General features: G+C 48.7%; 1 protein-coding gene across 2 annotated transcripts; it reads right to left on the bottom strand.

The window, feature by feature from the left end:
- Positions 1-764: 764 nt before the first annotated feature.
- Positions 765-39256, bottom strand: spred2a (sprouty related EVH1 domain containing 2a). 2 transcript variants are annotated; one of them, XM_018751042.2, is made up of 6 exons: positions 38805-39256; positions 17644-17821; positions 16080-16248; positions 13330-13394; positions 6606-6755; positions 765-4108 (listed from the first exon to the last, which is right to left on the bottom strand). In XM_018751042.2, the coding sequence occupies exons 1-6, from the start codon at positions 38828-38830 to the stop codon at positions 3452-3454; spliced, it is 1245 nt and encodes a 414-aa protein (XP_018606558.1). In that variant the 5' UTR covers positions 38831-39256; the 3' UTR covers positions 765-3451. The 2 variants fall into 2 exon arrangements, with proteins under 2 accessions (XP_018606558.1, XP_029114772.1); XM_029258939.1 differs by lacking the exon at positions 38805-39256 and adding an exon at positions 24764-24895.
- Between the last annotated feature and the right edge of the window lie 21692 nt (positions 39257-60948).

The raw sequence follows: 60948 nt of genomic DNA, 5'->3' as shown, positions 1-60948 counted from the left end.
CACACAAAACTTGATTGTGAACAACTTTGGCATTTAGAATTTTGGAAGGAAAAATAGTTTTACTACTGTGGGGACAATTCCTCAAGGTATCCACCAGATTATATAAATATGAATGCAAACACACTCACCTTTTGCATGTCTTCAGCCCAGCAGACACAGCCTTGTTGAGCACAACGAGGGAAGGTCACCGTTTGGACGTGACACTTGGCACAGGGGGCCAGCTGAAGGACCAAAGTCCCAAAACCCACGTTTTGAAGAGAACCACCGGGCCCGGCAGACCACCCGAACACCAAACACAACACGAAACACGACACACATTTTCTCAAAGCCGCCAAGCTGAAGAAAAGTGCCACCCTGCTGGTTTCTCTCACTTTTATTGGAGCCACTTGCCTGTTACACAGTGGAAGGGGACAGATCTGTTCCTGACACGCAGTGAGGAATCGCGTACTGACCACGCCATGTTGCACGGACTTTTGATATGATATGTGGGTATTTACACAGCTCTCTTTTATCCCTTGTTTTAAAACCAAGAACTACATCCATCATACATATGAGAAACAACTGAGAACTAAAATGTACAATATAAACTCATACATCATTATATATAACCGACTACTAACATAATATTTGATCAGTCAGATATATATATATATATATATATATATATATATATATATATATATATATATATATATCAACACATTTTGTAAAGGAAATATGCTAATTGTATAAAAAATAAAATAAAAAAAATACAACTAACGGGTACTACAAGATTTAACTGCATGTTGTCTATGAGAATATAAAGAGAGATGAACTGTACGCTTCAGGCACTTTCTATAAACTTGTGCAGGAGCCAGACTGTGCACCAAAAAGAGACAATGATTTTGGTTTAAAATGTTCCTTACCACAGATAGAAAAATAAAAAACAAATTATTTTTAATAATTATTATTATTATTTTTTTTTACAATGAACAAATCCAAAACTGAATGCTGACGAGGAGGGGCAGATTACGGCAGGCGACTGAAGTGCGGACACGCGCGCGCGCGCACACACACACACACACACACACACACACACACACACACACACACACACACACACGTATGTATGGAACTGGATGACCTTTGACTCACAGACTGTCGTCATGGTAACGCGCTCCGGAGCACCAGCGCCAGCACCTCCCATCAACACTTACCCAGTTGCTTTGGGACAACCACAATGAAACCTGGGCATCTTTACAGCTTCCTGCACAATATCCATGTTCGTTCCGTGTTCGTTACATGTTAGTGTTGTGCTTCGAAAAGAAAGAAAAACCTCACTCATAATACAGGCAAGGTTGGCAGTAATGATTTGAGGCTGGTCTGTACTTTCATTAATTGTATACAATTCAGTTGACCGAACACGCAAACATTATTTGCATACACACACCTACATACATTCATACATACTGACAGACACACATACAGACATTCGGACACGATCATCCACCTAAAGCTGGGATCTGAAACCTCGGTGCTAGAAGGCCTATAACCATGTGGCAACAAGAGTCACATGTTAACAGACTACTACGTTTGTCCTTGGAATCCAAATACACGATTGACATTTCACGCAAGGCATTATAAACAAATTCCGCTGTGTTTAAAATCGGCACCTGTGGCCAAGGCTAGAGCTGCCCGATCCGCGTCTTTTAGTTGATATATACAGCACGCGTGCACGCCGACACCCCTACTCCTGTCCCGATTGGCTGTAGCCCGCTTAAGGCCCGTCCCTTCCTCTGAGCTCACTGGTTCCTGTCAGGAACAGGAAGCTGGGGGACAGGAGGCTGTGATGGCTGGAGGTGGGACACTGAGAATGGACAGCGTGATCATGCCAATGCTCTTCCTGGGATTGTCAGCAGTTTTCTGTCTTTTTTCAAAAAAAATCCCAAACAAAACCAATGGGTCACTTTGGACAGATGTGTCATCCAACAGATTGTATGCAGCGGTGTTCTACCAGTGCCCTGACTTCCTGCAGTACTCCAGTCCCGTTGAGAGCGAGCGCCTTCTGTCAACAGCGGGACGTCTCGTCCAAAATTTCTCACAAGAAATATCTGCTCGGTCACGTCAAGCGATCGGTGTGGACAAACAGAAGCGAAGAGTCTCCCTTGGGGATATTCATTACACTCATTACCTCCATAGAGGGAATTTTCATGGTCCTGTGGCTTTGCGACCAGGAAGGTCTAACCCTTCTAGCGTTGAAGCCAATTTGGCAAAGAAAGGCTGCGGTGAAGGGAGCGCCGTCTACACAGGCCTGCGGTACTCACAAGTAACAGGGATTCTGTTACTGTACTTTCAGTGTTTTAGTACTTTACAGCCGCACACAATGTGCCTCTTGTCTGTTCAGTTAGTATTTTTTCCTGCACATTAATACTTTGGTGTTTTTCCTCGTTTCTTCATCTTTTCAAACAACGCTAATGCGTAATTAACTTTGCGGAGTCGGTTAAGTGTGAAAACCATGTCGTGGGACAGTAACGGTGACGGGCTGCGCTCCGTGTGAGACACACTTGACGATCCTCCGTTCCCTTTCACTCGTGTTTCAGTTAAGTGACGAAAAAAAGTATTAGAAATAACAGAAGTACAATTTTAGATATTAAACATTACAACAAAAAAAAGTTTACCAATATTACAATGAAGGCTCTCTGTAAATAAGAAATCACATCTGAGCAATTTAGATTATATATAAACAATGCAGCTTAGTCATTTTGGCTTCAATACAGTAACAACAATACTATGCGATGATACATTGCTGGCCATCCCTTTGCAATGGTGAACCCTTCCCCCCCCCCCCACACACACACACACACACACGCACACACACACACACACACACACACACAAACAGGTTAAGTGTCTTAGGTGAATCAGTGTTCTGGTTTCCTTTGCTGTAAGGGCTCAGGGGGTGGGATGGCAAGGGTGCAAGGGGTATGATGCTCCAATTAAGTGCCTGTGCTTGCAAGAAGTAATCAGCTGTATTCAACTGGCAAGCCATGGCAAATGAAAAGACTTTTTTTAAAAAAAAAAAAAAAAAAAAAAAAAAAAGTTTACATCAACCACATATGACACTGGGGAAATAAAATTCAAGTTCTTAAAACCAGTCAGTGTAAAAATATAAAGTACCTGTTTATACATAAAATGAACAACCGTTAGTCTTTGTAATGTAATGCTTAACAAGGCGGAAAGAAAAGGCCCTGCAGCCCAAAAAAAAAAAAAAAAACAACAAAAAAAAAAAAAAAAAACTTCTTTCGCAAGGCAAAAATATCCAAATCGAGAGAAGAAAAACAATTATCTTCACACTTCTCTGCTGCCCGATCATTCGCACCAAACGCAAACCGGGGACCGCGGACCAAGAGAAAAAAAAGCTGTGGAACGCAGCCCGGTGACCCCCAACCTGAGACCCCGCGCGTACGCCCCCTCAGCCCGCAGCCTTGTGCTTGCCCCCGCAGCAGTGACAGGCCACGCCGCAGCGATGACACGCGCGCAGCGGAACGTAGCAGCACATGCAGGGTGCAACCACCGAGAGGCCCACCAGCGCTAGCCAGCGCAGCCAGAAGCGCTCGTCTCCCGTGTCGCACGAGCATGGGTCCGAGTAGTCCCCCTCCGGGTCCGACAGGCAGTGGTACAGCAGGCTGTCCGCGCACCACATGAAACTGACCCGATGGATGCAGGTCCGGATGGGGTCGGGCGCGTCCTGGCACCGGCCGCGCCCGTTCTCCTCGTGGTTGAACATGTCCCGGCAGTAGACGCAGCGCGAGCGCTCACCCTCCTCCTTGCGTCTCTTCCACTTGGTCTGCAGGGGGCGGGGCTGGATGCTGACAACACCCCCCTTCAGGTCCCTGGGGCCAAAGTCGGGGTTGGGGACGTAGGGGTAGTTGTAGTCGTGCTTGGATGGCTCGGGCTTCGCAAAGTGCACGTAGGAGTCAATGTCATCAGGCTGGGTGAACCGGCCGCGTGCCGCCGGATGCCGGTAGTCCTCGTAGCCCGTCAACCAAGTCCTCTCCCGGGGGTTGATGCGCACAATCTCCTCCTCCTCATCCTGGAAGCTGACGTGGCGCGTAAACTTGGGCACTGGCTGGAGGGAAGGAGCAGGCAACACGGAGCTGTAACTGCAGACTAAATGAGACAATACTACGGGCTTTACTAGAAAAGGCCATGCTGCATTTTGGGCATTTCTACTGGCCCAGCTGTTCACTGCAGTCACTTAAACCAAGAGGAATATAAAGAATTCTACTACACATAAAGCCTTGTGGTTTATATGCTGGGCTGGAATCATTGATATTCTGATAAAGTTTTATGCAGCTACTCGTGTGATGAACATTGGTTCATAGGGTGGAAAGAAAAACTAACCGCGCTTATTCACACGTCTGCATCTAAGTGTCTCTTTCTGCTAACGTAATGCACGAATTGTATATTCTATGAGATGTACATCACTTTAGAGAAAAGCATCTGCTAAATGAATAAATGTAAATGTAGAGCCAACACACTGAAAGCCAACAAAGATCATACCTATGCCCAATAACTGAGGTGTTACTTGCCTCCTTAGCTGGAGCTGTGCTGAGGAGTGACTCATTTAAGTGGCAACAGTGGGGTGAAAAAGTCTCCAGTGCAGGACGTGGCCTTTAGAAGGCAGAGACTGGGCTGGGCTCTTCCAAAATGAAGGCAGAATGACTGACAACTAATAAACAATATATGTGGTCTTTGACCACATGGAGCCACACGGCACACGCCAACAACAGGATACGCTGATTGCCCAGTTTATCTCTGCCCAGTAATAGCGGCGGAACATGCGTCGCTCTCAGCACAATGAAGACCATAAACAAGTGTAACCTTTCGCCTGCTCTCATTCTTTTGTGCCACTCCAGCAGTAAAGGTGAGCGATGCAGGGTGATCACACAAGAAATGCAACTGGAAACCATTTGGGAGGCAGGACTCTACGTTGCTTGGGTCCTTCACCTCTGCACACAGCGAACGACTGTGTCCAACGTTAACGTTCTCGCTGCAGCAATGAAGCTAGAATGTGTCCAGCAGAAAGAGTTTACCGAGTTATCTTGCTCAGAGTGAACGGGTACAAATAAACAATCCAGCATTGATATTTATATTCACATTTTATTTATCTGACGCTTTTCTCTAAAGCAACTCATTTACACAGCTGGGCAACATTACTGGAGGAATTTAGGGTAAATACCTTAAAACACCTCGCTCAAGGGTACTACAGCTGGAGGTGGGATTCGAAAGTGCGACCTTCGGACATCTAACCACCTCGCTACTAGCTGAAATACACTGGTCCCCAGCTCACAAACACAGTTGGCACCAAAAGTCCGTTCCTAACTTGATTTATTCATAAACTCAACCACTATGTCAAAATCAAACATGTTAATAATAGAGACGCCCTCCGATTTATTATCTATACAATCAATAAAGGTGGAATAATAGGGAAGCACCTCCATTTACTTTCTGGGTGATATAGCTATAATAAATAATTTCAGACTTATGTGAGCATTATTTTGTTATTTTTATTTAACTTTCTTATTGTTATTAATACATTAAAGTGAAAACTAAGTGAAGATGACTGAAAATAAAAGTATGTACTCCCCACAAAAGTTAATTTCACACAGATTTAACCCATAACTACGTGCAACATTCCTCATCTTGCAGAAAGACAGGTGAAACTTGTCAAATGGGAAATTTTTGAGAATAAGACCAGAACACAATTAAAAATAAGTAAGTAAGTGGAAAATATCGCTAAAAGCTGTAACTCAAAATTGGTGACAGGAGGACGCAGTGTACTGAAGCTTCTCATACTGCCTACTTTGCCCTCATCCCAGTGTAATGGTGTCCAGACCCCGGCAAAAACCACAAGACACACAACCCCCAGTGCCGCCATGCAGACGCCTTCAAATGGCACCCGCATCACAAACGGACCCAAGCAGCGGTTCATTTTAATGGGACGTTTTTAAGGTATGCGTGCAAATGACATTGACTCGTCACACCACAGCAACATGTGACATCTCTCAGCGATCTGGGGTCTACCGACGACACCTGAGCTGCCGCATACGTTTGGCTCATTCATCGGGCCTTTCACTCCTATTCAGCATCACCACTGAAACAATGTGTAATAAACCGGCATGGGCCTCACAAAAACATCTAGTTATTTAGCCCAGACTTCTCTCCAAAGCGACTTAGGAGTATTATGCCAGTTTCAACAGTTTACCCATTTATACAGATGAGTAATTTTTACTGGAGTAAATCGGGGAATTTCAAGTGCAAGGGAATAGTTGTAACCACCCCCTTGACCTGGTGTCCCTCAGCAAGCATACATACCCCCCCAAAGGTGTATTTGTCCCAAATTTACCACCTGGTGCTTTACCTTGTTCTGCACTGACTGTAGATGACACAAGGCCTTTTACAACAAAGACGGTAACATCGTAGCGCACGTTTCCAAAGGATCAAAAGCGTGCTGCAAAATGTAAACAGTGAGAGGCTTTTGCAACTTAAACAGGGGGGAAGCAGCACAAAGCAAGTCCTGTGGAACATCCACGTGAATCCCTTGCCCCCTCCCCGCCGCTCACCTGATCCAGAAAGTAGTTTTCGGAGGCTCTGTGCTGGTGATGGAGGTGGACGCAGTGGTGGACGTGGGGCTCACATAAGCTGGGCGAGGAAAGGGTCTGAAAGAAGTGCTCCTTCTTCTGGGATGAGTTGGAAGAGCTGTCAGTGGCGTTCTGATTGCGGGGGGGGCGAGGGGTGAGAGAGAGAGACAGGAATGCAGTGTGTGTGACTAAGGAGATGAGGAGAGCACCGACCACCACTCAGTCAACAGCTCCCACAAACATACAAGACCGCCAAACTGTTGAGGAATACGTTGAAGTTTTATTTATTTAGCTGACGCTTTTCTCAATGGCAACTTTAATGAAATCTGGAAGGTCACCTTCAGGATCTCCTCACAAAGAGCTGGGAGAGTAACCCCGCTAAATACAGCAGCCCCTGCTGTTGAGTCCTTTCCTGTGTGCATTTACGATTTTTCACCAAACTCAAGCCTGTCTCATTTTCCACGCTACTGCGAATCAGTTCTGTGGGGCTTTTAAGAGTCAAATAAACAAACAGCTAGATGGATGTATGTGTGTGGTAAGCAAGGCTAGGCCAAATAGAATAAAAGAGAAATTAAGAGTATCCAGAACTACAGCCACCCTGTGTATGAGGTTATTTGCCTTGTTGAGCCTTCAAGGCTCTTCTCTTCTGTTCTTATTATTTATTTATAACAGGCCTGAATGCCAAGCTACTTACAATGATTTCCCCATTTATACAGCAGGGTAATTTTTACTGGAGCAATTTAAGGTAGGTAACTTGATCAAGGGTACTGCAGCAGGAGGCGGCATCTGAACCCGGGTCCTTCAAAAGCAAGACGGCAGCTCTGAACACTTTGCCACCCGCTGCCCCACGGCTCAAACCTCAACCGCACCGGGGCTGCTGTTCATGGAGACTCATTGTGTCAGTGAGCCCAAAATCAATATACGCCTGTAATGGGAAAGTGGATGCATGTGGGCTAGACCACAAGAAAGAGGACGCCATGCAGTTCTGCTCAAGATAAGACGAGCGGGATCAAGGTACCGGGGACGCCGACGTTTTCCGCCAACTCGATGCCATTTTGTGATGAATGAACAGCACACATTCAAAGGGCCTCATTCAAAGGTATGAGAGCGGCGTACTTTAGAGAACCATTCTGCCCAACCTTGCCTCCTGCGACTAATTAAAAATGTTATGGCCTAAAAGATCTACGAAAAGTATTCTGAAGTCTCCCCATTATGGGGGGGGGGGGGGGTTAAATTAAGCCAGCATGACTTACAGCTGGCGATGGAGACAACCTGCCATGCACTCCATGACATCATCACCCCGGCAACCAAACAGCATCTATAGCAGTTGCTGATTTGCAGCTCTGGAAACCTCCCAAAGCTCGGTCTCCTTCCTCGCGGCAATGTACCACATGTTTTCGGGTGTCACCGCGGCATCATTTACACATATGCGTTTGGCAAGTACTTTTCTCCAAGGCAACGTGAAGCTCACAGAAGAAAGGGCACTGACAAAGGATGGAGAACCCAGATAAATAGACACAATAACAATCTCTGTGCAGATTGCTCGTTCACAGTATACATATTCTAGAAGCTTCCAAGAGAAGGCACAGGAATTGAAAAACAGGTAGACAAAAGTAGCACATTGTCAGGAACCCACTTTTAAAGGTTTCAGGAGCTTGGGAAAGAAATGGGCCCAAAAGAGATTCATTCTGACAACCTTGCTAGGAGAGATTCAGCGGCCCTGAGGGACAGAGGGAGTTCGCACAACCACACAGGGGCCATAGCTTTTCAGATGAAAGCCCGGGTGAGACGCACGCCTGCATTATTGTGCAGAAATCAGAGCAGCACCAGCAGCTTTGACTCTCGGATACGTTGTCATGCTTCTGGGGTGGTAAATGGAACGCTCACATTGACCGTGTGTCACTTGGCTGCGTTTACAGGAACTGTTCTCCCTCCTGTGTGAAGTCCAGCTCATGCCAACCAGAGCCACACCTCACTGGGTGATGGTACACGTGGGCATAACGGGGGGCCCAGGACTAGAACTTGGGGGTGGTGAGTGGTACGTGACACTGGAGACTAACTCTCTCACCAAGCAAAAAAAGTGTGCCTTACATTCTGTAATAGCTAGATTCTTCCGTCTCTGTCACTATAGAGCTCTGTGACCAGGCAGGTGGCGTGGTGTTCACACTCTCTCTCTCTCCCTCTCTTTCTCACACACACACACACACACACACACACACACACACACACACACACACACAGAGGGGTACAGGAAACACCAATGACTGATGGCCTGTGTGGTGGGCATGTATACAGTTTCACTCTAATCAGCAGGAACAAATTTCAACTTCCATTTGAAGGGGACACTTCCTGCCCTATTTTCTGTTCCTCTTCCACACACACACACACACACACACACACACACACACACACAAAACCTAACCCAATTCCACCATTAATTCGTGGGGAGGAAGCCTGCCAGTGGTTCGTCTGCACAAGCGATGTCGGGATGGTGTCCAACGTCAGCTGTGTGCCAACAGGAACTTCTGAACCTCAGAGACCAAACGCAATGCTGGGGTCCTGCCCGGGGCCGCTAGGAGCCTCCGCCAATGGGCTTCAGACTCATGTTTGCGAGGAGCGCCAGGGCCTCGACTGCTGGAGATAATTAAAAACACAGACCCTTCCGAATGTTTACATGGCAGGGCTCTTAAAATTGGGGCCCCCGGCTCTTAAAGTGTGGGCAACCACAGCAGGGAAAGGCCAAACTCCACACCCCCCCGTAGAGAAAGAAAAAACAAGCATGAGGCGACGTTTTACATATAGCTTTCAAAGTTTGCAGCATGGCGATAAGTTGCTCCACGGCACAGCTTTGCTTCAAAAGCTTCCCTTTTTATCCGGTTTGGTCCATTTCTGCATCTTTAATGACCTGCAATTTCTTTCTGAATGCAGGAGGTATATTAAGATAATGAGTGAGGAAACAGCATTAAGGGTAGAATTAGAGCCAGGAACCTTTGAGGGTAGAAGTTGCCCCTCAGGCACATGAAGGTGCAACCCAGAATAGAAGCCTACAGCACAGTATTAACCGCCGGGAACGATGCTAGCGGTTCCATGCGTGTGCCCAAGGAATAAGGACAAACGGGGCTCCCCTGTAAACGGTCTTCATCACAGATAACGTGCCTGTCTGCCGCCTGTCCGTCAGCCGGACTACCCACCATTCTCCACTTCCCACTTTGTTTTAAGCGTGTGGACTTGCACCGTGAGCTTGGTGTACTGCAAGGCTCCTTCCTCGGCCTGCTGGAGATGGGGAAGTTGTCAATCGCTGCCACTTTCCTCCAGTTAGGTAAAGGTTACCAGGCCTGCCGGTGCAATAGTGGTTAGAGCTGCCACCTTCCAGTTAAAGGAGCCAGGCTGGAATCCCACCTCCTGCTTGAGCAAAGTACTTAACTGTAGTTGATAGAGTGAAAAAGTCAAGGCTGCATAAATGAGTAATTCGTTGGAAAAAAAGTTCAAAACTGTCTGGTGCTTTGGAGAAAAACACTGGAACAAATGAACAAGTGATTGACTGAAGTGAGCAGAAACCATTGACATCGCACATGCAGGGTTGGCCATCTTCACTGTAAGTAGCTTTGCACTGCAAGTTGCTTTAGAGAAAAGCATCATCTAAATACATGAAGGTGCAGAACGAGGACACAGATGCTCGCACGCACATGCACAGGCCAGTGTGTAGGAGGGGGTTAAAAAAAAAAAAGCTATGACATTTAATAACCTACAAAGCTGCTACAGGAGCCACATTCAAGCTCAGGTCCTGTGACTGCACTGTGACCCCTCCATCCACTACGCCACCTGCTGCAATTCGCACCAGGGTGTTGACCACTTGCACCACTATAGCTGTTCATTCTTTCTTTCGGTTGTTTGAATGCTCCTCCCTGAACAGGGAGCTCCTCCTTCACTCGGGTCTTCCTCTGCAGATGGACAGCGGTGGCGGTCAGCTGTGACTGACATGGAGAGACCTTGCAGCTGTGCACGGAGCAGGGCTCAGGGTCGCACTTTTCGCCGTTTGCCGGCACCCCACACACTCGCAGTGGCGCCACACAGCCTCAACAGCACCGGCGTACACTGCAGATGTAGCAAGGATGACTCACAGATAGTTCACTCCTCTCAAATGAGGCCTATTTAACTGAGTGATGTAACTGCACCATGCAGTACACTCAAGTCTGAGAACCCACCAGAACATGGTGCGTGCGTGCGCGCGCGCGCACACACACACACACACACACACACACACACACACACACACACACAAACACGTATGTATGTATTTATTTCTAAGGTCAGCACTGTCACACTGTGAATGTAACCAGCTGATGTGTGTGTATTAAAACGCTACTCCTTCAGACTTTGTGACCTCTAGAAAAGGGCCAGTATGAACACTGTACTTCATTTTTACCCTATAGGCTACACAAAGGTGGTAAGCAGGGTAAATTACAGGTAGGCATTATAATACACACACACACACACATTTTCAGAACCGCTTGTCCCTTACGGGGTCACGGGGAACCGGAGCCTACCCGGCAACACAGGGCGTAAGGCCGGAGGGGGAAGGGGACGCACCCAGGACGGGACGCCAGTCCGTCACAAGGCACCCCAAGCGGGACTCGAACCCCAGACCCACCGGAGAGTAGGACTGCGGTCCAACCCACTGCGCCACCGCACCCCCCTTGCATTATAATAATAATAATCAAAAATTAATATAACAATAACAATGCATACATGAGTAGTTACAATTTTGTTTTTTGGATGATGTGATGATGCAAAGCAAATTTCAATTTTACCCATTCATACACATCCATATTTTACTGGATCCCCCCCCAAATTCCAACCAAAAATTTGAACTTGTGCGCTTCACCACCACGGCAGCTCGTATCCCCGAATCACCTGAGAAGAACTGGAGCTTGGAAACGCAACTTTCTGCGGTTCCTCTAACCAACACCACCTCTGGTCCCTTGGCACATTTGTGCTGCTCCCGTATAGGACATCGGCACAAGTGGGAGACAGGAGCGCCCACACGCCCTCTGTTTCACCCTACGTGCACGCCTTCGTTGAGGCTCTTTGTGAAAGAGCGTGCGTGTGTCACCATTTCTTGTCTGTTTTCCGGAAGAACAATCCCCATTTAATCCTGAGCCCCTCTCTCAGCGAACCACAATGTCAGCGTGTTAGCAAGGGCCTCCTCCCTGGGCCGTGTCGGGCTCTCCCCGGAGGGGTACGTGACCAGCGCTGCGCCGGGCGAGGTGCACAAAGCCAAAACAATCAGCAGACGGGTCGCGCCCCGTCACTTCCTGTGTCCACGCCGTCATGTCTCGGGGTGAACGCCACATATGTGACATGGATCACTTTTTTCTGTAGACATCAACGAGGCGCTTGTCTGAATCCATTGTGGAAACAGAAGTGTGTGGTTTTGCAGGGCTGAGGAGGAGGCGGCAGGGGTCCAGAGGGCCAGCCGAACTCCCAGCCCTTCCACAGCATGAGCCATGCACCCCCAACCTCCACCCTGCACTGCAGCAGTAAATCACTGTGGCAGTTAGCTGGGAAGCAGCTGCTAATGATAGCTTCACCGGGGAGGGCAGGAAGTGACCTTTCGACCCCCTGCCTGCTGCTCCTCATCTCCTGTGACTGTGACAAAAGGACCGAAACGCAAGAGAACACCGAGCGCTGGGGGAGTCCGGTCAAAACACTTCAGGAAACCTGGCCTGGCCCCGGGGGCAGCTATCATGGTCAACCATCTCTGCTAAACAAAGGCTCATCTTTTCCAGCACTGAGCCTGGCAAACAAAAATAACACACACAGTGCCTGGTTTTTTAGAGACTGTTTGGCATTTGGCCACATTTAAAAAAAAAAAAAAAATTAGAAAAAGGAAATAAAAAGAAAAGACAAAATAAAATAAGCAAACGTACGGAAATACGTTTCATTGTCACAAGACCGGACTAATAGGTCCGAAGGGGGTCCGGTTACGTGCCAGAGCTTCATATACAGCCAATGTATCATATACAGCATGTGAAATTTAAAAACTGTTTTAGCACGACAGCACAGTACATAATTTAACTATTTGGATTTCATTTTGCAGCATTTAAATAAGCTACTCAAACAAAAATGACCACGGTGCCTTCATGCTGAAGTTTAGAGCACTTCATCAGAAAATCTGCTTCTATAACATAAAAATTATGTATTTCTATCATTCTGTCTTGTGCAATTACATGTCGATATTGAAATAATGTGTTTTTTTTTTTTTTTAACATATTCTCCTGTACTTTGTTCTACTTTTTTTTTTTTAATTCTGGGAAATATGTAATAAATAATACTGTGATGCACGGACTATACGGTCATTCCAATGTCCAGTCAAGTAAGCATGCTTTACTTAATGCTGACGTGGATTTTCATGCATGGGTCTGAATACACAAACAGGACAGAGAATCCTAGCTGTAGCATCAGTGTCCTCCACACTAAGTAGTCTAGGTTACACACTGCCTTCCATGACTGTTCCAGTTAAAATTACAATGGTGTGGCTCCGAAGCATTCTGGGTCATGTTAATCTATCAGCGCTGATCTCTTATCAGCCCAGATGTCAAAATACTGGTGCAAGGAACAGCATCAGCTGGGTGTCCGGTGACAGCCAGCAATGCAGCAAAGCACCCAGGACAAGACGAAACCTGAAAAAGACGTGGGGACTCACAGTGAAGACGTCATCGTCGCCGAGCTCGGCCTCATTCTGAATCGTCGAAGATGACGTCGTGGACCCTGAAAGAACGTGAGAGGGTGAAAAAGTTTAATGGCAAGGAAGCAGCCGATTCAGAGAGCTTTGCAATACACTTCAGAAAGTGCCAACGCTGCCAATGTCAACTAGGAACCTTTAAAACCTGTGTGATATCAAAAGTCTGCTTAAGAGAGGAATTCATCTTTTTTTTAAAGATGATATATGTCGAGAAAAACTTATTTATATAGTCAGCTGTTCCCTGAACCCATGCAGAAATAGTACATTGGTGCTCCGACAACACAAAGCGCATTGACATTGTATCTACACTTAGCTACTGGTAATGTACACCATCCCACACATAGGTTTGTCTTCTCCAGGTTGATGTCAATCTGGACTTTTTGTTTTCCTCTCCTCCGTTGCCAACTGGCCATGTCCTACCCGTAAAGCACATCGTTAATCGGTCCAACGTATGCTACACACATTGAAGTATATAATCACTTACGGTATTTATTTGTTTCTGTTCATAATATTTTAGCTGCACTTATTTTAATGTAGTACTAAGGTACGCTGTTAGTCCTTTGCTTTGTTATAACCCTGGGAATGCGCTCAGAGTCTGTCTTCAGGATAAGGTGAAACAAGCTTAATTGCAATTGCACTGCAGAAGCGTCAGGGCTCCAGGTGTGAGATGAACGGCAAGACGTAATCAGGTCGAACTCATCCCGGGTTGAGGGTTCCTGTCTGCTCTAGATATTAGTCCTTTGCTATGAGCAAACTGTGCACCAGGATGCTGCTCATTAAGAGCACATTGAAATGTTGCTGTGCTGAAGTTCGCTCACCGGAAAGGACTCAGGTGGAAACTGTTCCAAATCTTATGCTGTTTGAGGGACTCATCTTCATCTTTTGTAATAACCGCTTATCCTACTGCAGGGTCGTGGCTGTCCAGAGCTTATCCCAGAAGGACAGAGCACTATTCCTCTCTCACACACACACACACACACTAGGTAATGGTAATTTACAGTTAAGAGTTGACCTTAAACACATGTCTTTGGACTGTGGGAAGAAACCAGAGGACCCAAAGGAAACCCGTGCAAAAGTATCCCGGACGGCACAAAGTCATATTTGGAAGTGCTGCCCTGTCATTGGCTGCGGGTTCAAAACTGGAGGATGAAAATAACTGCTGTTTTCGATGTCTTTGTGTGAATACAGATCGCTGCAAATTTGTCTGGATAAGGGCTGTTAAAAATGGGCAGATTTGTGTATTTTAGACGTGCCACACTGAAAAAAAGTGGGATGAGGAAAGACAAAGTTCAACACATTGTTAATGTACCGTACAATCTCCATCTCTCCTCAGGCATGCTCAGTTTGTGCCTATTCAACTGCGCTTGCATAAGCACAGAGCTGGTTTCATTTTCAACATGATTATAGAGGTGTTCCAATACTTTTTTTTTTTTAAATTTTGCCCAAAAACAGTTTTCTTTCCCACCTCTAAATAATAAATGCTAATATTTTGGGCCACAAAAGGACGAATACACAAATATGTGACTGCCAAGTATGCAGAGTACACCCAACAGAATGGATGCATCAAAACTGCATCACTAATAACTCAAAACTTTCTGCCGTGTGACAAATTTGATCTCTGAGTAAGAAGCAAAAATCTAGAGAGGAGAGCGGGAGGTGCTGCGTGGTGCTGGGGGAAAGGGGGGGCTGCTCCGTTTCTGAAGGCCTTGTGTTTCCACTTAGGGGTGTCTCGATCGGAGTGGGGCTGGGATCGGCGCCCTGCGCCCAGATGAGGAACAGAACGCCCATGTGGGACTTGGCTGCACACCAATGGGTCAGAAGAAAGAAGCGGTAATGGAATTAAATCCACTAATGGCTCCACGGCGACGGACCACGCATTCGCACATAAAAGCTCAGGTGCTGGGGGGAATCTAAACCAGATTTTAAACAGAAAACCTTGAGAGAACCTCCCAACAACCCTAAAACATCACTAACAGAGCAGAGCGCGCCCTACATTGGCGTTGCGTCAGCGAGGCAAAGTGGCGCAACACGACGTGCTCCCTAAAGGTGACCAATGGCAGAGGTCACATCTCCCCTGGGTTTGACCCCTGTGTCCAGCAAGTGTCATCACACCAGCAGAGAGATGGAAGTGGTCGGCTTACAAGGGTCACTTCCCCAAAGTGGGAGGGCCACCGGGGTCAACGGTTAACACAGACACCCTAAAGCTGAAGGGACACACACGTGCGTGCTTCCCGAGTCACACGAAATGGAACACAACAGTTCCAAAATATTTGTAGTTTCTAGAAAATGAAACAATTTGGGGCGGTACTTCAGATTAGTCGCTAAGTTAGCATTTTCTTCTTTCTATATGAGAAATAAATGCGAAGAATGAATGACGCAGTGCCGGTGTCTTGCAGCTCCTGAGACGCAGCTTTCAATGCAGGTTCGAATCCAGCTCAGTGTGTGTGGAGTCTGCGTGTTCTTCCATGCTTGCGTGGGTTTCCTCCCACAGTCCAACGACAGGTGTTTTCAGGCGAACTGGTGACTCTGAAACTGACGGTAGTGTGTGTGTGTGTGTGTGTGTGTGTGTGTGGGGGACTGCACCTTTACAGACTCTGGACCAACGCCCAATGACCTGAAGAGGCACTTACTGATAACGGATGGGTGGATGACAATTTACTTCCAATTTAACGCAGACAAATGAAGAGGGGAGCGGATGACGCATGACTCACCCTCCGTCAGATCAGCGATGGCTTTCCTCACGCCGCGGTCAAAGGCCCGAGCATCTGCTGGGCTCTGGAATGACAGGCCACACTTTTTGTTGTCGACCTTCCAGTGGTGAAACGTGGGCGTGGCCTTGGTGTAGATCAGATCCTTCTTGAGGAAACATTCCAGAATAACCTGTCGCCACAGAGTCGTGCCACACAACAAAAAACAGTGACATTAATAACGTCACGGGCTACCCGTGTGTCATTTCATTCTGCATTTATCAGATTATGGAATACATCCATAAGAGAGATGGAAAGCTGCGGCACTTATGATCGGATCGTATGATTCCAAAGCCAAGGAACCCATGTCACGTGTTCTATAACACGCAAATCCAAGTCACAGGTATGGCAGGACCTGGGTTTAAATCCCACCTCCTGCTGCTGTATCCTTGACCAAGACATGTTGAATTGCTAGAGTAAAAATTACTCAGCTGTACAAGTGAATGAAATACTGTAAGCAGCTTAACTTTGTAAATAAATGCAAGCGTGAGCTACGGATCAAAACAAACATTTTCACATCTTTTTATTTCAGTCAAAAGCCCGAATCTGCCCTTGTGGTACGAAGGAAGTCATACCTGCAATACCTGACAGGAAGTGTGACTACAAAGGCTGAATGTGAATATACACACCATTATTACCTGATACCATCACAATGCAAACAGGTTTTCTCAGCTGCCAAATAAATTAGACGCTAAAAAGCCCTGCCCTGGAATGAATCACGGTACAGTATTAGCTCCAACTTTTACTTCATCCGTTCACAAAAAAGCACAGGTCATAATTCAAGGTCCTCGAAACAACCTCAGTAGAGGAAAGAAAAAAAAAAAAACAGGAACATGATGAATTTCTTTTTACAACATGTAAAGGAATTTTAAATGCACAGAAATCTCAGGGATGTACTGTACTGGTCAAAATTTGTGCACACCTGGGAAATACGTGTGGGATGAACTGGGCAGAGTAGCGAAAGCAAAGGAACACACGAGTGCCCCACCTCTCTGGGAACTGCTGCAGAAGAGCTGAGAGGAGATGTCGGCTCATTTTTAGAGCAAGCTTGTTCACCAAACGCCAAATACGAGAAAGGTTTCCAGTGAGCACGCTTGCTCTTTTCACTGGTACTGTTACCAAACGAGCAACAGGCCTCTTTCAGAGCAATAAATCAGAGCTAAGGGATAGTGCGTATGATGCGGATGAGAAACACCGCCGTAAATGTGGCTCCGATCTCTTCTGCAGGGTGCACAAAAGGTTCACCGCACCATCGCACATGTTCTTCCCAACCAGGGGAAGAGGGCTATATAGTACTGTCTGTACGCTTTCGCGGTCCACATGTGCAGCAGCTGCCAAGGGTCCTAGTTTTCTGCCAGAGGACTGGAATGAAGGATGCCGCCTCCAGAATGAAAGGGCGCCCCACGCAGATGGTGCGGAGGACAGTGGGACGGGTCAGCCGCACCATCAGCCAAAAAGGGAACAGAGCTTGAGGGCTAGGTCAGTTGCTTCCGTGGTTCAGGGTGCAAAGACAGAGAGCTGGGCTCACCTGCTTGTCCTTGAGCCGCTCACCGTGGATGAGGAAGTTGCTGCGTCCCATGAGCTCGTTGGGCGTTACCTTGCAAACCCCGACACGGCTCAGACCCCCACCCTCCTGGGCCAGCCAACCTCCGCTTGAGTCGTCCCGGGTCATGACCACCGCTTTCACACGCACAATATAACTGTCACTGTGGGGGTAACCAAAGGAGAGAGAGAAAAGAACTGTGTTGGAACACAGCTTCAGCATTGATCAAACACACACAAAACCTTACCTTTGTGGTATTCCTTATTCTATCATATCCCTATTTAAATGGCTCCATTAAGTGTGAAATATGTCAGTGTGGTGTGGCACTAAGCCCATTTGTGCGACGCTTGATTCTGCATGAAGCATGTTTCATTACTACTGTACACCTATGTATAGTGAAAAGACAAAAGGCACAGACACACTGAACAACATTTTACCTTTTTGGACCACAAATAATGCATTATGGGAAAACAGCGGTTATCCCCCTTCATACGGTTTCACAGCCGCGGCTTCCCTCTGACTGATAAGTTCTGGACTGGATATGCAAGCAGGGCACAACCGCTCTGCGGCTGCAGGTTCCACCGCAGGACCCCCGACAGAGGGAGACCCCTCCCCAATATGTTGCGGATGGGCCACTGAGGCAACTGGAGTTACACGGACTGAGAGTCAGGATGCTGCTCAGAGCTCACATTTCTCCAAATGTAAAAAAACTAAAAAAGCACGGAGAAAGATGAGAGTCCACACCACGCAAGTACATAATGCTGAACAGGGAGTGGACTAATAGGAAAGTGAGCGAGTCACATGATAGGCAGGATGGCATGATGACAAGGAGGGACACTACCAATACCAACATACCAGGGTCTGCTCAGGTTTCTGGGCTTTCGGACAACTTCATGACACTGGCTTGGCTGATTACACCGGGGGGCAGCAGGTGGCATAGTGGTTAGAGCTTCCATCGTGTACACGTGGGACCCGCGGCTGAATCCCACCACCTGCTGTCGTACCCTTCATTAACGTACCTACCCTGAGTTGACACGGTAAAAATTACCCTGCAGCAGAAATGTGTAAAGTAACGTTGGCAAAAAGCATCAGCCCAATGAATGAAGAACAAAGTACAAAAGTCTCCATAAAGACAGAGTTGCGCAGAACCCCAGCAGTGGCCGACAGGACGATGTAGGGAGGAAGCTGCAGGGTGTTGTTTCCACACATGGTTTACTATGCAGCGAGTGTGCAAGCGGAACCACCCACCCCTCCCTCCTATACCTATCCAAGCAGGAAGTCAGTATGCGTGCTAACTTGGATTTCTGTGTAAATAATTGACCAAGGTGGGGGAGCGAGGTGTCGTGGGTGCAGCCCAGCGTGGTGTGAGTGCTGAATCACCACAGTCACCCCCCTCCCCCGCATACAAACACACCTCACCGCTTTCACCCTCCAACAGGCAGAAGTGGGCCTATAAGCCCTAATGGGCTGGACACAGGGCGGTGCGATGGGAACGAGACACACAACATTGATGTGATACCCTGGACCCACAGCTGACCTCATCTGTGGACCAGTATCACTAAACAGGCTCAACTTTTATGACAAATTAGTGTAGATTACATTTAAATTTTGTTCATTTCGCTGATGCTTTTCTCCAAAAACTAAATTACCATGTTAAGTTCCTTACAATTACTCACCCATTCATACAGCTGGGAATTTTACCAGAGCACTTTAGGGTAAGTACCTTACTCAAGGGTACTGCAGCTGGAGGTGGGATTTGAACCTGCAATCTTTTAGACTACATGCATACCTGCACAACTCTGAGACCAACAATAACAAAATAATTAAGTAAGAAGAGCAGGACACAGCACTGGGGTTCAAGGCAAAGCGTTCCTTTTCACATGTGGGCTCTTCAACACTGACCCTTGACACTTTCATTCCAATTGTCACTATTTGGTGCTGTAAATGAGGGATAGTCATAAAAAGTGGCCAGCAGGTGGCGCAGTGGTTAGACCTGTCACCCTGCGACTGAAAGACCCGGATTACGACCGCCCCTTCTGTTGCAGAACCCTTGATCGAGGCACTTATCCTGACCTGCTACAGTAAAAAGTTACCCTGCTGTACAAATGTGTAACCAAGTAGCCAAATGCTGTAGGTCGCTTTGGAGGAAAGATTGAGCTAAATAAAAAATGTAAACGCATATAACCTCACTTAAAAAAAAAAAAAAAAAGCCACCAAGCTGATGAGAGGCAGCCTGCAGCATCACAGCCATGCATTTTACCGCTTTAAAACAAATCTCTTTAAAACATGAGTCACTCCATCCATCTGTGAAATGAAAAAGCATGATTTTTTTTTTTTTCTTTTCCTTCTCACCCCCTCACCTTCTGCTGTCTGCAGATACTCAGAAACGTGACAACGGCAGCGAGACGTGTGTTACGCAGCCACAGCTCACGCTTCCCCCTCATACATGACAAGAGCGGTGGCTCATGGCTGCCACTCCGGTGCAGACCTATCGGTTATATATATATATATATTTTTTAATCATGTTTTTACAATGATTTAACATAAAATACACCGCTCGGTGTAAATATAGCAGGGGCTTGAACGTGCACTAGCGGAATCTGAACCGGTCCCTGATCATCAGGCATGTGCACATGTCATATGATGTGGTGCTGGAACATACAAATACACTGTATTTCTTCATGTGGCAAAGTGCTGAGGTTCAAATTCCACCTCCAGCCAGGTGTTGTACCCGAGACCTAAGGTACTTACAAACTAGCCTAGGGGGCAGCAAGTACCACAGCAGTTTGCACCACTGCCTCTGGTGTTGGGGACTGAGTGCGGGTTCGTTCGAATCCCAGCTCCCAACAAGGTACTTACCCCAAAATCATGTCTGAGACTGTAATAAAAATAAATAAATAAATGAATAAACAAACAGATATTAAAGGAGATAAGCGCAAGTAACGCTGTTGCTTTGGAGAAAAACATTAGTTACGATAAGATACACTACTGTACTTCTACATGATTTTTTTAAAATGCGGTAGCGTTAGGTTAGCATCATGTTAAAAGATGTGTAAAAAAAAAACACCTCTCTCTGTGCTGTGTAAAACGTCACAGAGTACTAGTATATATTGTTATTATTTTCGGTCCCTTCACCCGAGAAGTTGTTATACCCCAGTATTTTACTACATCTTTACTGACCGGGAGCAGTAAGAGCCACTTCATGTTTGCTGAGGCGCCGGCGCAGGTTTCCCGCTTCTTTCTATCGCAGGGCGGGAAGTGAAAAACGCACAGCCACGCGGACGTGCCGCGCGCTCGCAGCTAGTCTCCCACGCTCGGCGAACGGGGTGCCGCTACACGTGCCGCCTCCCGACGGCCTGCGCGGCGTTACGTAAACGCCCTGCGTCGCGCGACCACCTCCGGCCCTGTATACGGCGCGCCGACCGCCTCCGTAGCCGTACGCCACGCTGGCACATCCTCCCGACGCGCAATCCACGTCCACCAAGTTCTCAACACACCATCTCTCCATTATCTCGTGTTACCGCTCCACCTATGACGACGACAACAACGTGAAAAGTGGAATAAACCTTCCTGGGAACAAGAAAGTGTAACTGTGCACAGAAACTTATTACTCTTTTAGCGGAAGGAGACATGGAGGACAAAATAAATGCCCGATTACACTGACACAGCCGTGATTAACGCCAATCCGTATCTGCCATTATTAGTAGTTCCTGGTGGGGTGTGGTGGCGCAGTGGGTTTGACCGGGTCCTGCTCTCCAGTGGGTCTGGGGTTAGAGTCCCGCTTGGGGTGCCTTGCGATGGAGTGGCGTCCCATCCTGGGTGTGTCCCCTCCACCTCCGGTCTTACGCCCCGTGCTGCAGGGTAGGCTCTGATTTGCTGCGACCCCGCACGGGACAAGCAGTTCCAGATGGTGTGTGTGTGTGCGCGTGTGTAGTACTTCCTGCTGACGCTTTTCTCCAGACAGTCAGTCACAGGGACACGAAGCAAGGGGAGCAGGAGGACACCCAAAGGAAGGTGCCCGCTGACACCCACGTAGGTATTAGCTTTGTAACCCAACACATAGCAGGTTTCTTCTCTGCTGGTGTTCAAACATCAAACCCATGATGAAGCCCGTCGTCCATCTGTCGTATGAATAACCGCTGGTGACCGGAGCCTATCCCGGAAAAACAGGCTGCGAGGCAGGGGCCGCGCCACACGGACGCAAACGCGGGGAGAGCACGCAAACTCCACGCAGGCAAAGCTGGATTCGAACCCGCGTCCGAACCCGCGGCCTAGGAATATGTAGCAGCCAACCCTACCCGCCTCGCTGCGGTGCTGCCCTTCTTCCAAAATGTCACCGCTGAAGTTGTAATGACTCCTGGCTAGAGCTCTTACTTCTCAGTCAAGAAGTACCCTTGATGAAGGTACTTACCCTACACCGACACAGTAAAAATTACCCTAAATGAAAGGATAACGGACAGATCACCGAGTAGCTTAACACTGCAAGCTGCTTTGGAGAAAAGCTTCCCCTACACAAATAAATAATCAATTATACAAAACTTTTCCCAGGTTGAGAGGTCGGGGCAAACTGGATATCAGGGTCATGGTAATGGGGATCCTGTCTTGAGAAGCACTGGGGCTGATCTACAGCAACGCACCACACCGGGGTGCGATGACGTGTGTTAATGAGGACGGACACCTTGCCGTGGGTTTCGGTGAAGGGGTTACCTAAGCGGAAAAGCGCGCGGTTGGCTCCGATGTGGCAGAATGAACCCCCCGTGTCCCTCAGAACTGCTGAATCCCTTTCGACGTTCAAGAACACTTTCAAAACCCATCTCTTTTTGACCCACTTTCCTCCACAAACTCGCTGCCCTTCACCTTCATTTCCTGCCGATTCTTGGGACAGCTACTCGTACAGAGCGTGAAGCGGTGGTGTCGGACAAACCGGGCTTTGACGGCCCCGCGTTCGCATCTATACCCCTTCGCCTGCCGAAACGCTCTTTTGTTCACTCCGATTTGTCCGCTGCTTCGGAGACGAGCCACCGCCAAAGGAACAAGCGCAAATCCAAATGTCTCACTGCGAACGAGGCACGTGCTTCGACACGGAGACCGACGCGGATTCATAAGTTGAGCGCGAACGGCGAGGGTCACGAGAGCGTTGCGGACACGCAGAGAAACCACGGGCACCGCGGCGCGGTCGCCGTCTCCGGTTCGGTCCACGCCGGCCATCCTTTGAGCGAGAAATCAAGGCTTAAACGGAAAGACGCAAGCTGGGCCCAGGCCCAAAATATTCTTAACACTCGTACTTTTAGGCGGATGGTAAGAAAACCACTTACAGGTTGACGACCTCCCGCACGCTCCCCCCATTTGCTGCGGACCGGCGCTCCAAGACGGAGTGTGCGCTCGCGCCCCGGATGCGTGGTTCTACAGGTACCGCCACGGGAATCGCAAACAACGCGCTCCTCACAATACTCCCTGAACAGCAAGTTATATCTTCACACCCCCTGTCATGGGTGTATCAGCTGAAATGAAGCCACATTCCCAGATCGCTTTTGCAGAACTGGTCTTAACTTAACGGGCCAAATATAGATGAGTCTAAGAAATTCAAGGGAACTGCGGCTGGGGGGAAAAAACACACACACACACACACACACACACACACTTTGTATAATAGATATATAAACCATTTGCTCAATAAAGATATAGGAACGTAAAATGCTGTGTGTTAAATAAGTTTATCATCACGACTTGGATGAAAGTGACATCCCATTCATACGGGGTTCACAAACTTTCCCCCCCACACCTGCGTGTGTGTTTGATGTGTGTGGTGTATCCAGCATCCATGGAAAATACTTTAATGTTGGACGGCACAGCGAGTAGCGCTGCTGTCTCACAGCGGCTGGGTGGTGTGAGAGGACGTGGGTACGATGCCCGCTCAGTCTGTGTGGAGTTTGCATGTTCTCCCCGTGTCTGTGAGGGTTTCCTCCGGATGCTCTGGTTTCCTCCCGCACTCCAAAGACATGCTGTTCAGGTCCCCCCATAGCGTGTGAGTGACAGAGAGAGAGTGTGTTCCACTGATGTATGGATGAGTGACCCAGTGTAAGTAGTGTATCTAGCAGTGTAAGTCACCGCGGTGAATAAGGTGTGTGGGCTCATAACACTACATAGAATTCATTGGAAGTTGTTTTGAAGAAAACTGTCTGCTAAATAAACGTAATGCAGCGAAAACTAAACTAACCCTAAAACTGCTGCAGGTTCGAATCCCACCTCCCGCTGAAGCGCCTTTGATCAAGGTACCTACCCTGCACTGATACGGTAAAAGTGAGTGGGTGAATCACTGGCAGCGGTTTAGTGTACAAATGCAGCATCGTAAGCCAGCGTGGAGAAAACAAACGAACGAGGTTCAAATGCCGAGAAAAGGCCGAGAGCGAAATAAGGACCGTTAAAGATGGAAGACTGCGCAACGGACACGAGTGGCTCGTACCCTCCTACACCCTGGTGGAGAACGCAGATGAGGCACCGCTTGCTGGACACGACGAGCTGCCCTGTTTCAGAGCAGCTGCTCACACACTCAGCTTCTCTTGCGTAACTGCTGGGGCGTGGGCTCCCCGAATGGCCCCCCCGAATGGCCCCCCCCAACCGCAACCGAACCCGCACCTCCGAGGCAGCGCAGCCACCCGTTCACCCGGCCCCCGACGGCCAGGGGATACCTGCTCCTGTGTAAGCATCACCCCCAACACACACACTCCCCTTCAGTCTAACCGGGAATCACTCGATCATTGTGACGCACTTCAGAAGCGCCCAGCGGTTCAGGGACAAAGCGCCACAAAGTCCCCATCTCGGCGGATGCGCCCCTCAAACGGACGAGGGCGTAACGGGATCGTCGCGGACGCGCCCCGGCTGACCGGGATCCCGCCTGCATCCCGGCCGATGCCGAGATGGGGCCGACTCGAACCTTGCCCGATTACAGCAGGGCCGCTTCCGCGAGAGGAAAGCTCGCCTATAGCACGGTGACCTTGCGTTTCAGGGCGTCTGAACGTAGGACTTGGGGGGGGGTGGGGGGCTCTACCGCACGTATCAAGATTGAAGAGAAAGACGTCGCCCCCCCCCGCAACCCCGGACTTACCTCCTAGCGGCCGACATTTCCGAACGCGGCTCACCGCCGGACCCGCCGCCTCGTCGGTCCGTCACAAATGCGGCGGGAACCCGGCGGCCGCAAGGCACCCCCGACGGAGACGACGCGGCCCGGCAGCCTGCCCCAGCATCCTCGCCGCCGTGCCCGACGCGGCAGGTCCGCTCGCACCCGGCGCCTCCCTTGCGTGATTCACCCTCCGCCGCGCGCAGGAGGGTGACTCATCGGCAGGCGGCCGCGGCCCGCGGTGGCGCTGCGCTCCGAATCCTGCCCCTCCGAACGGGAGGGGAGGGAGGGAGGGATGGGGGCTTGCAGATAACGCCTGACACCCACCGACAGTCACCCCCGCCCCCGTCCAATCCCACACACCGGCACAGCGACGAAAGGAATAAACAGCCAAGGCACCGAGGCATATTCCACCAACACATATGTATTGCGTAACGCGGCGCGTACATGTCAGCGAAGAGCCCTTCCTCGTACGGTACGTTCCGTACCAGTGGCACGCGGGCAGCAGGTGGCGCGATCGTTACAACCGGCACGCTGCACCCAAAGGTCCGAACGCGGTTCGAATCCCGCCTCCTGCTGCGGCACCCTTGAGCGAAACGCGTACCCTCGATTGGGAGGGTTAAAATGACCCAGTTGGGTACATCAGTAGGAAGGCGCGAGCCGTGATGCGCGAAAAGCTTCGTGAAGGGCACGTGAATCACGCGTGCGCGAGCAAAATATTGGGAAACGATGGTGCGTTTCATTTGCAGTGCTGATTTCGGACCATGCGTGGCTCGCTGTTCATGAGGAATGAGCATCAGATGTCCCAAAAAGAAAAAGGAGGGGGGGGCGGGGGGATCTTTCAGAGGACCAAGGGACGCAGCTCGAGATACGGGATGTGCGAAGCTTCCGGCAGCGCGGGGGCGCCAGTACACAGGTGCTCCTATCGGCTCCTTCCTCACTCTCGCCCCCTCGCTCATCCTGGGTCCATCTGCATCCGGCGTCACCTACCCTCCCTCGCTCGCTCGCTCGCTCGCCCGCCAGGCCACCGCCGCGGCTTCCTCAGCAATAGGAAACGTACAGTCCGCTTGGAAAACAAACAAAACGTCTTCCCTCTTTTCCGAAGAATCAAACCGCTTGGGTTCAGAGGTCAGCCAATCGGAGAGGAATGTCACTGCGCGACATGCAGCTCCCTCCCACGTTTTTGCCGAAGTCGTACGAGTCGCGCGAGAGCAGCAACGCGGCTAATGGCGGTAAAAAGAGCTCAAACGATGCCGCCGCCGAAACACTTCGCCTTGTTTGAACCTCAGACGGCAAAGCTGGGGCGCCCCCCGTGTGCTCTGCTTCAGCTCACTTTCCAGATTTGCACCTGACATTGAGATTTTAGTAGGGACCGAATGGCGGCACAGCGGGTAGCGCTGGTGCCGCACGGCTCTGTGGCCGCCAGAAAGGATGCAGCCTAGGCTCAGCTCAGATTGCATGTGCACACGTGTACGTGCGCATGTTAGGTACTTCCCTGCTATGGACTGGCGTTCCATCCAGGGTGCACCCCAACCTCACTAGACTCCAGAACAGAATCTAGACCACTGAGACCTTGCCTTGGACGAGGGGTTATTGGAAATGGATGGACAAAGAGATACAAGAGACACACACACTTTCTCCAAAAATATTTACAACACCTGATAGGTAATGGAAAACCCAATGGGAAAAGGCGCAGGTAGCGCCCATCCGTAAAACCCCGGTAACGAGAAACTTCCTTCATCGAGGGTTTGGAACATGTGCCATGTGGACACATACTCAGGGGGACAGGGGGACTCATCTTGGCACGGTGCCAACATACAGAGGTCTGCTGCCCACAGACAGTGCACTTTAACGACTTATAAAATGATATTATAATATATAATCTGTCTAACCTGTTTATCCGGCACGTTTATCCTTCACTTAAAGTTTTAGAGGCAACGCACTGAAGTCCCAACAATCTTTTATCCATCTGTATTACAGTGGAGGAGTGCAGGACACACACACACACACACACACACACACACACACACACACACACACACACACACACACACACACACACACACACACACACACTAATGTCACCAGTTCACCTGAAACACACATCTTTGGACTGTGGGAAGAAACTCGCATGAATGCGGGAAGAACGTGTCAACTCCACACGGACAAAGTGGGGATCGAACCCACATCCAATCGCGCAGCCAAATGGTGCGTCTCACCACGGAGCCGCCGTAATCCCCTTTGTGCACCAGGACGCTTGTTTCGCTCTCGCTGCAAATAAATCAGCAGGATGTGCCTTTTGCGCCTTCGTGTTCGACCGAGGGTCGAACCCGGGATGCCGGGGCACACGAGCGGAACCGGCCGATGAACGAGCGCTCGTGCTGGCGTGTCTATTCCCTCTGTCCGGACAGCGGCCAGGAGCTCCGAAAAGGGCCGCAAGCTTCACCTCCATCGCTCAGTGACACGGACCCTTTTCGCAGTCCTAACGGGTTCCCAGCAGCCCCGCAACCCGGCAGCGAAGGACGAGCGGCTCGCCAGCGGCGACATTATGAGATACGAGCCCATCGTACACAATTCATTCATCACGGCAGGGTGCAGAAACTTCCAGAAGCTTGAGCAAAGGAACAGTTTCTCCAAAGTTCCAAATCAACAAAAGAAAACGGCAAATAAAGCAGAAAGAGTCTGCCGACACCAGGGGGCGTGGCGGTCAGCGCTCCGAAGGATCCAGGTTTGAATCCCACCTCCCGCTATGGTGCCCTGGAGCCAGGTAACCATCCTGGACTGATACAGTAAAAATTACCCTGCTGTGTGAATGGGGTCAACGCAGCTCTCACGACCGGAGGGCAGCGGTGAAACGGGCTGGATGCGAGAGGCGCGTCGCATGTGGGCGGAGAGCGCGGGGCCGGCGTTCCGGCGGGAAACGTTGCACACGTGCAGTCGACCCGCGACCCCCGCGCCGCCGCTGACATCGCAGCCGGCAAGCGACGGGGCCCATCTGGACGGGACATCAGAAGCGCAACGCAAACGTGCGAGCGATTAATGCGAACCCCCCCCTCCGTCGTCCGCTTACACTTTGAACTCTGAGTGGAAACAGACGCAGGTTCAGGAGGCGAACGCCTGCGATCGCTGCCCCCCCCAGAGCGGAACCCCATGCGGACTTCTAGAAAATCTCCACGCTAACTTAGTGCGGGAAGACACGATCTTCACTGCATCGAATGCCCTTAGTTCAAAAATTAAATCAAAATTTTTTCTCCTTTTTTCTGGATTGAAATGCATCTTTGTCATTAAAAAAAAAAAAAAATGATCACGATTAATTCATTACCTACCAACGCCGAAGACATGTGAACGTGATCTTTTGTTAATTCGAACGTGTAGGAGTCGAATGTGATGTTAACAGTGTTCTGTTGCGCGAAATACATTTTAACCATGCGATTACAGGTAAGAAAATGTTTAGTGACCATCTTCCCGTGCATCGCTTCTTCATGGCAGAAATATACCAATGGGCTATTTATAGACACCAGTTCCCATGTACATTTATTCATCTACTCATGCAGCAAACATTTTTCTGCAAAGCGATGTAAGTCTCGGAGGACGATACGGAGAGTACGTTACATCAGCAGAAGGGGAGAGTTGGATACAGACACATGATTCTAGAGTAGAGTCCATGTGTCACATTCCGCCATATGAACCAGTGTACATCACCGTGGTAGCTGCATGGGCTTTTCTGTTCCTCAACAAACTGTTCTAAAAAATTATTAAACGTAAACATGTAGATGTTAATCATGAAATTGCAACACTGGGGGACGAGTGAGTCTGGAAGAGGTGAGTTTTAAGGCCCGTTTTAAATGTAGATGGATTCAGCAGTTCTGAGTGACGGGGGGAGGTTGTCGTACCGCATCGGAGCCAGAACTGAAAACCTTTGTGCTTTTGATTTTGTGCCTCTTATGTGCGGGACCACCAACTGGGCGGAGGTGGAGGAGCGTGCGACACAATTCTGGTGGAACCAAATGCGAATGTAAAAAAAAAAAAAAATGTTCCATGACGGACATATTGACTACACGAAAGACAAAAAATAATCAATCGTTTCTGCAACAAGCCAGTCCGATGCCACAAGAATCCCATTTGCATGTTGCAGCAGAATGACGTGCAGCGAAATCTGTCGCCTTCCAGCCAAACCACCCGCCTTCAGGCCGGAGGATGAAGCTCTTCATGTCTTGGCCATCAAAGGCCACACGTGGGGCCCCCCCACCCACCTGCCACATCTGAGCACCACACGCTTGTCGGTGTCACCACGAAAGTCTCACACATGTTTGACAGCCATGCTGCAGTCAGCATTGACCTCCTGACCTGCGCGCACACACACACACACACACACACACACACACACACACACACACGACTGTTTGTGCATTGCTGTGATTACCTTGATAAAACCAATGATTCCAAGTCCGGCCCCAGGAAAACTCACCGATGTACAGAACCTGTCAAAAGTTTGAGCACGCTTCCCAGACACCTCCCCCCCCCCCAAATTTAATTCATAAGTCATCTAGTTAAGAAGTCCGATGAGGAACTGAGCCGCCACGTCTTCCCAGCAGTTCCCAGCGATGTAGGACACTCGTGCGCCGTTTCGCCTGCGCTCTTCTGTCCTGTGGGATCTACGGAGGTGTTGCCCAGGTGAACACACACTTCTCTGGTGCTGTATGAGCGCCTAAAGCTCTGCTGCACCTAGCTTTAAATAAAAACACGAAGCAGTGCCCGTCTTGGGGATGCGTCCACACAGTCTACCTTTCATGGGTTCGCTGTCCTCGTGGGTTAGACGAACACACACGGGCGCACACACGATGGGAAGGGACCCACGCCAATGCCTGCACACACGCACAAACAAAGAATCCTCATTTCTAGACAGGGAATGTGCACATGCTCCTAAACAAGGCATGTTTACCGTTGCTGTGCTCAGCGACTCTATAGATCACAGCACGAGGGTGTGTGTGTGTGTGTGGGGGGGGGGGGGGGTCATCCCAGCATGCCCGTCACTCAAACTGGGAGACGCATCCTTTTACAAATTTAGCACCCCCGCATTCGCCCTCACACCGCCCCCTCTTGCATTCCATGGTCCGGCACCTCCACCCCCCCTTCCCGGGCCCCTCCATTGTCTTGGGGGTGATGGAGCGATATCCGCAAAACCCTGCTCACGGCGTCCGCGCTTATTTTGGTAGAACCGCGCAATCCGACACTGCGGAGGAAACATTTCGGAGAAGAGCACTTACATATTTAGCCGCGAAAACAAAGCAGTGGACGAAAGGCCAGGAGGTCCGTCTGGATAAAGTGGCTCTATTTAAGCCGGACCTTTCGTGGCCCCGCTCTTATCGAAGGTAGAAATGCAGCCAGTAACCCGAGTGGCAAGCTCAGATCTCACAGCAAGACGCAAAAATGTGCTCATCCACACACACGTGCTTGTTTCCATGAATGGAATGAATGTCACGGGAGAAAAAAAGATAATAAAATTACTTATTGTATTATTTTTTATAGGGGAAAAACTGCAGTTCATTGCAAGCTCATTCCAAATGCACCCTAAATGATGCTGAGTATCATAAAGAAAAAGCAGTGTAACACTTGCAGTTAAAGCAACAACAGTGAGGCTTGATGTTTTGAGTTATTTAAGTCTACATTTGGAATCGGAGTAAGAACAATGGGTTTTCTTTCATTAGATTTTATGTGGCGTGGCTGGTGGCATCGCAGCTGAAGCGTTGCAGAAGGTTGCCGGTTCGATCCCCACCTCCGGCTCTTGTGCCCTTGAGTAAGGGGCTTGCCCTGCAATTGTTCCAGTACCTTCACCCGGCTGTGTGCCCGGGTGCCTAGTTGTGGACCTGCAATGGACTGGCGTCCCGCCCAGGGTGTGCCCTCCCGCCACTCCTTCGGCCTTGCGTCCCTTGTCTCCAAGACAGGCTTCCCACAACCCTGCTCAGGACTAGTGCTTATTAAAATTGGTTGGTTAGATGTTTAATTTGATAGGAACTCCTTTTTTCCCCATTTATTGGGGGGGGGGGGGGGGGGGCGTCTCTATGTATTGATAAATTTTGCCATCTTTAGAGGAATTCTACTCTGCCATCAAATAAAAGACAAGTGTAGGCTCCCATTTTACTCCGCCGTATACTACGATGGACGGTACGAGTGGTGGTGTTACGGACGAATCACAGCGGTGAAACGCCAAACTGTGTCATCTTCAAGATATCTACTAAGAACAGCCTTTCATGGAAGAGCGAGTGCAAGAAAGGAGAGGAGCAGACCTGCGGGGACAAAGGGGTACGACCGCGTTAAAGAGCCTGGTTACGGAGACCAGCTCTGCCACCCCCCGCGAAGTGATTCCAACAACTACCTTTGATAGAGCAGGGAAAGGATTACACTAGTACAACCTGCTTTCATAGCAGGGCGTGTCACTTTTCCAGAGCGACTTACAACATTAAACTACCTGCAGTTATTTACCCATCTGGGGACTTTTACCGGAGCAACTGAGGGTAAATACCTAGCTCAACTGTACTACAGCAGCGGGCGAGATTCGAACCGGCAACTCTGGATCCAAAGGTAACACCTCTAACCAGATCGCCATCGGCTGTCCCGGCTTGCCACGCAGATAAATGCTGGGAGACAAAACAAGGTAAAGTACACCGTTGGTGCGCACAGTGTGAATACTCTCGCCTTTGTACAACAGTGCCATGTACAGCGTTCCAGCTGAAGATGTCTGATGGCGTGAAGGCAAAAGGGAAAAGATGTACGGTGCTGCGCTACCTGCCCAGAACACATCTCGACGAGAAACGCTCCAAAAGGTGGAAGCACACACAGACACATTGTCCGAAACCACTAGTCCCAAGCGGGGTCGCGGCGAACCGGAGCCTAACCCGGCAACGCAGGGCGCGAGGCTGGAGGGGGAGGGGACACACCCAGGACGGGACGCCAGTCCATCACAAGGTACCCCAAGTGGGAACAGAACCCCAGACCCACCAGAGAGCAGGACCCGGTCAAACCCGCCACACCACCGCGCCCCCTCAGGCGAAAGCACAGAAAAATTAAAGAAAAAGGAGAAGGTTTCCCAGGCCGCGTGTTGGCTTTATTACCAAAACGGTCATAAACGCGCACTTTGTCATTTCACAATAGCACCAGGACGAACGTGCCCGGCTGCAAGAGAAGTCTGAAATGCCTCCGCTTGGGCTCAGAGCGCCGGTTCGAGGCGATGCATTTTCGCGACGACCACGTCGGGGGAGGACGACGGCGACGTCGTTACAAATCCTGCGAGAGGTGCACACACCCTGGCCCTGAAAACATGACCCGGAAACAAGACACACACACACACACACACACACACACACACACACACACACACACACCATAACGCAGGAGGCATTCGGCTGCGGGCTGAGACCAGCGCCTTGTGACATCTGCCCGTAATGTCCGATTTCGCCACTTCCACAGCGTACGAGTGCCAGAGCGCACACTCACTGCTGGGCACCAAACTCACTGCTTCTCTGCTCACCTCACTAATTTCACTGTTGTCATCATTTTCCTTATTCATTTCTTTCCTATTTCTCAAGGGAAGCAGGTAGTGTAGAGGTTACTACTGCTGACTTCCTCCTGAAGGGTCCGGGTTCGAATCCCGCCTCCTGCTCTGGTGCCTTTCATTAAGGTACTCGTCCTAAATTACTCCAGGAAAAACAACCAGGCTGTATAAATGGGTAAACGTTTGGATATAACTTACACTATTAAGTTGCTTTGGAGAGAAATGTATTTGAATGAATGAACGGATTCATCAATTAAATTGAGATCATGAATATCACAACATGTGCTGCGCCATAGTTACCTACAGAGCTCATCTTCATCTGCAACCCTTGGGCAGGAAGACCACACACACACACACACAGAGTCTGAAACCGCTTATCCCAAGGGGGGTTGCAGCAAACCGGAGCCTAACCCGGCAACGCAGGGCGCAAGGCTGGAGGGGGAGGGGACACACCCAGGACGGGATGCCAGTCCATCGCAAGGCACCCCAAGCAGAACTCGAACCCCAGACCCAAAGGTGAGCTATCACAGGCCAAACCCGCTGTACCACCGCGCCCCGCAGGAAGACCATTTAAGACTAAGATGACCAGTAAGAGGTGACAAAAGTCCATCCGTGGTTCTGACATTCCATGAAAGATGCAACATGTAGGCACGGGGAGAAAGGCGCGCGCTCCCATTTCTGCGGCGTCCCTTGCGGCGTGATTGACGGTAACGCCCCCCCCGTCCCCCTCTGACCTTGGGCGCTCCCTGCGCGCACCTTGCGGACGGAAATGTGAAACGTGCCGGGCTCAGCGGCTCGGTCGATGCCGGAGCGGGGCGCGGACAAGCCAACGGCACTGTTGTGGCGCGGAGTAAAGGAAATCCATCTTCCATTAGCTCTGTCACATTGTCCTTTCAGGCCAGCACCCACCCGGTCCTCACGCACCCTGGGACAACAACCCCAAATTGCAGCAAAACGTAAGGACCCGGGCTTGGAAAAACACCGCGGGTCACAATCGGCAGCTCGCGTTTCACTGGTGAAGGACACGGGGGCCGTGTAGACATTATGCTAATAAGTGCGTGCTGCTATTAGACTCTGGGGAGCCACGTGCGGCACGAGGAACTATGGACAACGTGCAAAACTGATGATTCCCTTTAAGGCCACGGCTGAAGATTCGGGTCTCAAAGAGCGAAAACAAATGGTTCGGATGCAACAAGGCTGTCTAACTGTTATGACTGTAAACAGGATTCTAGCTCCTCCACCCCTGCCCGCTTGGTGGTCCCAAGCACAAAAGGTCCAGAAGCATGAAGGTTCTCAGTTCTGGCACCGATGTGGTGGAACGACCTCCCCCTCTCACTCAGAATTGCTGACTCTCTGCCCATATTTAAAAAGGGTCTTAAAACTCATCTCTTCTGGACTCACTTCGCCCACCATCTCTTAAGTTCACGTAACGTGTAAATGTTCATGATCTATAACTTTGAGATCATAACTGTTGAACAACGGATACACCTTCACGCAGCTACTCCTATAATGTAAATGTTTAATAATAATAAAAAATAGGAATGTGATTAGGAATGGTGTATATTTTGATAAATCTTTATGCAGCTACACGTGGGATGAACACAGTTTCTTTCCACCATATGAACCAATCTAGAAACTCCTTGTCAGGAATTGGGCTGTACGACTGAGTTACGCACAGGCTCGCTTGAACACCGAGGGTCATACATTTATTTATTCAGCTGACACTTTTCTCCAAAGCAACATACCATTTCGCATCCATTGACACAGCTGGGTACTTTCTTCCACTGTATCAATTCAGGGTAAGTACTTTCACTATTGATTAAAGGGTACTAAAGCAGAAGGTGGGGTTCGAACCTGCGTTTTTTGAGTCCAAAGGCAGCAAGTCTAACCACCACGCCACCTGCTGTTCCAATTTATGCATGCATGTCTACACAAACCTTATCATACATGCATACCACTTAAAAGCTTTAAGCGAAACACATGAAAGATAAAATTAATGCGGGGAATGAAACGTACACGTGTAACTCTTACCGGGAACCAAACAAGTTCCAGCAAACACGGCCCCGATGACGGTGCCTCCCACCACGTATGTCGGCGCTGTGCCTTAATGGGACGGCCTCCAATTCGAAATAATACAAATGAAAGGGGCGAAAACAATACAAGGAACATGCCTCGGGGCTCCGCGGGGTTCTCGGCAGTTTCTGCACTGTACGTTCTTTGATACTCTGGTGCCTCGGCTAAAAACTGACAAAGCGGCGCCTAATGAGAGGGCTGATGGGAAATCGATCATCGGCGTTACAGGCACCGCGAGGCAGGGAGAGCCACGGTGACCTTTCCCAAATGTCACCGTCCGTCGCTGTTCTCTTTGCCATTATCGACGTGGTTGTGGGGGGGATCATTGCTCTGATCGGTAAAGCTAGCGGGCCGATCGGTACCGTCCCCCTCCTTAGCAAGCCCTGAGAAGAGCCCTGGGAGCAGGGGTGGGGCAGGGCGGGGGGGGAACATAACTCGGCGCCATCGGTGTGTAACTCTGAAGAGTTCATGGCTTTTTAGAAGAAGAAGAAGAAGAAGAAAAAAAAAAAAAATCTCCCACAATGTGCTGTTGAGCGCTACAAGGTCTGGATTTCCCAGGTGGGACACGGGTCACAAGCGAAGCGCTTTAATGAAACGGCAGTAACGCTTTGACCGCTCGTGACCTGCGCTTTATTAGTATTTCACTTTGACGAATGCTGGCAGCGCTAACTGGATTAGCAGGCATTCTAACACGACTTCCTACCAACGGCCCACCTACAATTTGTACATTTCTAAGAACGTGAGCTCGACGCCTAGCTCCAGAAGATGTCAGTTAACATAAATATGTAAGGAAAAATGCTTGACCAAGAACTTCTACGCTATTTCAGCCTTCTTGACAAAAACTGCCTTCAGAGGGTCCCAGACAGAAAACAGCTGCGATGGACGCCTTCTGAAAACATACCCTTTCCCTCCCCAAACAACGGCTATACTATTCAATACAACGGCTTTTTTTTTTTTTTTTGCATTTTTGCGGTAATTTTACTTTACCACAACAGGTACTTGATTCGCTGCATGCTAGGTTTTCACTCTATAAAGCACAATCCCAGGTAATTACAACCATCAATTACGGTAAATCTAATACTGCAACGGAAAGAGCAGAGTAATAGTAATATTAACAGCAGTATTTCATTTACTGAGCTGAAACTTAAATTACTTTAAGGCCCTGGAAAATCACCGCTCTGATTTCTTTGAGGGCAATAAAAACTTCTGCACTTCACTTATGCTGTTGTGAAATTACATATTACACTTATTTACATTTATTCGTTTCGTAGATGCTTTTTCTCCAAACACTATGTCATATTTAGCCAGGACCTTTTTTCACCTGAAGTAACTTGCAGTATTAGATACACCACCTCCAGTGAGTCACTCACACACTGGTAGAACACAGTTTAACACAACACATACTGTAGGGCATTTATTTAGCAGACCCTTTGCTCTGAAGCAACTTACATTGTTAAGCTACTAACAACTATTTATACACTTACACAGTTGTGCAACTTTACATATATATATATATATATATATATATATATATATAGTGGGGCGCGGTGGCGCAGTGGGTTGGACCACAGACCTGCTCTCTGGTGGGTCTGGGGTTCAAGTCCCGCTTGGGGTGCCTTGCGACGGACTGGCGTCCCGTCCTGGGTGTGTCCCCTCCCCCTCCAGCCTTACGCCCTGTGTTGCCGGGTAGGCTCCGGTTCCCCGTGACCCCGTATGGGACAAGCGGTTCTGAAAATGTATGTGTGTGTGTGTATATATATATATATATATATATATATATATTTATTTACATAGGAGACACCTTTCTCCAAAGCGATTTCCAATGAACTTTATGTAGTGTTATCAACCCACACACCTTATTCACCGCAGTGACTTACACTGCTGGGTCACTCATCCACAAATCAGCGGAACACACTATTACTTAGACACTATGGGTGAACCTGAACAGCATGTCTTTGGACTGTGGGAGGAAACCAGAGCACCTGAAGGAAACCCATGCAGATACGGGAAGAACAAACAAACTCCGGGGATGGAACCCACATCCTCTCGCACCACCCAGGCGCCGTGAGAGAGCAGCGCTACCCGCCGACACTGTAGGGCATTTAGAGTCACCGACTCATTCAATTATCCGACACTTTTCTCCGAAGTGACTTAAAATATTAAGACGCTAACAGTGATGTACTCATTTATAGAGCTGAGTAACTTTAACCGTATCAATGTAGTACTTGGTAAGGGTTCCACATCAGGAAGGGGGATTCAAACATTTCTTAGGGTTACATAGGTCTTTCAGCGGGCAGCGTCCACACATTTTGAGGGGAGAAATAAAAACAGCGATCACGTGACCTTATGATTTCATATTAGTTTGATGTCATAACAGCAGTGAGGAAAATTATGCACACGTGAATGTTCAGCATACACCCTGCCTCACACCTTATGCTTCCTGGATAGACTCTGAGGCTCTGCGGCCCTGCAACAGCCAACAGGCAGCTGAGGCAATCAGTTATTGATGATAAATAAATCAATTAAACCGTAACGCTGAAAAACAAAGTAGAATTTGTCACAAACGTTTAGTTTCAGTGTTATGACTGTCGCACTAAATATTATTTAAAGAGCAATATGTGGATATTTTAATAAACTCGGTGACATTTTTCATCCAGAAACTTTTTTTTTTTTTTTGTTTCACAAGAAATGACGGCAATTTAAGCCCCTCCCAACAGGAATTTGCTTCTTTCATGTGAAGAATTAAACCTATTATCCATGAGGCGAGTTAAATTTTTAACGCGAAAAGAAATTAATGGAGGGCTGGAACAAATACTACCAGTACGTCACTCTGAGGAAAGAATTCATGGCGCCAAAAATGTTCAGCACCTGATACGGTCCACAACGAACTGAGTATTTGGCACAGAACTTTGTCTATTTATTTATTTATTTAAGCCCCTCAGAACTGTTTTACACCACATTTTGGTACTGGCACCTGTAACTGTACCGCAGTAAATATTTCACAACTTCAAACTGCCATCCTGCTCTTTACAGTCCCGTTTGAGTCATCTGTGTTCCTAGCAGGGTGTGTGTGTGTGTGTCGCACGAGTCGATATTAGGTCACACACTTCGCCACATCCTCACACCTTCTGAAGACCTTTGGATCGTACGTATATGGGCGCGAGCGCGCGCACACTGCATAATCGCGCTTAAAAATAGAGGTTCTGGTATTCCAGACAGGATAAAAACACACGTCTCCACAAACACACGTTATAAATAAGCTTCCTGCGAGCAGCCCAGCGACGCAGGGATTAAAGCCATTTTTGCGTTTGCGGTGCCATATGGGTATGAGGTCAAGGGGCCACGGCTTTTAAGCGCTGTAATGAGCAGAGACTGTGAGAGCAGTGCAGTGGAGTGGGGTTAGGACACATGTCCTCTCAATGGAGCGCGAGTGCAGTCATGAATGAGTCCTGTTCAAGGTCAGCGTGCTTTTTACGAGCCATGTCAGCCATTCAGGAGGAGGAACACACACACAAAAGAGGCTACAGAAACACGGCGGACACGGAAACGCAGCGGACGAGCTTAGAGAGGGGAGAGACGTTAAACGGAGACGAAAAAGGGACACACACAGCGCCTGAGAGCAGCACGCGCTTCGACACGTCAGGGCTGTGTAAATACAGTATTACAGAGCCTTTCGCTGAGCTCTGCCATTCCGCTCACAGAAAGTTTCGTCGCGAACGGCCGTTCAAGACCACCGTGCGGCGAGCCTGTGTTTTTTTTTTTTTTTTTGGGGCATGCCGTGCGGGAACGCGCGCAGCTCGTGCCCGTTTTTATGAATGAAGCGCATTATGCAAATTGGAGGAGAGGCTCGCGAGGAGAAATGGCGGATCTGCGCGAGGAGTCCATTCACGTCCACAAAGGAAACACAGCGCGCCGTCTCTTCCTGGCGAGTCGCGCCCGACGGAGCTGCGCATCCGCGCTCATTATTTTCGCGAATAAACTAAACATCGCGTTGCGGGAGAGGATATTTAAATACGCACTTTGATGTTCCCTAAGGTGCCTTTAGAAATGTTTCCGATCCCCCCCCCCTCCGCACCCCCGCTAGCCGTCCCTCCCCCTCCTCGGGACTTGGCGTTCGGCGCGAGCAGGGGGCCCCGCGAGCCCCTTCCTTCCCCCGCGCGCTGTCAGCGCCTCTACCGCAAAGGAGCGCAGCGCGAACTCGTCCGGAGCAAAGTTGTCCACAGAGCCGGGGGCGCACCAGGTGTGAGCGCGCACCCTGCACTCCCACACTGCGCGATGATCGCGACTGGGAGCGACATGCGTGGCGTCCCCATCACTCCCCTCTCATCATCATCGTCATGCGATCATCATCATCATCGTCGCGGCCATGGTCATACGATGACACATGGTAAAGAGTGTACTTACTCGTCTGGCTGTGTTTCCTCGGTCATTTTTCTCCTTTCACCTCCAGTAAAGTCCCCCAGCGGGCACGCGCTCTGCACTCTTCATCGCTGTCCTCCTTCTTCTCCTCCTCCTCCTCCTCACATCCTGCACTGCTGCGTCCCTAAGGATCCTCTCTCCGTCCTCTTCTCTCTCCCATTCCTCTTCGTCTTGTTGCTTCTTTCCCGTTTCTCTGTGTTTGTGTGTGTGTGTGTGTGTGTGTGTGTCTCGCAAGTGAAGTTTCCTCCGGGAGCGTATCCGCGCACACGCTGCGCGCTCCGCCGTGCGTACGCTGCGCGCGCTGCTCGAGCCGCGCCGCTCGCCGTGGGCACTCCGACGGCTCCGATGCCCCAGGGTGGCCCCGCGCGAGCCCCGTCTCCGCTTTACTCCATGTTGGATTGTGTGCGCTGCAGCGCGCGCCGCCGCCGACACGGCCAGCAGCAGCAGGAGGAGGAGGAGGAGGAGGAGGAGGAGGCGGCAGGGGGGTGGGGTGTGTGGAGGTGGGGTTGTTGGGGGGGGAGGCAGGGCGGAAGCGATGACGTCACAGGAGACCCGCCGCAACCCGCGCGAGACACAAAGTGGAAGTGGTGGCGACCGCAGTGTCCCGCGTTACGGTCCCGGTCCCCGCGGCTGCGGCGTTGCGATGGGCGCTAAACGCAGGGAGCGCTTTACTTCGAGTAACCCTTCCTCACACTGCTCTCGCGTGCTTCGACGACGTCGGTTCCACATAGCTCCTTCCCAGTAAAAGTAACCCTAACTGCGCCACCCGACTCCGAACACCACCACGATAAAATCATGTTGTTCTTCTCTTCAACTTTATGCGTTGTTTTAAAATCGCGTGTGTGTTTTCCGCCTATGCGTAAGCCCACATAATTTTTACTTAGATTGAACCCTGATGCTAAGTCGGTTGCAACACGTCGCGGTGTCATATTTCTGCGACGCCGTTGCCGTATAGAGTACAGTCCGCGCGCACAGCGGTGGAGGCGAAGGGCGGAACGGCAGTTGGTCTCCGCGACTCGCTGGGAGCGAACAGATAGTAGCGCTGCTGCACAGTGGAGCTGCGCGCACACACGCACTTACTTGTTGGAGCTTATAATATACCTCGTGGAAAAGAGCCGTTACCGGGTATTAGTGTGGTCTTCACCCCCTCCAAGAATGGATGCCTCCAGCAACAACAGCAATCCAATTTCACTAACCGCTGCTCTGAGCAAGCAGGGTCCCGGTGGAGCGGAGCCTATCCCGGAAGCACTGGCCACAATGCTGACGCAGGGTGGGTGCAGCTTGGATGGGACGCCAGTCCATGCAGGGTAGCCACACACACCCAGTCACTCACCCATTCGCACACTACGGATAATTAGTCACGAGTTCCCCTGAACTGCACGTGAGAGGAAACCGGAGCACCCGGAGGTAACCCACGCAGGGAGAACTTGCAAATTCCACATAGGCTGAGCAGGTATCGAACCCACGGTCTCTGGCGTTGTACGGCAACATCCCTGCTGGTTCCGCTAATAATAATAATAATAATGTCAGATGGATGTTAATGTAACTCCACTAGAAGTGTTTTCAGACACTTTTCTAGGACTCCTGTATCTCGTGACATCTATAAGCAATACTGAGTTTTGATTTCCAAAATACTTGTGAGGTGTTTATTGTAAAGACTATGGTGCTGTAACAGTTTCTCCAAAACTTTACCACCTAGACTGGTAAACACGGTGCGGTGGTGCTTTTTTGTTCTCAGACAGCCTGCTGTGAAACTGCACATGCTGCGGTGGGAGAAAACCTTGTTTTACTCTTGTTACTCTCTTAAGACAGACATGTTTGTCAAGTGACTCGCAGAGCTCCGCATGTCACATTTCCCCCTTTCGCACCTTCTAAATCAGTGCAGGTTAATATGATGTCACTCCAGATCACGCCGACAAGCAATATACTGCCGTTGCTGCCAAGACGACACGCAGCTATTGTCAGTAACCCTGATGCCAAGGAAATACGTGTAAGTTACAAACCATCGCAGATACATAACCTAGAATTCCCTCTTTCCTAAGTTTTCTCCATACGTTGTCCTAGATCTTCCAAGGTCAAAAATATGATGGTTTTTCCAGAACCCTGGAGCTGAGGAATGATTTTCATTTGGTCCAGGCAAAATGACATATTTCATTTTTTACAAAACACTTATCCAGTCTCCTTGTCTGATAAAGTAATTACTCGTGTGAGCACTGCAGCGTTGCGCTCATTTTGTGAAAATATGATGAAGTTTCGTAAGATGTGGAACTCGTCATTCTCGAACATTGAACAGGCACTGCGGCTCCGTGATGCTTTAGTGACGCACCCCTCACTTGTGGGGGGGGGTGGTTACAGCTGCTGCCTTTGGACGCAAAGGTTGCAGGTTTGATCCCCACTTCCAGTTGTAGTACCCCTGAGTAAAGTACTTACCCTAAATTGCTCAGTTGTATAACATTTACATACCAGACACTTTTCTCCAACGCAACTTCCAATGAACTCTATGTAGTGTTATGAGCCCACACACCTTATTCACCGCAGTGACTTACACTGCTAGATACACTTCTTACACTGGGTCACTCATCCATACATCAGTGGAACACACTCTCTCTGTCACTCACACACGATGGGTGAACGTGAACAACATGTCTTTGGAGTGTGGGAGGAAACCAGAGCACCCAAAGACTTACACTGCTAGATACACTTCTTACACTGGGTCACTCATCCATACATCAGTGGAACACACTCTCTCTGTCACTCACACACTATGGGTGAACCTCAACAGCATGTCTTTGCACTGTGGGAGGAAACCAGAGCACCCCAAGGAAACCCACACAGACACAAAATGCAAACTCCACAAAGACTGAGCAGGGATCAAACCCACATCCTCTTGCACCACCCAGGTGCTGTGAGACAGCAGCACTACTCACTGTGCCACCTGTATAAATAGACCCACTATAAATGGGTAAATAATTGTAAGATTGTAATTGTAACCTTAACACTGTAAGCTGCTTTGTAGAAGAGCATCAGATAAAGGAATAAATGTAAATATAAACTGTCATAACTGGTAAAATAATCCACTTAAAGCCTCTTTTGTGTTAAAGTCTCTTTTGTGTTCTGTGGTTCCTGCTTGCATGTAGAGTGTAAAAATGTGGTCATCATTTGGTTTGAATCATTTCACACCACACTGTTAAGGCATTGATGGGTTTTAGATGATTGAAGCTAAAATTCAAAATACCATTTTCTTGTGCAAAACCCGTGCCACTTTTTAGACAGGCCTGAATGTTAGCCTGTGATTTTGGAATTTTTCAAAGCTCATCTTAATTTTATATTATGTTTCAACACATAACACTAGGGGTTTTGCTAGCAGTTTCAAAATGGTAAAGATGGAAATTCACAGCTTTCAATGTCTTTTAAGAAATGTCCAGAAATGTAAACCTTCACAAAGAACTATGTCCATACTAATGTCTTGAGACAAGACATAAAAACTGCCATATAATTAAAATTTGTACACAAGTAATGTAGCAAAATCATGGCTATGAGACAATGGTATTTACAGTATAATTCCACTCCTGCTGTCGTACCCTTGAGCAAAGCACGTAATCTGCACTGGTACAGTGAAATTACCCAGCAGTGTAAATGGTAAATCACTGCAAGTGCCTTACCTTTGTGAGTCGCTTTGGAGAAGTGCAAATGAACATGTAAATAACGGCAGCATCCCCACGTGGTCACATTTTTAAATACAGGGCTTCTACCGCCATCTAGCGGTGTGGATGTGTTCAGCACATACTAACCCCCCCCCAAGGGGCCACACAGGTCTAATCATTTAGATTATATTTACATTTATTAATTTAGCATTGTATATTAATTTCTCCAAAGCGATGTACATCTCACAGAAAATACAATTTGTGCGTTACATTAGGAGAAAGAGACATAGCTGAAGATGTGTGACTCTTAAGTACAGTTACTTTGTTCCCTTCACCATGTCCACCGATGTTCATCACACAAGTAGCTGCATAAATCTTTACCAGAATATCGCCGATTCCTAATCAGGGTCCTCACTGCAAGTGGCCAAACGCATGTTTCATCACCCACTTTCTGTGTCACACTGCTTCTGTTGTATTGTTATTCGCGGAATACAGACTTTATCCTTGCAGGGCTACGAACCCATACCCCACAGGGCGTCAACGGAAGACTCCGCTAAGCCCTTGTTTCATTACAAGGATTCGTTTCTTTGTTTGCCTTATGCCTTTGTTCAGCGCTCTAAAAAAATAAACCGAATTGAATTCAGCAGCACTTTGACTATTCACACTTTAGTTACCTCTCTCATCGCAACTTTTATGCTGTCCACCAGTAAAGAATTGAAGATAGAAAGGCCTCAACAAGTGCTTCATTGTCTGAATCTTCCTGGCGCTTGAATACACTTCTTGGAAAAAGAGGAAGAAGAGGAAAAAAAAACCCTACGGAAATAGGGCAAACTGCTACATGTTCTCCGCACTGTGGTTCCCATGGCAACCAGTAACTAGGTTGCGAGTCCTCTTTAACAAAACCCCTCTCGACATGCATGAGCTGTGCGTGCGACCCTCTCAGCGGCGGTGAAAAAAAAAATCTAAAATATAACTTATATTCTTCTCTATCAACTCTCTGCCCTAATCCTCAGGAGGGACGTGTTCATGGAGGTAGAGGACCTCAGGGAGACCACCCCGTCCTCCACGTTTTCCTGTTCCGTGATACCAGAGGGGGACCGCTCAAAACTGAATTTATTTATGTCAGTAGACGTAGGTGTATCTCATGTTGTTATGGTTTGACACCACTCTTTGAAGTGAAATTATTCATGCTAGCAGACAAATGGGATGTGCTTATGGTTTTATTCCCCCTCACCAAGCATCATAATTAGCTGCGGTTTCTGGTTATTTCTAATGCCGAAAATGACTTTTTAAATGTGTGTGTTCATGCGTTCCCTTTACCTCGCGACAAAATGCAGTGGCTGCGACATCCTGCGGCCAGTGAGAAAACAATAAAGCGAGTGAGAGATGACACGCCGACACAGATTCAAGCCCAGATCCGAAAGTACAGCTCAGGAGGTGTGAGGCACCACCATGCAGTGTGAAAACATCACCTGCAAATCCAGGGCAGGTGGACCGGAGGCTTTCGGCAAGTGTCTGGCATAAGTTGGTCATTTAATTTTTATGCAGTTAAGAAGAAAACAGTTACACGTATAATTTGAATGCACTCATCCCCAGATTTTCAGTGTCCCGGTCACGTATCCAGTCCACCAATATTAATATCACTTATCGTTACTCAACCGACATTTTCATTCATCCAGTCCGGGCTGTCGATATTTGCTCCGGCGAGATCTGAGCCTCGATTGAAAGTTATGCCGATCGGCCGGATGAGGGACCGTGAGACGCAGTGCATTGTGGGAACAGGGTACCCACGCTCTCAGGTGCGGTCTGGCTTGTATATCCACCTGCTCGTGTTTCCATCCTCTTTTACGCTGTCGTCCTTTCATTCTCATTATGAGTTTATTTGTTATTGTGCTGCATTTCCGAAAAATGGCTCCAAAAGAAGAAAAAGTCAAGCGTCAGTGTTGGGAGTGTTACGGAGTGTGCGCACAGAGTGTGGCGAAAGAGAAGAAGATTTCCTTGAGTTAGGTTTGTCTGAAACTGCAGTGCAACCTTCTTATTCTATGAGCGATCAAATTAAGGTAAGAGCTGAAAAAGTCACCTTATAACAGCGTCCTCATCACCTACCTCCCACTCCTTCGCCCAACGCTAATACCTTTGTCTTCCTCGGTCCGTACATACTGTCCCAATTAATAATAATGGAATAAATAACATTATTATCTGGTTTCTCAATTTCCATCCAGCTGTCAGGATGAACTAGGACCAGTTAACGGGGGATAAGTGTAAATATGACTTTAGAAGAATTGTGTTTCTTTGGGGGGGGGTGCGGTGGCGCAGTGGGTTGGACCGCAGTCCTACTCTCCGGTGGGTCTGGGGTTCAAGTCCCGCTTGGGGTGCCTTGTGACGGACTGGCGTCCCGTCCTGGGTGTGTCCCCTTCCCTCTCCGGCCTTACGCCCTGTGTTGCCGGGTAGGCTCCGGTTCCCCGTGACCCCGTAAGGGACAAGCGGTTCTGAAAGTGTGTGTGTGTGTTTCTTTGGGGGGGTGTGGTGGTGCAGTGGGCTGGATCGGGCCCCGCTCTCCAGTGGGTCTGGGGTTCGAGTCCCGCTTGGGGTGTCTTGCGACAGACTGGCGTCCCGTCCTGGGTGTGTCCCCACGCCCTCTGCTGCCAGGTTAGGCTCTGGATCCCCGCGACCCCGAATGGGACAAGCGGTTCAGAAAACGTGTATATTTGTTTCTTTGGAATTAGACTTTAGGCAAGACAGTAGACCGAACCCCAGGCAGACAGTATGCGGTCAGTGTCTGCAACGGCAGGACACTCAGATGTGTAGACATCAGCTGTGCTTGGTCCACCTGGGTCTCTCCATATTTAATTTCAATTTAACCTGTAGTGACCAAAAGGGACCACGAGAGTGAGGTGACCATTCAGGTCTCCATTCACGCACATTCCAAGTAGGTATGGTTGTAAAAAAAGTTTTTTTTATTTTTTTTTCTTTAAATGTTAAAACACAAAATAATTACTTGCCCACCAATTGTACTCACTTTGTATTTCAGAATAGGTATTGTTGATATCATTTAACTGTCGGCCCGTTGGGGTGTATTATCCAACATTAGGCGCAGAAGTGACAAGGAAACTGCAAACTAATTTCACAAGTGAGAATGAACATCGCGAGCTGCTTGCAAATGTTCCTCTGCGAAATTCTCTTGATATTACTTTGGTTTATTGGCACAAAAAACGTACTAGTAAAATTACGAAGAGTACAATAGGATGTGACACACACACACACACACACACAGTTTCAGAACCGCTTGTCCCATACGGGGTCACGGGGAACCGGAGCCTAACCCGGCAACTCAGAGCGTAAGGCTGGAGGGGGAGGGGACACACCCAGGACGGGACGCCAGTCCGTCGCAAGGCACCCCAAGCGGGACTTGAACCCCAGACCCACCGAAGAGCAGGACTGTGGTCCAACCCACTGCGCCACCGCACCCCCAAGTAGGATGTGACATTGGGGAAAAAAAAAAAACAATGCTGTTATCGCAAGAACAAAGAAATGCGGGTAAGTGATCAAATAATGAAGGTTCCAGCCATCAGACGACAATCAGCATTACATCGCAGTTTGGTGGGAGAAGGCGTTTTTATTTTCTGTCAGTTTAAATTTGTTTCGGTTTTAATTTAGCTGACTTTCGAGAAATCAAAAGTATTTTTTAAAAATTATAGCTTTATCCAAGACTTTTACAGAAAATAACCTGTACATCATTAAAGGTTTCTCTGTATTATTATTAACCTTATCATCGTCTGGCCCAGACCTCACCCCCCCAGTTGTATTGTATAGATAATAAAGCAAACTGCAAGTGGCCAGATGCTGACGAATTTTGCACATGTTGTTTGAAGTGAGGGGGTGTGGTGGCATAGGGGGTTTGACCTGTGTCTGCTCTCTAGCTGGTCTGGGGTTCGAGTCCTGCTTGGGGTGCCTTGTGATGAGCTGGTGTCCCGTCCTGGGTGCGTCCCCTCCCCCTCCAGCCTTGCGCCCTGTGTTGCCGGGTTAGGCGCTTGCTCACCATGACCCCGCTTGGGTCAAGCAGCTTCAGCAAATGAGTGTGTCTGAAGTTAATAGAAGGTAGCACAGCAAAAGTCCTATGACGCACTGCCCGCTTGTCCACGCTTTACCCTAACTCAAGCCCATTTTTCCAGGTTCGGCTCTGGAATGCAGCAGTCCTGCATTTCGCAAGAGGTTGATGAGAATGTAACACATACGTTGTTACAGCAAAGTTTTAACTCATTATTCCTTTCTTAGAATTTTTTACCTAACCCGTGAACAGCAGTGTATCTTTTGCCGATTCTGACTCGCTGGTTGCGTATACAAACGATCTGAGTTATGAACATATGAACAGTTTGACTTTCAGGCCTAATTGTACTTGTAAGTTGAGGATCCAGTGTTGCACTACTTAGGTAAAACTAAGTTGAAAAGGCTTTGCGAGACAGGAAACACATAGACTCGTTTGACAAAATCCATGCTTGAAAACTGGAATCTCCTGGGTGTTGTAGTGCGCACTGCCGGCTGGGAAAGCGAGTTTTTTGTTCGACGGTGCTCTGTTTGATATGGATCATCAACAGACGCAGCACGTAAGTCAAGTTAACTGGTGAAAATTAACCTGAACACCAGGATACCTGGCAGGGGAGCCTGCTGTTCAGGCACCACAATGAGCACAGTTTGTGTGATGCCCTGTGTCTGTGCCACCTTCAGCACTACCTGTTGATCTATAGTTGCTTAGCAACTTATTCGCAGAAAAGTGTGGATTTCATTTATAATCTACCAGGTTTTACAGTTGAGTACAGAGACTAATTATAATTAGTAAAATATGAATGGGCAATAATGGGGCATGGTGGCGCAGTGGGTTGGACCAGGTCCTGCTCTCTAGTGGGTCTGGGGTTCGAGTCCCGCTTGGGGTGCCTTGTGATGGACTGGCGTCCCATCCTGGGTGTGTCCCCTCCCGCTCTAGCCTTATGCCCTGTGTTGCCGAGTTAGGCTCCGGCTTGCCGCAACCACTCTTGGGGCAAGTGGCTTCAGTCAGTGTGTGTGTGAACTGGAGGTATTGTTGGTTTTAGGTCATGATCCTAAACCACTAGAGTATCTATTATTATACAGATAATCTCATATGTTTTCACCTCTTACTTCTGGGTAAACTCCAGCTATAGAGGTACACCCTGTCTTTTTGGAAACTGCTTCGCTTGGCAGTGTTTTTAGGACAGTAAAGAGACACACACACTTTCTGAACCGCTTGTCCCATACGGGGTCACGGGGAGCCGGAGCCTAACCCGGCAACACAGGGCGTAGGGCCGGAGGGGGAGGGGACACACCCAGGACGGGACACCAGTCCATCACAAGGCACCCCAAGCGGGACTTGAACCCCAGACCCACCAGGGAGCAGGACCTGGTCCAACTCACTGCACCACTGCACCACCATGCCCCCTGTACAGTAAAGACACAAAGCCATTAATACAGACTGATTGTGTGCTCCTTTCCTCATGGCCTCATGGTTACTTTACAGTAACACTGACAGCAAAAGCTGACAAATAGTAAGTATGAGCAACAATCTCCATCTCATTCAAGGTTAAAAAATTTATTTGTTTTTTTCAATATCAAGGTACTTACATTGATTTTCCCTTTTATGTATTTGGGGGTTTTTTTATTGTATCGGTTTAGGACAAGTATCCTGATCAAGGCTCCCACAGTAGGAGGTGCGATTTCACCCTGGATCCTAGGAGTGTGAAGGGGAAGCTATAACCACCTGCTGACCTTAAAGCATCTCTGAATATAACTATTGTGAAAGTGTAAATATACAGTTCCGGTGTCACATTGTACCAGCAAACAGTGGAAGAGCAGAGACACAATGCTTTGTATCAGTAGGGGGCGATAAAGACTACAGTAAAAACACAGTGATTCGATGGAAAGAACATTTCATGCCACTATGCTGATGCAGTTTTATCCTAGCTTTGGCCTGAAGGAAGAGAGGAGGCTGACTATCTATCTATCTATCTATCTATCTATCTATCTATCTATCTATCTATCTATCTATCTATCTATCATTACAGTAGCAGAAAGGGTTTTTGCCCCCACTCTCTAAAAATAAAACCCTGCTGCAACACTGTCCTACTGGTGTCCTTTTCATTGTGCAACCTGCCCTCTTAAGTTTATTTATTTAGCTGACACCTTCATCCAAGGCAGCTTACAATGTTAGATTTAGGAAAAAAAGCCACATGCAACTATTTGCCTATTTATTCAGAGGGGTCATTTTTACTGTGGTAATTCAAGGAAAGAGCACACTCAAGTGTGCTGCAGCAAACTTGGGATCTGAGCAGGGTCATGGCAAACCAGACCCTAACCTGGCAACACAGGGCACAAGGCTGGAGAGGGAGGGGACACACCCAGGATGGGACGCCAATCCATCACAAGGCACCCCAAGCAGGACTCGAACCTCAGACCCGCCCGAGATTAGGACCCGGCCAAACCCGCTGCACCACCGCACCCCCTCTTTGGATTTGAATCTGCACCCTTCAAATTTCAAGGCGCTAACCCTAGCCTTAAAGTCGGTTATTACAGTACGTTGGGCTTCTCTTAATACATTTCAGTCAGAATGTTAGGTAAAACAACATGGAAATCTTTAACAACTCAGGCTGACCTATACTTTCACCGATGACTTATTTTTTTGCTGCTTTACAAGAAGGGACCGTTTGATCCTGCAGTTCATTTGCAGGCAGATAAATACCCCATTCCGGTACGTGTAACAGCCGTAAAATTACGGTGTTACTGAGGTTTCTAAAAAAGCTGCAGTCCTACAAATACAGCACCGCTCTTATTGAGGTGTCTATGTCGTGTTGATGCCGATAGGCTTTGGCGATATCCTTTTGGGGTCTCCTGCACCCCCGTCTTTCTAACTCCCAAAACCCTTGAATTGCATCCCTATAGCCACTGGAGTTGCCACAAGGCTGCTGTAAAGACCCTCAACCATTCCATCAGGTAGGACTACAGTATATTCCTTAATACAACTTCTAGACTTTCTAAAATATGACCTGACCTGGCTTTATAATTCAACACCAGAACACCTTATGCTGTTTAGTTGCCAGAAAGGAGGCGGGGAGTCACGACGGGTTCAGAGAAATTAAAAATGGATATGAAGGCGCTATGCACGCACCTGGTTAATTCAAAATGCAAATGAGGATCCAAGCTGAGCCGGGCCTGGCACGTAGATTTCAACGCAGCCTCGATTTTTGTGTCCGCGTATGACGTTGGAGCTTGATTTGAATTTGAAAAAAATAAAAAAAAGCTGTTTTCTCAAGTCTTCCCCCTCCGGCCTTACGCCCTGTGTTGCCGGGTAGGCTCCGGTTCCCCGTGACCCCGTAAGGGACGAGCGGTTCTGACAATGTGTGTGTGTGTGTGTGTGTTTTCTCAAGTACTAAAATAACAGGAAAAAAAAAAAAAAAAACTTATCAGAAAGTGCTGTTCATTATACCTGTGCAAAGCAGGTCCTGCGTTGGCGAAACGTGGACAGAGCCTGTCGGTAACACACGTTTCGTGACCCGTCAGTCGCTGGGTAAGATAAAGCCTTTCTTTTTTTTTTTTGTTTGACCCTTGTCTCTGTTTACTGTGGCGCAGCCCCTAATAGCTGCCTCCAGGTCAACCTTGACCGGACGTGGTGTTTGCTTTCAGGAGCCTTTCCTCCCCTGGGAGCACCTGGGAGGAGATGCCTGCACCACCACCCCCCAACCCCCCTCGCAGAGAGACAGCCGTTCCTGGCTGGGCCGGTTGGTGGAGTACTCTCCTTGCGTGACCCCGTGGGCCCCGTGACCCTTACGCGTACCCCCTCCGGCGGTGCACCACCCCGCCAGTGCTGATCTCATACTGTGGCGCCGGAGTTGCTTGGGATGTGGGGAGGTGCGACGTGGTGAGATGTCCTACTGGCCCTATTTATGGAGCTCATGTTGGGTAACAATCTCTACTGGAAAATGTAAGCATCATAGTGACACTAGAGAAGAAAGATAAAAATGGTCTTAAAAAACTATTAAAAAATCATTTTTAATCTATATATTAAATTGGCATAATGACAACACTGGATTGAAGGCATTTATGTGTGTCGCGTGGAGCGGGGGACGCGGGGAAGGCTGGACCCAAGTGCAGGGTCGTTTATCTGGAACGGAGGGATCAGGCGAGTTCTCGCTGTCGGGGACGGCGGCGAAGAGTCGGTCGATCGACGGCGAGCGGAGATCCGTGGACGAAGCCAGGGGACGAAGAACAGCAACCGAGAATGAAGAAGAGCAGGACGTAGGAGCAAAGGGGGACGGTTGTCTCAATGAGATTCCGCGGGTGAGAGAGGCCTTGGGAGTGTCTTTCGAAGGCGTGCGCTCTGATACCTTCCAGGTGCCTTAATCTGAGTCGGGTGCTGCTGTTTGAGGTGCGGACGTGGACGTGACAACGTGTGGACATTATATACAACCCATAACACATTTAAAAAAGTTATTGTTACACTCTCCAACCAAACAAATTAGACGGATTCTTACTCTTATAGACATGCAATTTGTGGACATACAGTATATAGATACAATATGCCATATATATACACTATATATGTATAGATACATATATATGCACATACAGTATATACATACTGTATATATGTATATATACATGCAGCTTTACAAGACTTTAGAATTTATATATCTATATAGTGCATCACCAGTACACAAATGTCTTTATTCCAAAATTTTAATGAAACATTAACAAAAAACCCCACATGAACGACCTTAAAAAAAAACCAGCACCTACGGACTACGTATATAATAGTAACCTGTGACCTCTTGTGTTTTTCTACAGTCGTATTCACGTCCGGCTGATTTATTTCATTTAGTCTAGGAGGCCTTGTCCCGAACAGCGGGCCTTCGTGAAAATCCACGCAGCGTGAGATCCGAAACACCCGAAACATGCAAGTTTGCTCGGTGTTAATCGGACAGTCTCCGTTTCCATAGGGCTGAGCTCTCTACGTCAAACTGCTTCGTTTCTGAGCTCTAGGTGTCGACTCACATCTAATGTTTCAATGAATGTGTGAGAATCCCAGAAAAATACCGAACGCCCTCACGCTGGGAATCGTATAAGTGCTGCGGAGATATTATGCGCAGGATGAGGGTGTGATAATAAGGAAGAGAAAAAGACAGTCGGGTTCGATCAGACATTTCGCGTGTTCCCTGGGGTAAAGTACCCATGTGACACATGGCATACTTGTCATACATATACGGTGACGTGTGACGTGTACCCTGTGCAGCGTAGGACTTTTTGTTCCTGACAGCAATCCGGTGTTGCCAGTTCAAACACCAGTTACAATACCACGTATCCACAGTAATGTTGTCTGTGTTTTGACCCTCATTAAAAATATATTCCATTAAAAAAGTATTACAGCGAGGTTCTCGGTCCCAGGGTCATTACACACTTTGCTTGTACATAGTAAAAGTGTAAAGCATAACCTTTAGCATCAGTACATCCAAAGGGATTCTGTTTAGGTCTTAATTCAGTTTTCGCTTGCTGTAAACCATATATCCTGGAAGTAAAATCTCCAAAGCACGCCATAAACTTGCAGTGCATATTTGTATAAAAAAATGAGACTCTCTACCACTTTTATATCGGGTGGCACAGCAAGTAGCGCTGCTGTCTCACTGCACCTGGGTGGTGCGAGAGGGCATGGGTTCAATCCCTGCTCAGTCTGTGTGGAGTTTGCATGTTCTCCCTGTTTCTGTGTGGGTTTCCTGAGGGTGCTCTGGTTTCCTCCCACACTCCAAAGACATGCTGTTCAGGTTCCCCCATAGTGTGTGAGTGACTGAGAGAGTGTGTTCCACTCATGTATGGATGAGTGATGCAGTGTAATTCACCACGGTGAATAAGGTGTGTGGGCTGATGACACTACATAGAGTTCATTGGAAGTCACTTTGGAGAAAAGTGTCTGCTAAATAAATGTTTACAATTAATGTGGAGCTAAGGACACTTTATGTAAAACAGCATGCCCATTAAGGTCTTTTCTGTTGCTCCGGTCCTTCACATTTACTCTTTCACCACATTTATCCATTTAGCAGACGCTTGTTTCCAAGGAAACAAAAGTAAATTTCACCAACAGATGTAGAGATGCAGATACACAATTCTCACAGTGCAGTCAATGGCCACAAATATTTATTTACAATTTATCCATACATGTGTGGTATTATTATTTACTATTTACTATATTATTAGGGGGGCGCGGTGGGTTGGACCAGGTCCTGCTCTCCAGTGGGTCTGGGGTTCGAGTCTCGCTTGGGGTGCCTTGCGATGGATTGGCATCCCGTCCTGGGTGTGTCCCCTCCCCCTCTGGCCTTACGCCCTGAGTTGCCAGGTAGCTTCCGGTTTCCCGCGACCCCGTATGGGACAAGCGGTTCCAAAAATGTGTGTGTGTGTGTGTGTTCTTTACTATAATCTACAGCTGAATCAGCCAGACTCAACTTGACTGGAATCTGAATGCCAGTATTTGATCTTGTAACTATTTCAATGGCACTTAATAACTTTGTGAGGATATTGATTGTAAAATTATTATATGCAAAATACAAATAAGTTTATGCTAGCATTGCACTGTGCGATATATGCAGTTTAGCTGCCTTTCATCCACTTAATACAACGGGATGGTTCTGACTTGACACAGTGGGTTTGGATGGGTCCCGCTCTCTGTTGGGTCTGGGGTTCGAGCCCAGCTTGAGGTGCCTTGCGACGGACTGGCGTCCCGTCCTGGGTGTGTCCCCTCCCCCTCCGGCCTTACGCCATGAGTTGCCGGGTTAGGCTCCGGTTTGCTGCGACCCCACTTAGGACAAGCAGTGTGTGTGTGTGTGTGTGTGTGGGTTCTGACCTGATGTCCAGCAAAGCTAAGACGTCTACATTTGATGTCTGGCAAAACTGCGCACCACTTCGTTTTGCATGCTTTTACTCCACTCTTATGATGTAACGTGTGTGGGCTGCTTTGCCCGGCCTTCCTTCGAACCAGCGACTCCGATCTCAGTCAGAATTCACCCGAACAAATAAAGAATAAATAAATAAAAGCGAGTCGACACCTTGAATGCCTTGTTTTTTTAAACACGCGCCACTTGCAAGAAGAATACGTCGCTGGTGCTTGAAACGAGGCAGCAAAACTAAAGCACGGGCCTGTTTCCTGTTCCTTGGGTCACGGGACACCTAAAACATGAACAGTATTGTGTTCGCTAGTCCTTCGGGGGGGGGGGGTTGTCGTGGGGGCGGGGCCTTTCGGCGACATAATCAGTCACCGGTCGTGCTCGGGGACTGTCTGCGGCGGGCCCCGAACTTAATTTGACACGAGCATCAACAAAATTACAGGCTGTTTACAGAGTAATCAGAGCGGGATCCCGGCCCCCGCCGCAGGGCCTGCGCCGCCCCCTCACGCTGGAACACAATGGTAGCCGTCGCCTCTGTTTTCCGGAACAGCCCGTCGGCAGCCGACACGTCCGCCGGAGCACCAACGGCGGAGGGCGCGTGCAAATGGGAGCATACGGTATACGGGGGCAAACAAAGGGTCCTGTGTGCGCGGCCCACCCTCGGCGTGACGCTGCGGGGCCTGGCGCTCGACTGCCGTCGCTTAACGTACACAGGAACACATATTTAATGCGTTTCTTCTCCGTAACTTGAGCTTCCTGCATTTTTACCCTGCACTTCGTACATTTACATGTTTGTGATGACAAGTACATTTGTGCACACGAGACAGGTAAAGTACTTGTGAAGGTTTGTGCGGCTGTGAATACTCCTGTCTCCCATATAATTGCTGTTGCCAACGTTTTTGACTGTACGCATGGCGTGTGGTTATGCTTTTTCCACGGGTGTGTGGTGTGTTTTCGTAAGAGAACAGCTGCATGGTTTGGGCGGCACATCGAGCGGCGCTGCTGTCTCACAGCGCCTGGGTGGTGCGAGAGGACGTGGGTTCGATCTCCGCTCAGTCTGTGTGGAGTTTGCATGTTCTCCCCGTGTCTGTGTGTGTTTCCTCCGGGTGCTCTGGTTTCCTCCCACACTCCAAAGACATGCTGTTCAGGTCCCCCCATAGTGTGTGAGTGACAGAGAGAGTGTGTTCCACTCATGTATGGATGAGTGACCCAGTGTAAGTAGTGTATCTAGCAGTGTAAGTCTTTGGGTGCTCTGGTTTCCTCCCACACTCCAAAGACATGCTGTTCAGGTCCCCCCATAGTGTGTGAGTGACAGAGAGAGTGTGTTCCACTGATGTATGGATTAAATTTAATTTAAATCTTGGATCTTTTCACTGGGCGAAAATGTTTATTCGTTGAAAGAACGACTCTGTGTAAAGAAGACCGTTTAGGAAGAGGTCATTTAAGGGCACCATTCATAGCAATCCTTGATATTCCATTTAAAGCTCAGAGCCAATGAATGAGATGCGCTAAACTAAGAAAGGAACGGTCTACACCCATGTACGAAGCGTATCGCAGCTTTCGCTCAGGTCCGCTTGGACTCCGGTGTCAGCGCAATCCCCAAACACCCCAGGGTGGCGTGGACCCGGGTGCGAAGAAGAGGTTTCGGACCTGAGGCCGGAGCGAACGGCTCCAAATGCGTGGGTACGGTCGTGAGCAGCTGCTCGGAGGGGGCCGCCAACAAGGTGCCTGTGTCACAGACGCCGAAACCGAACCCGGGGACGGTGGACCGTGATTAAAGTCCGGCTCGAAGACACCGCCTTCTCAGATCCTATTTAGAAAGTGTTTGGTGAGGATTTAAAGGGTGTTTTGCCCATTTTTCTCTGGCGCTTGAGCACTTGATCACGGAGGCGTGCCTTAATCCGAAAATCGATGCAGTGCCGTCGGCGCAACAGCTCGAACCTGTCCTTCTGCCTGCAAAGTGGAGCTTGTTGAAAGCCCAGCGGACCTGTTATTAAAGCCCGGAACCCGCCTTTGATATCTGATGCCTCGAGTCTAATCTGATAAACATCATCCCTTTCTTTGGCTTCCATTATCATTTATTACCATCTTTGAACATAATACAAAAACCTGTTCTGTGAAGAACGCTGTCGAGAAGAGACGGTTGTATCGCTTTGTTTATCGAAACCGAGCAGAAAGTTACTATTGAAGTTACGCCACGAGTGACTTCAGCAGCGGTACGTGACTTGTCCCAAGACGTACCGGAAGAGATCGGCTGACTTCGGTCGACATTTCCTCGCCTTTAATCCTCCTCTCGATACGTATGTGAGATGAAATTGGATTGTAAAAAAAAAAAAAAAAAAGTATCCTCTTGTGCACATGGAAGGAATGACACTGGGTGCGTTGTGTAGGAACTGACAAACAAAGCTGAACAGTCTCTGCTGCCTGACTTTCATATATTACGTACTATATGTTTTTTAGTTATTTGCTCTTTGACACTTTTCCCCAGACCAACTCACTGTATTATCCTACTTGCAGTTATTTATTTCCATTCAGGCAGCTGGGTAATTTTTACAGTATCAGTTCAGGGTAAGTACCTCGATCGGGAAGTACTACACTAGGAGCTCGATTCCGGCTTGGGGCGCCTTGAGGTGGACTGGCGTCCCGTCCTGGGTGAGTCACCTCCCCCTTTGGCCTCGCGCCCTGTGTTGCTGGGTGCGGCTCCGGCTCGCCGCGACCCCGCTCGGGACAAGCAGTTGTTGAGAATGGATGGATAATAATAATAATAATAGCAATAATCAGAGAGGTTTAACATGAGCACCTATCTGATCGCATGACTGAGAACCAAGTCTGTTGTATCTGCTCTGATCTCGCAGAACCAAAGTGCTGGTCTTGCCAGACTGAGGGATGCTTTACCATGTGTTGGGGTATGATGCGCAGGAGCCGGAGCGGCGCTGCGATGCAGAGGGTACGTTCCGGCCGGACCAAAACTGCATGGGAATATGCCGAGGAGGCGGAAGGTGAACTGCCAGACATGAAACTGATGGGTATCTCATTTTGCCCTAATTCTTCAGGAAGTCGCTCCCATATACAAAAAGCGGTGCGTGGCTAGACCAGCGCCAGCGTCTCCGGCTCACTCTGAAATGCATTACGAGGCATGGGAAAGTCTTGCGGAGGCACAGGGGCCACCGGGAAGTCAGGTCCACCCTACAGGATGGGGGTGAGCTCTGATGTGACCCCCCCCGGGTCACGACAGGGGTCGGCTTTATTTAGTCTGCGGGGTCCCCCGGAGCGGAGCCCCTCTGGACCCTGGCCTTGCTCTCAAGCCAGTCCGCCATGATTTATGTGCCTGCGCTCGCTGCCTGCTGCCTGGGAACAAAACGCGTCGGCATCGCCAGTCCACGTCACCGCAGGGGTCCTCACCCGCAACTCACAACACTAGTGTTCTTTTCATCAGGGCAGCCAACGGGAACTGCAGCAACACTGTCATACAGGTGCATAGAGAAGCCTTTATGAAGCGATCCAGAGGATGCGAGTATGGCCCGATAAACCATAATTCATGAGTGATTTATTTGGAGCGTCGCCGTGATCGCATAACTCAATATCTTTTTTGCCGAACACGGGAAAGCACCACGATCAGGTCATCCTAGACGATAACATTCAGTAAAGATTTTCGCTGATTAATTTACTTCCTTTTGCCCAGTTGGAGTGGGCAGCCACTGTTACTGGGAACCCCAGAAGTTTAATTTTCTAACTTTATTCTCAGTCGCAAGTTCTTTTGTTTTCTTTCCCTCAACTGCTGGTTTTCTTCCTTGGTGAAAGTTCACATAGTTGAGGAGTTGAGAAGAGTGCTCTACAAAAATGAGTTCAACCGAAATTGAAACTGTATCCTTGCAAAACTGCTCCAGGACGAACTGATCACCTTCTCAAGGTGAAGAGCATCCTTTCCAGAGCGCTCGGCACAGACACGGAATTCAAAATCGCCAGCCGACTAACGCCGCGTCACGAAATCACACCTGGCACAGGTGACCTGATATACAGGCATCCACGAATAAATAAATGACATCATCTTTATCCATCCAACAGGAAACTGGAATTTATAAATCATGACTCAACAACTGGGGAAAACTGTCTAATGCTGTATAGGGTCTGTAAAAAGTTGGGGGTGTATTTTAACTAAATTTCCTCCTACTAAATGTCTTGTCTTGAAATAGGGAAATAGTTCCCTGGTCTGAAGTTCTTGTTTTCCTCTCTTTTGCTGGCTTCCACCTTCATCATCACTTCCTTATCATTAAGTACATTGTTAATGACTCCATTCTGTCTTATGTTTATTGAAGCAGGTATTACTTATTTGCTTTTGGTCCTATTACTTAGTTGTACTTATTACTTTAAAACACACACACACACACACACACACACACACACACACACACACTAACAGAAGCTGGGGTCTTGTCCCAAGTGGGGTCACGGGGAACCGGAGCCTACCCGGCAACACAGGGCGTAAGGCCGGAGGGGGAGGGGACACACCCAGGACGGGACGCCAGTCCATCGCAAGGCACCCCAAGCGGGACTCGAACCCCAGACCCACTGGAGAGCAGGACCCGGTCCAACCCACTGCGCCACCGCCTTAAAAAAATACATATAACATAATATTATATTATCCAACTATATATAATATAAGAATAATATACATTATGAAAGTTTTTATCAGTTTCACGTGATGGTTTATCTTTTGTGGTGTCTATAATAATAATTTAATACATACATACTACATAATAATTTCCCTTGTGGGATCAATAAAGTAGATCTATCTATCTATCTATCTAACCCTGTGAATGTGCTGTGAGTCTGTCTTCAGGACAGAGTCGCTATGACAACGAACTGTACACTCTTTCACTCTCTGCATGGAAACCGGGTTGATGTGAGTTCTTCTTATGCTCCAGTAAACGGTGTGCTCGGCCTTGATGAAGAGCCTGTCTGGGAAAGGCAGAAAGTGGTGCTTTTTTGAAAACAGTCTTGTGTTTGAATCCCAAAACAGGGCACTAACAGAAAATTATTCTACACACAATACTTACCGTGTGTATGCTTTCAAAATGCTGTAAAGTTCCATTCGGTGTTTAAACTGTCAGACTGGCAAAGCGGAAACTGTAAAGCATTCTCATGCCTTAGAGAAATTCCACATTATAGTACTTCAGATAAAATTAACACATCCCTCAGTCGCACCTCTTTTTCATCTTCTCCACAACTGTTAAACCTGATGTTTCCAAACCGTTAACATTCCTGCGCAATCTTTCACAGCTCACTAAATACTGGTGTGCCCCTTGTGAACATTTGTTCAATAAAACCTCCAGTGCTCATATGCATTTATTAAAATTGCAGTCTTATGGTTAAGAGCAAGGGGGGGGGGCGCAGCGGGTTTGACCGGGTCCTGCTCTCCGGTGGGTCTGGGGTTCGAGTCCCGCTTGGGGTGCCTTACGATGGACTGGCGTCCCGTCCTGGGTGTGTCCCCTCCCCCTCCAGCCTTGCACCCTGTGTCGCTGGGTTAGACTCCGGCTCCCTGCGCGAGACATGCGGTTTCAGGCAGTGCGTGTGTGGGTAAAAGCATGCCCTATCACTGCAGTATTGGTTCAGAGACCAAAACAAACTGCTGGAGTTTTTCCCTTTTAATTTGTGTTCATTCCGGTGACACTTTCCTCCACAGCAACTTAAAATTGTTTACCCATTTATACAGCTGGGTAATTTTACAGGAGCAGTTTGGAATAAGTCCATCCATCATCAACAACTGCTTGTCCCGAGCGGGGTCGTGGCGAATCGGAGCCTAACCCAGCAACACAGGACGTAGGGCTGGAGGGGACACACCCAGAACGGGACACCGGTCCATCGCAAGGCACCCCAAGCAGGACTCAAACCCCAGACCCGCCACAGAATTCGGGGTAAGTACCTTGCTTAACACCACCACAGGGGGAGATGGGACTTGAACCTGAAACCTTTGGGTGCCACAACAGCGCTAACCACTATGCTACCAGCCTGCTGTGCATTTTATTCCATTAAAAGATGTATATTCTAATCTCATTGTAATATTGTGGCCCGGAATGCCGCGCGTCAGTTAATTCCTTCGTCATCGTTTGTCGCAACCACATAGCGCGTTGTTTATGTATGAACGTGTCAACAAACGTTTTCTCGCCGCCACGCTCAGACGTAATCTAAAGAAAATCTGCAGTATAAGAGAGCTGAGTGTTTGATCCTTTCGCTCCAGCGCAAAAGCAGGTCCGCTGAGGTCACACTTGCCACGCTGAGATTCGAAGGATCTCGCCCCTTTGCCCACGGTAACAAAGCAACGTTTTAATGCGGAAATGAGTGTCGTTGTGTCGGCGGCTCCGGGACGTGTCGCTGCTGGCCGTCGGAACAGCAGGAGCTGCGGATATGGATATGGCAGCAGTGTGTGGGGAGGACGCTCCGCCGAGTGATGGAGAGGGAATGATCCCATTTCTTCTGAACGCCTGTCAGATCAGGGCCGCGGAAAGTTTTGCGGAGCGGAGCCGTCGCTCAGAATCACAGGCTGCGCCGTTTCATGATCGACACGTCTCCGGCGTTACGAAAAAAACGGAGGGAAAATGCTCCGCGGCTCGCGTGCCGCTCGCCCCCGAAAAGGCTGAGAAATGTCGAAAAAATAGAATTCAGGCCAGGCTTTCTTCGTTTTGTGACTCATTCGCGGCTTCGAAAGAACTGAAGCCGAGGCGGTTTTTAGGTCAGCGAAGATCTAATAATGTTTGAAATGTTAACAGTGACTGGTGTACATTCGCCGCCTTTATGAATTCATGAAGCGAAGACATAAATAAGTGACTGCTCCCAGTGGCCTTCTGTGAAAGGCTTTTGTTGTTCTTTGATACACTGCTGTGGGGCACGGCTGTAAATAGTGCTTAAGAGAGGGGAGATCTGAAGTGTAACCGAAACACTCACGGAGGGTCCGCGGGGGGTAAGCCATTAAACATTGAAATCGGCCCCTCATCGATGAAACCATTTATGAAAAAAACATCGACGAGGGGGTAACTCGCGTCACCTGCGACTGCTCCGCGTGACGGCTCGAGAGCGTGCGACGCCGGCCTCGCCGCCGACGAGACGACAAAGCGTCCGTTAGAAGATCATCTCCATCTCTCTCGCGGTCATGTGAAATACTCGGTCTGACAATGTTCAAAGTCAACTCGCTCTCTCTGGAGAATTTGGCGAACCGGTTGGAAAAGTGCGCTCGGATATCACGGGGCGGCGGCCCGGGAGAAGTTGCGTTTCACACCGTGGGCCTGCGTGGAGGTGGAACGCGCACTCACCTTTACTCATATCCGTGGGTTTGGTCTTCCAGCACAGCATGTTTGCCGTTGACTGAGAAGACTAACACAGCATGAGGCTGTTGATGGTCCCACGATGAGCCATCCGGCACTGCGGTCCACCGTTAGTCTTCTCTGAGCTGGTTTTTTCGTTAGCCGAACCTTGGCAATAATGTAGGAGAGCCAAAATTTGCTGCCAAAACTGAAAAACAAACTGTAATTGTAAAAAAAAAAAAAAAAAACCCTT

This window comes from Scleropages formosus, chromosome 16, assembly GCF_900964775.1.
Source record: "Scleropages formosus chromosome 16, fSclFor1.1, whole genome shotgun sequence".
NCBI lineage: Eukaryota > Metazoa > Chordata > Actinopteri > Osteoglossiformes > Osteoglossidae > Scleropages > Scleropages formosus.
Note: the sequence above shows the minus strand (reverse complement) of the source record. Positions and strands in the feature narration are given on the sequence as shown.

Coding starts and splice junctions, on each gene's coding strand:
- spred2a (XM_018751042.2), bottom strand. CDS start 38,830: ATGACCGAGGAAACACAGCCAGACGA. Junction 6,756..13,329: donor GCGACGATGACGTCTTCACT/GTGAGTCCCCAC, acceptor CCCCGCAATCAG/AACGCCACTGACAGCTCTTC. Junction 4,109..6,605: donor AAAACTACTTTCTGGATCAG/GTGAGCGGCGGG, acceptor CCTTCCCTCCAG/CCAGTGCCCAAGTTTACGCG.